This window comes from Miscanthus floridulus, chromosome 11 (genome assembly GCF_019320115.1).
Source record: "Miscanthus floridulus cultivar M001 chromosome 11, ASM1932011v1, whole genome shotgun sequence".
NCBI lineage: Eukaryota > Viridiplantae > Streptophyta > Magnoliopsida > Poales > Poaceae > Miscanthus > Miscanthus floridulus.
The window spans coordinates 62,169,862-62,240,819 of NC_089590.1; the positions used below are offsets into that span (position 1 = coordinate 62,169,862).

Genomic DNA, 70,958 nt, shown 5'->3' on the forward strand with positions numbered 1-70,958 from the left:
ATTTGTCCGAAAATACGAATTCGATCGGATTAAATGTAGAAAACGATGCGGTTTGGTACGGGATATTTCTGTACCGTTTTCATCCTTATGTGCAAGTCGGTAGCTTTGCATACCATGAAGTTCCCCATCCATTGCCATGGCCATTCTGTCAAAGGTCCCGGGCGTGTTGCCATGGTGACGAAGGAGACCTTGCTTTCTTCCTGGGATAAGCAGTTCCCTCCCTCCCTCAGCTAGCTATGGTATGTTGGTAAGCGCTTCAAGCTCACCTCGCATTTTATATGCAGGGTGCAGGGAGCCAGGGACAGCAGGAGCGAATTTTTTACTTTTTAGTCTTTTTTTTTCGAAAGTTTCTCATAAATAGACTCCTGGTGGAAAGAATTCAAAAAATGGATCCTAACTCGACGCCACCGATGCTGGCGCCGAGCTCGGCGCCAGCGTCCCTGATGCCGAGCCCCTGGGCTAGGGCAAACTTATATGGAAGGAAGCTCGGCGCCGTTGACATATATCCATCTTACGGTAAAACTAGGGTGTTAAGTTAAATTTAGTGGTCGACGCCATGACCTATGGCGCCGAGACGTTACCTTGGCTTGCCGCAACAGACTAGGCAGCGGGCATGCACTACCTCCGGTAGCATCGTCTCTACCGCTCTGAATGGTCTCCCGGCACCCGCAACAGGCTAGGTTAAAATGTTTTCAAAAGGGACCAAAATACAAAAATTTCACTTCTGCTCGCGCATCAATCGATCCATCGATAGACTGGTCTGGTATTCAGCCCTACCCGTCTGGGACGGCACACGGATGGCAAGGCTTGGCCCTGCCCGCCCGGCTGCATGTCCCTGATCCAGCGGATTCTTCTTTCCTTCCTCCCCCTCTGGCGTAATCTGGCCCTCTGACCTCTGCTGTAAAATCACGCACGTCGTACTTTGCTATTCACACACGTCGTACTGCATGCTCGGCGCCAGCGTCAACGGCGCCGAGCTCGGCGCCAGCATCTACGGCGCCGAGCTCAGCGCCAGAGTGACTGGCGCCGAGCTTCCTTCCATGTAAGTTTGCCCCAGCCCAGGGGCTCGGCGCCAGCATCGGTGGCGCCGAGCTAGGGTCCATTTTCTGAATTCTTTCCGTCAGGGATCTATTTGTGAGAAACTTTTAAAAAAAGGGCTAAAAAGTAAAAAATTCGGACAGCAGGACACAGGACTTCGCAAAAAACACCTCCATAAGTATATGTTTTCAAAAACCTATGAGACTCTTATATTCTTCCTTTTTCAACTTGTTCGTTTGACTGTGGCATGTCATAAACGATCGTAAATTTCCAACTGGAATAGTATTTTTCTCTCACACAAACCAGCCAGCAGTACTTCTTCACGAACCAGCCAACCGAACAGGCTGTTTGTCAGTCGCCTTGTGAAAATGTTGCGCTGATCTTAGTATTATAATATAATAATCCAGTTTTTTTTTAAGAATTGTGCTTGCTGAGGATATATATCACGCAAAATGTACAGAAAAGTGTTAATATCCACAGACTGAAATTCAAATAGGATGTAACAGAATATTTGTTAGATCCGTCCACGAGTTAGCTAACCTTGAGTGATTATAGCACTCAATTTCCCGAATGATTTTATACTACTTTAGAGCTTGTACCATATACCCACAAAGGTACACTGTACATAAAGAATACGCTTGTACCGGTCACATTTTAGGGGTTGTTTGGATGAACTAGGACTAACAACTAGTCTTATTGGCTCTTATGAGTGAACTAGTGAACTAACAACTAGTCTATAACTAGTGGACTAAAAATTAGTCTGTCTGTTTGAATACTTAGAGACTAAAAATTAGTCAACTAGTTGTTAGTTCTATTGATCCAAACAGAGCCTTAAATGTACCGGTAAAAATTAGTGCAAATGCAACAACAGTATTTACACCACTCAAGCATGGAAAAACTTAGCATTAGATGTCACGTGAAGAAGGAAGAGGCTAAAAACTTTTGAGCCAATGTGAGGAAAAGAGCTAAACTCTTTTGTGCGCTCCGATGGTATAATAATGAGAAATGCTATATCACACATATGTGTTTTGTGGTTTGTTGGCATCCGAATTTTCTGTTCGCTGGATTATGAATCGATGTCCGATTTGGTGTCGGTTGGTTTGTGACGCTGATTTGCAGGGCCCACTCTAGACGTTACTTACTATTTCAAATTGGGAGCCGCGCCTGTCCGTTTCTAGCTGCCTCATTTTTCCCGTCTTCTTCTTCTTGCGACGCTCTCCCTGGTCAGAGAGGCGATTCCATCAGTTTTCAGGTTTGTTGCTTTTGCTTTTTCTTCCTTCGATTCCATGAATTCATCGTTGTTTGGGTATGCTGGATCCGCATTACGCTAGGCCACCGTCGATTCCGGTGCCGCCAAGCCCTCCCGTGTCCGTTGCGTCACCAGCAACGACGACCACCGCGGCGAGGTGCTGCTACCGGCTCGCCCGTTCAAGTCCTCGCGACTCGCATCCACCTCCCACGTTACGCCACCGCCCCCGTGCTGTTTCCTCTGCCCTCGCCCCCGCGCCTGGCTTCATGCTGCTTCGTACGCTACGCTTGACGTTGCGGCGGACAGGAATGCCTCAGTATCCTGAACGCCGGCGGCCACCGCGGTTGTGGTTGTTGTCTTTGGAGTAGCTAGGTTTAACTGATTTGAGGTTCGTTCTAGTGGAGTGGAATGCCGCGGATTTGAGCTGCTTAGGGTTGGAGATGGGGTTGGGGAATTTTAGTATCAATTTTGGTCCCCTGATTTTGATTTGCATCTGTTGCGTTGGCTTCTATTCCCCTCAGTTTATTTGATTTGATAGGTTGCTTGTGGTTGCTTCACTAGTTCACTGCAGCCAGTTTACGATCTCTGTTCATGCTCTATTTTTTTTTCTTTTCATTTCGTCAGATCTTGTTTTCTTAACTGAATGCAGAGTAAATAATGGTTGCTGTTTTATGGCACCTTAGTATGAATGGTGTGATAGCAGACTAGCATGGATATATAGGTCACTTTGTAAGTTGATTTTTCAGGACATGTGAACATTTTAGTGATACACGGTGTAGCGAAGGGAAATACAGATTAGGAGTGCAGCTTATCCACATGCTGAAATTTTCCCTTATAAATTTCTCAACTAGTTCAAATCAATATAGGTTCAGATTTGGTGTCTTGTGGGGTCTTCACATGCATTACCTTATACTTACCTTTGGTTGCTAAATCGAGTTTGAACATGTGTCTTGTAGTGCTCTGGTTTTATCTTATCTTAGTATCACATAGCATTGAATTGGAAGTGCAAGAGATCTTAACTAGTGTGTTTCTGTATCCTAGTTTATCTATGGTGTATTTCAGACTCTTGCCTTGCTGCTGAGGTCAGTGATATTCTAATGGCATGAACATAGTAGAGGGTCTGTTTGCATATGCCTGTGTGTTTGTTAGTGTATACCAAATCTACTCCTCCGTACTGGTTTGTTGTATTTGTTCAATTCAACAAGTGCTAGGAAATCTCTTTCTTGATTCAGTGCACAATATAATAAGTGTCCATGACTGCATTATAGGTTTCTCACCGGCCCCCTTTCTGTGATTTGTGAGTACATTGATAGCAGTAGTCGTAGGATTGTATACTTATTCGGGATGCCTGAAACAACGACACTGGTTAACATGGAATAGGGACCTGCTACTTGTTAGCTGCATCCACCAATTACTGATTGGTTTGAACTCTTCTCCTTTTCTGCAACTCCAACCCAATGAGATGCAGCAGCAGCAGACTACTTCTTTTTGGGCAACCAGTTGAACCCAGGAACGGGCATCCTTGTTGGTATCTCTGAAATCAGATTCTCTGTTTTGACTGGTTGACAGGGTTCATTGTGTAGACCTATATGACCGAGATAGTTAGATTTGTTTAGTCTTGGTTATGTGGCCTCATCCGCGCAAGAGTGTTGAGGTGGCATGGTGGAATGAGAAAATTATATATATATATATATATATGGAGAGTATATTCAGTAGCCAGCTATAAAATAAGTTATTCTGTAGCCACCTCTATTTACGATAATTTTATATACTAATTTATAATAATATCAATATATATTTACGATAGTTGGGTTACTATAACACATGGGGATATTTACCATAATGTTATAGTAAATCACTTAGTAAGGAGTTACTATAATCTTGTAAATTAACATAGTAATTATCGTAACTCAAAGTGGCTACATAATAAGTTATTTTGTAGCCAGCTACAGGGTAGTAGTTCTATATATATATATATATATATATATATATATATATATATATATATATATATATATATATATATATATATATATATACACACACACACGTATTGTTCTATAGTTGGCCACATAATAAGTTATTCTGTGGCCACTTTGAGTTACGATAATTACTATACTAATTTACGAGATTATGGCAACTCCCTCATAAGTGATTTACTACAGCATTATGGTAAGTATCATCTTGAATTATAGTAACACATGTATCGTAAATGTGTATTGTCATTATCGTAAATTGGTACAAACATTATCGTAAATCAAGGTGGCCATAGAATAAGTTATTCGGTGGGCAGCTGTAGAATAGCCTTACCGTATATATATATATATGGTGAAATTTCTAGTTGTGCCATGCAGCTTTTCCTCAAAAGGGAATTAGGAGAGGTTTGGCCAATTTTTTAGATTTGGTGCAGCTTTTCCTCTTTATGAATCCTTCTCAAATGAGATGGTGCTACTGCTACTGCACCTGTATAAATTTTCTGCTATCATATTTGCTAACTGGAATTCTCTATGGTGTTGTATCTGTTTTCTTTACTAAATGCAGAGCAAAAAAACGGTTGTCGTTTATGCCACCTTCGTATATGTTTGCTAGATTTCTTTTTATGCTTTATTAATTCAAGAGGAAACCAGCAATTCTAGAAAATAAACTTTTGTGTCAGGCACCTGAAAGGTCTTGAGATATTGTGCATTTGTGCTAACAGTCACACTGAACTTCGTTACTTTGTTATATTTTTGCAATCTAAAACCTATCATTCATTTCGTTGCTTTAGTTAATTGGTTGAATCTCTATTTTATAACTGAATCTCTGCTTTTAACTTTTCTAACTGAAACTCATGTGTTTTTAACTGAAACTCTATTTATAAGCAAACTCGTATTTTTCTAGGTAATGAAGACTCCAGTTATGATGTTGAATCTGTCAATGGGGAGAATGATGATGATTTCGATATGAACTCTGAAGAAAATGACTTAGCTTCTTTGGATCCACATTTGTTAGAGGACGAGATTGATGAAGCTGAACTAGTGGAGACTTGCAAGCATTTCAGACAGGTTAGTTGTTTTTATACTTGTTTTCCCCCATTTTTTTCTTTTAATTTCTCCTTTTACATGGGGCAGCCTGCATTGTGTCATTTTCCCTGTGCATGGCTGGATGAGATGTGTGGGTCTCGTGGATGCAATGCTAGTGTGGCCCATGTTGTGGCTCCTTAACTTTGTACAACTAGAGTACTTTTGTCATGGTCGAGCGTGCGTTGTGTAGGAAGTGCTGTCAAAGGGCCTCAAGTTCAACTGGTTAGAGCGTCCCGGCGGCACACCTCAGGTCCTGGGTTCGACTTCCCGTGGGAGCGAATTTCAGGCTGGGGTTAAAAAAATCTCCTCGTCTATCCTACGCCAAAGCACAGGTTTAAGGACCGACCCGTTCTCATAGGACGACGGTGCCGCTGTGTAAGGGTGGGGCAGGGGTTCGAGGGTTTTCTGGGTCTACGTGAGAAGGTTTTCTTCTTAATGCAATACCTAGGGTGGTCATACCCTCGTAGGTCTAGGTTTTTTTGCACGAAGTGCTGATTGTATGGGAAGAGACTAGCTGTTTCCGGTGGAGAAGGCATTTGCAATTCAGAGGTAGAGGGTTTCTTCACGCACACACTTTGGTAGTCTATAAAGCCCATTTTTTTCTCTCCCCAAACAGATGGCTGGCCGTCGTCCGTGCTAATTACAATAACACTGACTGATATTTGTCTTGCTTTTGTGGTTGTGTCCTAGTTTATCTTTCTATTTTGTTAATGCTGATAAACAAGTCATCCTTGCTGGCTTTTCCTATGTTGTGCATGTCCGTTTTATTTTCCATTAAATTTTGTGTTTTTCCGTATTAATTTTTCAGCAAAAGACTTCTGATATATTTTTGCTGGCACTAATGCATCCTCTTTGTCTGGAAAAGACTTGTTCAGTAGCACAAGTTAATTGTACTGTTAGCAGGCTCCACATGCATGAGTTAGATTTTGTCTTTATATACATATACAGTATAATTGCATTAACAAGTAGTATTTGCACTATTCAAAATGTGCAATTTTTATATATGTGTTTTGTAATTTTTGAAGATCATATATAGTATAATTGCATTAACAACAAGTTAACATGTGGGGCTTTGCTTGCTTGTCTCAATTATATTTGTGGGATCCTTACGATTTCTGAGCGAGCTAGGAATGAGGACTAACTAGCAGTCTGCTTGTTTAGAGGCTTCGTAGTGCATAGCTAATTTGTTACGGTACAGGTTTTGGTAGAATGTTTATTGCATTTTGCACTCCTCGAACAGCAGAATTATCACCATCCTCCTTTTTCCTACTAAATAGGTTACACTTCAGTGTCACCCTTGTTATATTGCCAATTGTCATCTTTCTTATCCTTGTACTTGTATGTGTGAAATCTGACCACTGAGAATCTCACTATATATGCATAGTAATTATAGAAAGTGTAGGCATAGGTAGCTGTAGTTACATTTTGCCATACTCAATTGAATCTAAACCTTAACAAAACACTCCCTACTACAGGTAGAAAACAGGTATCAACCTATAGGACATCTAGACCTACTGTGAATCTTTGGCATAGGAAATGGTGACCGAGCAGCATGCAAGGGCCATTTGGAGGTCTGTGTGATCCAAATATGGCTGCAAGTGGAGGCTCATGTAAAGGTTTTTTTAGCTCTTTTGTGCTTCTGGAAATTGTATGCTCTCATATGTGTAAACTTTTTGGCACCTGGCAGTGTGAGATATGTAAATTGCACTTTTATGTTTTTCTTTGCACGTGCAACACCGTTTGTGGCCTCTGCATAGTTAGCCTGCTGGCAGCAGTGTGCAGGTATGTGTCATCAAGGTTTTTGGTCATGCTTGTGTGGTTGTGTCCCAATTTGTCATTCTTTCTATGTACACCATCCTATCCTGTTTAATTGTACTGTCAGCAGACTCCACATTCATGAGCTGAATTTTGTATTATATTATATATATATATATATATATATATATATATATACACACACACACGTGATAATGCCAATACATATTTACGATAGTTGGGTTACTATAACACGTGGAGATATTTACCATAACGTTAAAGTAAATCACTTAGTATAGAGTTAGTATAATCTCATAAATTAACATAGTAATTATCGTAACTCAAAGTGGCTACAGAATAAGTTATTTTATAGCAGGGTAGTAGTTCTCTCTCTCTATATATATAAAGTATAATCGCATTAAGAACACGTAGTATTTGCACTATTTGAAATGTGTATTTTTCATATTTGTGTTTTGTAATTTTTAAAGATCGTATTCGTTGTTTATTTGTTTACCGAGAACATCTCTTTATGTGTGCGTAAGGAAAATTATAGATTTTCCTTATCTTTTGTGGCCGGTAGTTGGATTTCAGTCTAAAGGTGGTAGAATTCATGTGCTACAGGTACCTGAAAAGATGGAAATTGAGTGTGTTTCACATGTAGTCAACAACCGAGTGCTAGCTTCTGCTAAAACACACGGATTTGTCTCTGTTGAAAATCATGTATTTTACTTGTAGTTGCAGCCAACAACGAGTGTTGGCTTCTGGTAAAACACACGTTCTTACAGTAGTTAGACTCTATAATAATAGCGGAGTGCCATCTCCCAATTAATACAGTAGACTCGACGTCAACGACGACCAAGGTTTGATAGATTACTCGGCCAGCTTGTGGTATCTGTGCTCCTCCTGCTGCGACTGCGACTGCGACTGCGAGGTGGCGCGGGGAGCCTTGGCACGGCGAAGCACCGGCACCGGAACTGCCGCCGGAGCCGGTCCAGGCCTTTCACCCTGATCCTCTGCCGCAGCCGCTTCATCTTGTCCAGGACGGCCCTGAAACCCTTGTGCAGCTTCTTGCTCGCTTTCGCCAAGCTAACGAGCCGTCTCTTGCTCGTCCTCGTCACAACTGCATCAGGGATTAATTGGGGTTGGGTCATCAGCCACTTCGTTCGTTTCTCGCAGTATATGACAGATTCTGAGATAGTTTTTTTTCTCAGAAATTATTAAAAGATTGGGCATATTACATTGAAGACGGACATATCGTCAGTAGGCAAACGTCAAATATTGTTGAGCACTATGCATGCATTTGTGATGCTTTGTCGTTTCGGCCATGTTCGCTTCGTTGAAAAGTATTGTTCGTTGATTTATTATGAGAGAAATATGCTGTATCATAGCTGATAAGTCAGGCTGATAAGTTCGATTAGCAAGTGCACGTTATTAGAAAGAAAGAAAAAAAGTAGCTTGCATCGCCAAATATGTTTCACTGTACTGTTTGTACGCATGGTGCAGAACTGCAGCAGTTATGCTTCCCTTTTTCATGCATGATTATCTTGAGACTCTAAATGGCATTTCCGGCCGGGTACGGTGGCCGATGGGTTTTATCGATCGCGTCGGCGTCTTTCTTGTACAACTGTAACACGCTATACATATGACTGATCACGTGATCAGTCTTGTCCTCGATGTCAGATAATTTGAGATTTAACCAAAATTATATAAAAATATATTAATATTTATGATAAAAATAATTATGAAATATATTTTCGTAATAGACCTACTTTGGACATATAAATGTTAGTATTATTCCTTAGGTCTTCCTGATTTAGAGAAAAACGCACGCTATGGGGAGCAAACTGCAAGATGCACGCATGGGCCGGGGCGCGATCGAGATAGCTGGCGAGAGGTACCTTGTGACGACCGCTTCTTATCGTCGCTATTCGTCCCCCGTAGCCTCGCGTTCCGGACGGCCTCCGTCAGCGTCTCCAGCCGCTCCCGCATCCGGCTCTGGACGTGGCTCCGGGTGCACTGCAATGGCATCAGCGTCACCGCCGCCGGCGTCAGCCACGGTGTTTCTTTCCGTCTGTAATGGAAACGGAAACGGAAACGGACGATCGAGGACGGATCGGTGGGTGGGCGGTGAGCGCTGGGCGCTGTGGCAGTGCAGCTGCAAGTGGCGGAGGAAACATTTTTTTTTTTTTTTAGAAAGGCAGAGGAAAACCTTGATGTGGTACTTTACGTAGGACTGGAAGTTGAGCAGGATCCACGCGGTCTTGGCGGCCCGCTTCCCCCTCACGTGCCCCGACAGGACGCCTGCACATGCGGGCCGGGGGCCCAAGTGGCCGATGAGGCAGGCGTCAGTCATGAAGCCCGGCCCACCTACTAGAAGCCGCTCTTACCTGGAGCCGCACGGCCGGCCCGTGGACCCGCGTGTCGATTCGACAACAACAGCACGTACCGAAGGATACGAAGCCGCCGTTGGTGGTGAGGTGGTGCACGTTCTCGCCCCGCAGCTCCGGCGGCGGGATCGGCGACCAGCTGCACTTGGGCGCCCTCGCGAACGAGTTCCCGACGTCCTGCAGCTCCTGCAATAAAAAGCTCATCCGCCGCCGTGACGACCCCGCCCGCGGCTCCGCTGGAGTAAAGAGCAACGTACGATGGATGCAATGCGTGCAGGCACACGGACCTGGAAGAAGGAGGTGGCGATGGCCAGGTCCGTGTCGTCCCTGAAGCGCATGGGGAAGATGGCGTGTATCGTCTCATCAGCCTGCATCAGGACGTGCATGTACAAGTACATTATTGCAGTACGTGTTAGTTAGCGACAGTCCGAAGATACATTAGTTTCAATTAGTTTGTTGTGCGCATGCACAAGAATTGAACGCACCGTCCTGCTGACGAAGAAGGGCTCCCTCTGGTTGTACACGAGCCTCATCGTGCCCGGCGACGAGCCGAGGCTCCCCAGCATGTCCTTCAGCTGCGAGCTCAGCACCACGGATTGCAGCAGCGACACCTGGTTAATGGCCTTCACGCGATCTATATATATAGTATATATTCAGAGCGCGATCGATCGGTGGTCATCGTAGGGCTCCCAGTATTGAGAGCGTTGCTGGCTTCTTCGTAGGGAGGGGTGCGTACCTTTCGGCCGGGTGAGGCCGGAGAAGTTGAGCTTGAGAGTCAGGACGTATCCTTCCCTCGGCGGCTCCACGATCTCCGCGAACCTGCCGTACGTGTTCCTCGTCTCCTGCAGGGTCAGTTCAGGCAGGCCGCCGCTCGACGAGGGTGCGGCCTCGTGGGAGAGCGATGGCGTCGATATCGACAGGAACACGTTCTCGGGATCGTACACTGAAGCCTGCAACATGCATGGTTTGCGCGGATGTATACACATGATCATTCTTCGTGTCTTGCTCGCCAAGAGCTGCTGCGCACAAGGTGCTAACCTCCACATGATATCGAATCGATCCGAACTCGAAGAAGGTGTGGTCGACAGGCATTGGTCTTTCGGCGCTGCAACAACACACATTGGGTTTCGGTAAGCAGAGCACATATCGAGGTCCAGGAATTCCAAAATTTTGCTCGCCATATTCAAAATTACAGTATCAGTATTTTTTTACTATACCACTTAAGTGAATACAAAGTGCAGAATCATCATGCCTAGAGAGAGCTACTCCGTTTACCATCGCGCATACGAATTACAGACTTCATGTTTTTACAGCCAAACTACAGAAGAGTAACAACCTGCGACTCACCTCTGCATCCTCGTCAGGATTTCGACCAGAACACGGGATCCACTGCTGAAGAACGCCATGGCGTTGGCACAGTTCGGCACCCAGGACCAGGACCAGGATCAAATAAAAGGGGAAAGGAGAGAAGAGAGGTACAAGTGTTGCTTTGATATCAGAATCATGGTCTGGTGGAGGAAAAAAGAAATTCACGGGACACCAGGGAGGACGCCGGTGGTCGGTGGCTGCCTGACTGGTGAGACTAGAGGGGGACCTCTCCTGGCTGGTGCTGGTGAACTACTTCTGAAGCAACCTCCTGAGCTCAGCCATCCCGTTTGCTTTGTTTCCAATGCACTCCACAATCATTTCAGGGTTTTTTCGAATAACTCCACAGGCAAATATGGAAAGTGTCGAGTGGTGGAGTGTTGGAGTGTTGGATCTGGAACAGACAGTGCAGATGACACCCACCTGGCAGCTTTTTTTCCACACCAATTCAAGATATTGGAGTAAACCAAACCTACCAGGTCCAACCTTTTTCTGTTTATTAGAAATAAAAAAAAATCAGACCAACTGCACCTGTCAGTAGGGTCCCGTTCGCTTAGAGGAATTTAAAGGAATCTGAATGAATTTGGATGAATCTAGAGGAATTTATGAGAGAAAAACACTGTTCTGGATGAAAAAAAAAACAGATCAAACCGGGTTTAAAGACACGCGATCGGGCCCTAGGTGAAACATGTGAATGACATCACCGACAGTAACGCTGACTGAGATACACAAGTTTATTCCAATTGAATTGCTCTTTCATGCTACAACATTTAGGATCAAGACAACATGTCAATCACATCCTAATCTCCTTTTTGAAAAGAAAAAAAAAGTAGCAGATATCACATTCCTATGTTTGAATTTGAACCTAGGCAGTACAGCATCACACGTTCAACTCAACTGTGCAGGATGCAATAGAATCCAGAAGCCATGTATGAGGAATGGCTTTGCAGCCAACCATGGCTGCCAGTTCTTGAGCCTCAGCTATTCTCTTATTGATGGTCTCAAGGGTGTCCAGATTGTTTCCTTGCGGCGGCTCCATGCTGTAAAGAATCAAGGATGTGCTAGAGAGCTCGGTCTTCTCCAAAATGGAACCCCCTGCTGCGGCAATCAAATCTTCAAGGTTAGCCTTGTATCCCGGCATGAAACAGCCACTGAAATAGAAGGCCAACCCAGCAAACAGACTTGGTGCCTACAGAAGGGGAAATGTGTGCCGTCAGTACACCAACAAGATTGTTACAATGAAGTAATGGTTTGGCTTATTTACTCCTGGAATTCATTTGCCAACCTGCTGCATTGCTCGAAGCCTTCCTGAGCGAGGGCCATCAACAGAGCCATGAACATCACACCTTATCTCATAGGGCTCTTCTGGGATTGGTTTCCTAGCCTCAATACAGGCTTTCAGCCCTAAATATCAGATGCAAATTTGCATTAGAAGAACTTCTTTGCAGAACAGGGCCGTCTAAGCAAAAGCAACCTAGCAGATGCAAGCAATATACTAGATACAGCACTTAGTTGATCACAAAGACAAACCACAACATATATAATTTGATTAGCTCGGACTATATATTTACTGATCTTTAGAGAAAATGGACTTACAATTCACATTGAGAACCCATTTCCCAGCTAAAATAGCCATGAGAACCTTGAGTGTCCTAGCGCATGCCCCACGTTCATCCGTACTAGCAATCACATGAGTCACATCCGAACTCCAAGTGTTAGTTATTGTGATGCCAGTGTGACACTCAAACTGATCCAAGATTTCCTGAAGTTTATGAACATTTCAGGGCACATTACATACTTGAATAAGCTCTAAAGTACCTTAGTTATGAAGATCATGTCAAAAAAAGCAATTACCCTCTCGTGGCCAATGAGGGCAGATCCACATATCACCCATTCACTAGTCAGAAAAGGTGAAGCAGTCCAAAGCTCATCCCTTTGCATTGGAGAAGGTGAATTCAGATCATCAGTGTCAGAAGATGGTCTGCAAAATTCAAAGAGGGGCTATCAAAAGACACAATCAGGTATAGCAAAATAGAGTCATGTATAACAGGCACAATGGCATACTGCTGCATCTTGGTCTTCTTTTTTGACTTCAATCTCTCACAAGGCAGCTTCTTTGACAAATGTGTAGGACACAACATAACAAAGTTCTCCTGGAGCAAATCACATTTGTTCAGTGAGATAATCAACAAATATTTTACCATAAAAGGGCACATACTTTTCACTTAATACACAATGGACAATCCAGATTTAAGGAACAAGACTTACTTGATCCCATTTGCAGCCTTTGATGTTGTAGGCACATGGGACATGAAAACTTTTGCGGCAGCTCTTCACAAGGCAGCCAAGTGCTGCACCTTTCAAGCCACAAACACTGCATTTGATCTTAGAAGCACGGGCCAACTCAGGCTCCAAGTTGTTTGCAATGTCACCAGTAAAGAATGCTTGAGGAGCCCTGTATAGGAGTATGTGTACAAATCAGTGAAATGAAGTATGTGCTCATTCAGAAATAGTATCATGAAAGTTGCCAGGAACATACCATTCAACACATTTCTCATGGACATGCTGAACACTTGATTTCCAAGCTTGATCAGCTTCTATTGGCTCCCCATTCAGATAATGTGACAAAGGGCCAGTGCACTGTAAATTACAATTTACATTAGGTTCTTCGAGTATATATACAAGAAACAATCAGCAGGCCATATCCTAAATAATAGTAAATAAACCCCAACTCTTGTTTAAGTTCTGCAAGACCAACCTCAGTGACTTGGGAAGAATGACAGAACTCACATTTCCAAGCACTGGCCATGGTTGTCTGTCCTGTATTTGTGTTCAAGATCACATTAGCATCTTGCATTTCCAAATATTCTGAAAGGAGTTCAGGCAGGAAATGACTTACTTTGAACCTGATCATTTGATTTTTGCCTCTTCAATTCTCTGGTATGGTCATCCATTACATTTGTCTCTCTTTTCAATGCAGTTTGAAGAGGTGATCTGCTTGTTATCTGACAGAACAGCACACATTTAAGAGTGAGTCTACACAAAGTATTTTTCTAAACAACTTTTGAAAAAAAAAGGGGAAAAGGGGGAGTTAATCTAGATAGAATAGAATTTTACCAGTTCTCCTTCAAGGTCATTGCTGTCACAATCCAAATCTCCAGGGCCATCAGAAGATTGTGACCCAGAATGTCCCTTTTGCACAAGAACTGTTGGTGCAACAGCTGCAGCACCAGCTTTGCTCTCAAATGCAGGATCTTTTGCTTGAACACCATCCATGTTCCCAAATGCAGGTACAGTTGGTTGGTTATATACTAGCTTTGAAGCAACAGGATTGTAAGATTTCAACTGGTCAGATTTCTCCAGCACCCCACTTCTGTTTCCTGATTCTGGTGTTCCATGAGTTGCTGGCTTTGCAACTGAACAAAAAGAAAATTTTCCACATCAATCAAAACTTGTGACAGACTACTAGTTATTAACAATGCTTGGAGTTCATGTTCTGCAAAAATGGACGTACCAGGAATGTTAACTTGAGCATCCTGTTGTTCAGTCATGGTGCTGACGGTAGAGCTGAGGCTCCTGTGAATGCTCACTATTGACTCGAGATGGGAAGCTTGCCTTAAATCTGCAAACAAGGCTGGGGTCAGATAAAGAATCAAGGTGTCAATCAGAACTCTGAAACAATTCAGTAAGCCATGATGTACCTTGAGAACAATAGCCTGATTTGCAAATGGCACAGCTGTAACCTTTCGAAGTCGGTGTAAGGGCACACTTGCTGAAAGAAAGGAATAAACTTGTCAGTCGTTGAAACTCGCAGGGCAAGATGAGTGGAGGGTGATGAGCGCTCTTCGGTTGAGGCGTCACCTGCAGGATGTGTGGTAGCACGGCAGGGTTGTCGGCGAGGTGAGCAACTTCAGGCTGACAAACAAAAGTTTTCACCGTCAGACGACCATGTTTTTCAGCATCCGAATCCATTCATCCCCTCATGTCACTCTAAATGGATCGAAGCTCGCAGTTTGCTCGGATCTAGCTCTACCTAAGTTAAGTTCGTTACCGCTGTTGCGGCCATGCTAATCTTAGGCGCGCCGAGATCTTGGACGATAAGAAATGACATTTCGACATCTAACAGAAAGGCAAAAGCAAAGGACACAAGGGATGGTTTGACCCACCAGACGGGGCAGGTGAGCTCCAGCTCCATCTTCTGCAGGTTGAGCACCAGCGGGTTCAGCAGCCTCCACAGGTTCTCCATCTTCGCCGCCCACGACACTAACGCCCCTTCCTACTGCTCCCGCCTCCGCCTCCCCTCCCTCCGATATCCCTCGGAAAGGGCTACGGCCGTGAGGGGACAGAGAGCCGGAGCGCGAGACAGATGCGGTGCCGACTGCCGAGGGACTTGGAAGCTTGAGCTGGGCGCTGGCTCTAGCGCCAGTCAAATACGCGGGGGAGAGGGCGGCCAATCGGGGTTTCGGAACGGGAGGGAAGTGGTGGCGGGCAGGCAGCCGGCTGAACGAAAATGTTTGGGCGCGAGCGCGTCGGCGGTCTGTGAAACCGGACGCCATCCCATCCGCGGGAGGCGGGAGATTTTCGGGCGGCGGGGACGAGTTTTCTTGCCACTTTTTGGCCGGGGAAGCGGCTGTTTCGAGCGCCCCGCGCGCGGGCGGCGGCGGCACCTCGCGTCGCGTCCCGCGCTCTCCTGGCGGGCTGCTCGGTAAGAAAGACCTAGGACGAGGAGGGGCGCGGGGCGCGAGGCGCGGGCTGGGCTGCGGATGGGGGGAGAAGTGATCAGTTGTTGCGGGCCTCGTGGGCCGGGGGCCTGTTGAAACTTCAAACACCGAGCTCGACGTGCAGTTGGCTGGTCCGCCGATGCAGCGGTGGTTTCCACTCGCCCCCCACGGCACCGGGGTCAGGAATTAGGACGTCGGGTAACCTAATGGCCTGTTAGTTTTGGATTAAAATCGGATTTGCAGTTGCTCCACCATGAGAATTTTTTTTAAATCCCACAAACATCTTACGATATCAATAATTCTTTTCTCCACGCAAGATATAGGATAGCCATCACCCCATAGTCCCAAACACGCTCAACCTTTCCCTCGTGAAAGCACACTCACCTTATTCTAAAAAAAAGCACAATCATCTTGTAAAAAGTCGAAAAAAGAGACACGTCTATTCGACAATCGAGTTTGCAATCCCTAAAACACCTTTTCTAACCATTAGATCAACAAAGGATGGCTCAGATCTATTCATTATGATGTAGCCACAACCCCTCTCTTCTTCTTGACTTTACTCACACTACCGCCATGGTGCTTCCCAAAGTTGTCTTCCTTATGCCGACAGCTATACCATCAAACTTCCTCACCACCATCTCCTTAATGGTCGCCTACAAGATATATTCAAATAGCAAATTCGTCACTTCCCTCCCTCCTCATGTTGTTGTCTTCTCCAGTGACGTCTTACTACCAGATCTGTCACTCCCTTCGGCCGCTATGCTAACATATGGACTCATGATGCCTATGACTTTATCCTGCCCAACTAGCTTATCGATTTGACAAAGGTATCGTGCCAAGTAGGAAAAGCTTCAAGTCCACGGAAAAAATCAAAACGTTTGTATATGCAAAACAATTTTCGAAATCAAGAGATCTAAGCTATGAACGAATAAAAATAAAAACTAAAAGGAGATAGGTAAACCTGCGATTAGGGTTTGTAATTGTTGACACCGCGTGGACTCCTACGAAATATGTGGTAGTTCTCAACCTTGATTCTCGTGCTCAATGCAGTGTTGCAGTGGCGCTCCTTTTGTGATAGCCAACGATGCATAGGTGAAAAGCGAAAGAAAGGGGTACCATAGCGGTGGGGTGAGGAGCCAGGCGAAGTGTGTGGAACCGATATAAATGGGAGAGACTAGGAGGGGGTAAAGGACAATATAGAGAGGGTTGGATTCCATATATCAAATAAAGTAAAAGATAATACATGGCTTGTCCGGTGCGCATGTTAAAACAAGAAATTTAAAAAAAAATAAAAAGTGAAAACCAGATCTTGTATTTGTGGGCGTCGACATGGTCTCAGAGCCTGGTTTCTTGTTTTGTGATGAACCATGAGGATTGTGAGGGGCTTAAAAAAGATGGAAACCAATTACCCCCCCCCCCTAGGGATTGCTTAGTTAATCCCCAAACCGAGGTGATTGAAGGTGGTTTTGACTTGTAGAAGATAAAGTCCCTCACAATTCCCTCTAATCCCCTAGACAGGAGATTAATTGAACAAATTCTCAAGCAACTGGTTCAACACCATTCGATAAGAACATTTGAGGTTGCATGTTTCATTAGATAGCCCATCACTACCCTCCTTCCCTGTCCACCGCCCTAGGCTCCTCATGTATCGCTACCGCCCCCATCCCTCTATGTAGCGACCTCGCTAGTATCGATGACAAACGAGTACACTCCGTCGTCCAATCTAGTCACGAGATTGAAATAAATTGTGTCCCGTGGCTACACTAGATGGCATCGTCATGTTAATTTCTCGTCAGATCTTGTTTCTTGTAGAGAATTCCAGTGTGAATGCTTATCTAGGCATTTAGCCCGATGTTCTTCACGTCGATCTTTGTTTTAGCATGGTTGATGCAGTTATTGTGTATGTTTTATGTTTATTCTCATTTGAATCATAGGCCCTGTTCGTTGGTCTGAATCTAGGCTAAAACTGACTGAAAACACTGTTCTGGCTGAATTGTTGTGAGAGGAAAACACTGTTCCGGCTAAAAAAACAAGTCGAACAAGCCGAATATGGGGTAAGCCGAACGGGGCCTACTCCCTCCGTCCCAATTTATTTGTCGTTTTCGGTGTCCGTGCCACGACTTTGACTCAATTTGTACAAAATATGTGCAACATTTGTTTCTCCAAATAAATTTGTTAAAAAACTAGATTCAAAAATCTTTCCAATAATACTAATTATATATCATAAATAATAATATATTTTAATATATATTTTGTTAAAGTTGTTTATCGGGAAACGAGAACGACAGATATTTTAGGACGGAGGGAGTATGTGTTACTGCTTTACTGGATTCCAATATCACGAGGACATAAAGTTATCCAAACCTCCAGTTTCATAATGGCTGGTAGAAATGTTAGATTAAAATTTAATGTGTTAGATGCACCTTGAGAAGTTCTCGAGGTGTTAGACCATGCGTTGTTTTCAAGGTCTGGGGCCTATCAGGGTAGTCCCAATGGTGCATTGACGATTGTTTCTATCCTCATTAAATGACTTGCCACGTAGATAAAACGTTGACATGGCAACGTAATTAATGAAGAAAGAGAACAAAAATCATAGAAATGATTTCTTCATGAAGAAATCAGATCCACTCTTGACCCAATGCACCAAGAAACCATGAAATCGCCATTAGGGAGAAACCACCAGTTTCTAGGGAGCTCGTGTCGCACTTCCATTGGAGGAAGAAGATAGAGTTGGGAGAGAGAAAGAGAAAATAATTATTACTCATAGAAACTATGGGTTAGAAAGCAATACTTTTTTGGTGCGGTATCCTATGTTCTAGAAACTACTAGTTTTTTTCATAAGGACTGCCCTCATTGCATGGCGATTCGAGAGTGATGCTCTGACAATGGTCATTGGCGTCGCTAAGTTCTGACGTATTGGAACTAAGCAAGCATGAATTTCATAGATTATAATTTAAGAAAGTCATTATGGGGCTCTAGATTTACTCGAGCATATCTTTCTTACTATTTTCTAGAAAGTTAGATGTAAATGGAGATGGAAGGCAATTAACTTTTGTTTTAATAAAATTCCTTTCAATTCGAAAAAATAAGAGGATGGGGATAGGGTCACGTCTCGTCATCGCAAGAGTGGGCAAAATTAGTAACTCTTATATGAGCAGGGCAGGCCAAGAGGAGTCTCTGCATCTATGTCCACACACTTCAAAGGGTGACTGTGTGTACTTTGGAATGCGATACTAACCAAGTAGCCAGTCTGTTGGTATGAGCTGGGAGCAGGGAACGAAAGGATACAATAGCATATATAGTTTAATGCCTAACCAAAATGACATGTACATTAGCCGTGTAGCAAAATCAATCAGGATTTTTTATAAAAGAGAAAATTAACGAGGGCGCTGCGATCAGGCTTACACGACAAACTCAATCTAATGAACCGTACTCCAAAATGTGGATAGCAAAAACTGTATCCTGAGACCAAAAAAAAAAAAATCAGACTTTGTGCATATACCATAATTATCCTTCCACGAGCCATTGACCAACACTAATGCGGCGATGAATGAAAAAGATCGAGTAGATCAGCACAGGCCCCACCCATTATGAGTTCATGACAGCTTGAAATGGACCAGGCGGGTACAGGAATCAAATCGCTTGGAGGCATTATATATTTATTTATATATATTTATATGTATACCAGCAATCAAACAAACCATAGCAACAACAACGTCCAACCAAGCTTCCTCTTGGGAAGAAGTTGGGAACTGACCTACCCATCTTATTGCCCCCCAATAAATAAACAACCAAGAATTTGAAAGACTGCTGGAGAACCAGGATGACTCGCAGGTCGTCGATGAAACTCCAGATCGATCTAGCTACTTTCTATATATACACATCAGCAACGCTCTCTTTCTCTCTTTGAATATTTCTTTCTCGAGCTCCATGTCTTAGGCTGGAACTTTGTTGTTATCTTAAAAAAAAATATTACCTGAAGGCGTGCATTCTCTGCAACCTAGACGAGGGATTTTTTCTTACTGGGGTGGGGGTATGTTCCACTACCAAATGAATGTCTCGCCGACCATATCGAAAAAGGTTAACCAAGAACACCATCAGCCATGAACATTCAGCATGTTCGCTAGCTCATATACGATCGTGGATTATAAGCTGAAACAGTATTTTTCTCTCACACCAAACTATCCAGCAGTAAATAATCCACGATCGTTTATGGCGAAACGAACAGTGGTAATGGAGGCCTGGCAAGTAGGCTATTCTGCCCTCTCCCCTCCCCTGCACGCAAAAGGCATGCATCTAATAAACAATAGTGTTTCACCTTTCAAGCTGGTAAGCAACGGAGCACCGAAAGGGTAACCCACGGCCTTGCTGTTGCGTTGCACAGCGGCCACACTGGAACACGACTACACGAGATGAGCAGAGCTTCGTCCAGCGGCGGAAGCCGGCAGCCTTCTGGAGTATATCCGAGACACGCGCGCGCGCACACACAATTGCATGCAAGAAACAGGCATGGATGAATACAATGACGATACACGCACACGGCAACAGAGCGCAGTATAAGTATGTAATGTAACAACAACGATGCGCCAAACAAACAAAGCTAGTACACCACGATCTCGCTAGATCTAGATTCTAGAGAATCCGAATGGAAGGGGAGTAGGAGAGCACCACCGAGTGATCGAGGGGCGGCGGCGGAAATTGGCGAAACCACTTGGCCGGGCCGATGTCTGTTTTTTTTCCAGCAGGCAGGACGCAGGAGAATCGGGTCCGGTTCTCCCTGTTCCGCAGGACGGATTGGAACAGCAGCAACCCGCCTCTGGCGCCGCGCATGCGGGTCGTCGTCGGTCGTCGATCGGCGGCGCCCGCCCCAATGGTGCCGCGCCACCTGCCACGCCGACGCCGACGTGGCCGTCAGTCCTTTATCTGCAGCCAGCGGCCGAGCTGCGTCGGGTTCACGACGCCGGGGACGTGGGCCCCGCTCGCCATTAGCAGCCACGACACCTCCGCGTACCTCCTTTTCGGGTCCGGCTCGGCCCGCGCCGGAGCCGGAGCCGGGGCCGTGGCTCCGCGGCTCGGCTCGATCCGCCGCCCCAGGAACGTGCCGTGGGCGAGGAACTCGTGGGCCAGGTGGCCGGCCAGGAGCTTGTTGCCGCCGCCGCCGCCGGAGGGTGGGCGAGCCGGAGCCGGCTTCCACGGCTCGGCATTAGCCGGCACCGGGAGCGGCTGGGCCTGGGCCTTCGCCTGGGCGGCCAGCAGCTCGCGCTCACGCTCCTTGCGCTTGCCGAGAGCGACACGCGCCGCCTCAAGCTTATCGCTGAGCGACATATCGACGGCTATGCTTCGCCTCTAGCCACGTCAGCGCGGGGCTGAGCCGTCCAAAAGGAAAGACGGAGGAGAGGCACAAAGTTTTTCCCCCCTCCTGTGGTCTGCGGAGCAGGGGAAGGGGAAAGAAAAAGAGACAGGGCAGGGCACAAAGTAAGAACGGAGATGGTGGGACCCACGAGGGGCAGGACCGTAATTTCACAAGGCAAAGGCAGAAGAGCACCAGGGGAGGAAACGGTGGGAGAGAACGAGAGAGGAGGAGGGGATAGAAGTAGCAGGGAAAAATCTGGTTTAAAGAGAAGGAGGGTATGAGGTGGGGGGAAGCCTACTATTTATATCATGTGGTGGTCAAGAGAATCCATGGATTACGCCCTAATCACAAGAGTGCCACCGTGGTCTAGCGAGAAGGATGCCTACGGAAGGGTAGGCTCGTAGTTTGTTGGAAATATTGCAGCAGTATGGGTATTTGGTCAGGCGGGAAGGTTAGCGCGCTCGGGAAACTCCGTCGGGAGTGCACGCGCGGGTCACGACGCTAGGCACCGTCTGGGACCACCCGTCAGTGGTACGCAGGTAGGTTTGTTTCGTGTACATGTTTTTTTAGAGGACAGTTCCTACAATATCCATTTCCTTCCGCCTCTTGCAGATCTCCGTCGTGGAGCCTGGAGCCGTTCACCCATGGAGATGACCGGCGCCGCCGCCGCCGCCGCCGCCGCCGGTCGCTACCTTCTCTCCCGCCCGTGGGCCCAACCGCGGCGCGGAGAGGAGGAACACGGGGAGGTTGGCGAAGCCGGCTGCGAGGTGGGGCCGTGGGAGGGCAGCCGGGCCAGGATGTTGAGGGCCGACTCCTGAAGTCCCGGCGGTGAGGACCGGGAATAGATGGATTTGTAGAGGAGTCTTAGCAGGTCGGGTCACGCGTTCGCGGGTAGGACGAAGGAGGCGAGTCCGGCGACGGCATCGGAGAGCTTGTTGTAGATGGACATGGGGAGCGCAGGCGCGGAGGCGGCCGAGAGGAGCACGCGCGGAGCGTGTACTGCGTGGCGGGAGACAGCGCGGGGTAGATGACGGACAGGAACGTCGGGGCGATGACGATGAGGCGGCGATGGGCGCGGAGGGCGTGCCGGCCGGGGAGAGCAGCAGGAGCCGAGGCTCAGCGCTAGCGCGTCCGGGTAGGACCGGGGTTGGGTTGGGGAACTGCTACTCCGCCCGCGACCTTGCCTCGTTGGCCGTAGAGGTGGGGTCCTCCAGCAGCGCCGCCGGGTCGGCGCCCAGCACCACCGGGTGGGGAGGGGATTGGGTTGCGCTTGGGCGGCAGCCTAGCCGCTGGGCTGTACAGCGCCCGCCGCCTAGATGTTCTGCACCGCGAATATATCCGAGATTCCGTCCCATTCCTCTTCTCCTAGGCATCGGTCTTGTGTTCCCTCAGCAGAGGGGCGACAGATCGGGAGTCGCCTTTGGTGGCTAGCCGCTCACCGCTGCCCGGCGCCTCCGCCTTCCGGTCAGGGTGCCTGCGCTAAGAGGGAGCCAAATCGATTCAGCGACGCCACACTCACTGTTCCCCACCGGCAGGGCGGCACTCTTGTCTCGTCTGTGCAGACCGAGCCACCCTGCCAAGGTGAGTACCCTATCAGTCCTTGATGTGTCCATGCCTTGCCATGTGGTTTTTACCTAGTATGTGTCATAATCAGTTTAATCGCGTTACCTAGGTGCTCCTGATCCACTGTGTAGCAGGTTGCTTGACTAATTACCTTGTTAAGTAGTTCTTAATTTTATTGAGTATTTGCCTTGATTCCTAGTATTCTTAATTTCAGAGGACAACTCATTAGTACACACTGCAGGTAGTCATCTCTTCTCATCCCCCATCTTGACCTTTGCAGATCCAATTTGCTTCCATTATCTATTTGTATAATCTGGTAGTGAGGCCAAATTATAATTTTCTAAATAATTACTGATTATCATTTTGGTCGATATGAAGAAGAAAACACATACTAGTGCTCAACTGATGCTACTTGTGGTTAATGGCTTATAATATATTTCTGATGTTAGTGTTAGTATAGGCAAAAAAGATGCCAATAATCCACTATGGCTGGTTCCTATTTGGAACAAATAACCTGGGAAATGAGTTATTAGTAACTCTTCTTGGTCCTGAATCTTGTTACTTTTGCAGCTTTCAAACTCCATGGACTGAGAACATCAAGTGGCAAAAAACAAGATAGCTGTAGGTCTGGCATTGTTTGATTTCTAAAGCCTTCATGTAAAAAAATTACTAGCTAAAATGTTTAATTCCTCCATAATTAGTGATACACTTTACCGGTCAACTACTGCAATGTCATACAAAGCATGGAATTAGAAAATTTTCTAGTGTAGTTCAAACTCGACATGGTAATTAGAACCATAAAAGTAGTGTATATTTAACATGGAAATCAATACGAAGTACAATTTTAACGCATTTTAGTTGTGGCATCTTTTTTTAATGGAAGGGCATTATCTCCTCTCTTTTTTTGTATTTGCATTCTGAAAGGATGTTTCACTCTGTTTTTTATGTGACTTATTAGGCATAAGACAACACTATAAAATGAGGAGTTCCCGATTAGATAATCTCTCCATTGTTTGCAGCAATGTGTAATGAACTATTATTGTCAATGTAATTAGACTTTTCCCTCACAAAAGGCCTAGAATCTAAGCTGCAAATCCTTCTCCTAAACTGCCAGTTCAGTCGAAGAATAGAATTGGTAAAGCAAATGCAAAGAGATGGATGCTCTTGATGTCATACAAAGCTGTTCAGGCTATGAATAACTCTCTATGCTGCATTTGCAGGCAGTTGTCGACTGTCTTATTTATTAGGTATGCATTTAAACTAAAAACTAGTATATTTGCCATCTTAAGAAGAGGCATATGGCACTGTTTAGCAACAGCAACAACAACAACAACAAAGCCTGTATATGGCACTGTTTAGCAATCTGTAAAATTAGTAGCCATTTTTAAATAAGCACACTTCAGTAGCACTAATTTGTGCAATATATGTTTCAGGTAAAACGTGTTTTTACTTGATTTTCTATATTTGCTTGCAACTGAGATTGTGTTCTGTTGAAGTACCAATCTTCCCTTAACAGCTATGGCTAAAATTGTTATACTGCCGCCTCAAATCCTTAAGTGTTACATTTCACATTGCTAGCTTCTCAGCTACGAGTAGGTATCCTACACCAAGTTGTGGTAAATTATGGGACGCCGAACATTTCTGGGATGCAGGGAATGAAAGTTGCATAGTGTTGATATGTTTTTGGCTACTGTTGTACAAGTTTATTTGACAATTTTGACCTTCTAAATGTTAGAAATTTGTTATTAGGGCATGATAATCTACTGAATCAGGTTGAGTTTTACACATGTTCTCCCCTGTAGTTATCATTATTCTTTCTGCATAGAAATGTGTTCTCTATTCCCCCACCTTGCCTACTGCGGTCATCCAATTCGCAGTGGTCCTCCATTTTTTCATCCTTATGGATATTGTACAGCAGAAATTGTTTTTGTGCTTTTTGCAGTTTGATTCCATAGGGCACGCAAAGGGCAAATGGGCCACAATCCACGAGGACAGTGCGACATAGAGTATGCTGGCGTATTGTGGAGAGGCAACCACGGCAAAGGGTGATGGCAGCCAACAAGAAAGGGCCGCAGATGGTGCAGAGGGAGGGATCACCATCAGATCTTCTGTGTTTTTGCCACTTTGATCATTTGTGTGAAAACTCTGTTATTAGTACTGGAATCACATTTGTTACGTCAACAAATATTGCCGCCATTTTTTGAAATCCTGTGGAACAAAATCAGCTCTAGTAGATGGCGTCTGCCTGCTGGCTGGCTGCACTAGCCACTAGGCACTGTGCTGGCTGTAGCGGCTGTTGTCTGGCTGGCTGCTGCAGCATCAGCCAGCATAGCTGATCGCAGCCGAAGTAGATCAATTCGGCTCAGTTCTGTCCCGCTCGCTGGTTAGATTGTGGTTGTATTGTACCCTGTTGCGTTTACTTTATGCACGCACTTGCATGCTTGATTACTAAAGTAACGAACAATCTGAAATCTTTAAAACTGCAGTAACCACCACAACAATCTAGAGACGTGCAGTGTCAGCTCTGGCTGCTTCTCACCAATGTTCAGAGGAGAACAACTTGAGTGTTTGGTGTTACGAGATTATCTTGCACGGTATATTAGCCTCACAAGTAGAAAAAATATGAGTTATTGAAGCATTATTTTATCTAGGTGATGCATGTTTAAGTTACGACATTTCTTATTATGGTCTTTTTTAATTCTTTTTTGCTGAATGAAATTGTATCAACTACAATATATTTATAATGTTTTCCATGTTATATTATTTCGTTAAAATGTTAGGTGCCCATAGCAATGCAAGGACCAAGACCTAGTTATTAGCAGAACATACACGAAAGTTAGGAACACCAAGGGGCCGTTTGGAAGACTAATTCGGTTCCGATTCTACAAAGAAACAACAGGAACAGTACCAATCGCAACAACGGGGAAATGTTCAGTCAGTTTCTTCATTGGAGCTCGAAACACGAGAAGGCTGGTTTTCACATGGATTCTGGTTTCACTATTTTCAGTTATAATCCTTACTTAGTGCAACATGTTAAAATGGGTCGTATTGAAGTTTTTCTTCACCCACAAAAAGTTCAATTTTTTAAGCATATTTTATTTATATGATATTTATAAGAAAAAAATACTTTATTTGGGAATCGGAATCTAGGCTAACATTCAAAGGTTTCGTAAAGTAATTTTGATTCATCATCGAGAGAATTTGAATCCAAAATGTTTCTACAAGAATTTGGATTTCTACCAAACACAGTGCGCCCTCAATAGTGTTGAAGACCTAACTAGCTGAGTTGGCGATGAAACAATAAATAAAGCAAGCAAACTCTGAAGGTGAAAGAAAAGAAACAACATGCAAGATAGGACTATTGGGCAGTGTGCGAGTCCATCGTTTCACGTTTTGATCTACTCTCTCACCTCCACGCCAGCCAAAAGTGACCTCAACTAGCGACCAAGCTATCCCATTGGGGATGCCCTAATTGTGTGTGACTTTGGCATTCCATCAAAGCAAACCCTTTGGTGTTTGTCACATGTTGCCGGTGTCGAAGGCAAAGTGGTAGGTGACCGCGGATGGCCATGACAATCCGCTTGCTAAGTCTGTTCGCTTGAACTACTTTCCAGCCAAGTCAACCGTTTTCAGCTTATTCTCCCCTACAGAATACTATTGAATCAGCCGAAATCAGCCAGCTTAATGACCAGCCGAACAGGGCAGCAGCGTCGCAATTAGGCAGCACAAGCTCACGGCCGTCGCAACCAAATTGATCTACCCCTCCGTCCCTAAATGTCTGTCGTTTTCGCTTCCCGAGAAATAATTTTGGCTAAATATGTATTAAAAATATTAATATTTATGATACATAATTAGTATCATTGGATAGATATTTGAATCTAGTTTTTTAATAAATTTATTTAGAGATAGAAATGTTATACGTATTTTCTATAAATCGACTCAAAGTTATTGGCACGCAAATCGTGGCGACAAACATTTAAGGACAGATGAAGTACTTGTTATTTCCACAGGGAATCAATATTGCGTCTAGGCAGCACGAACTCATAGTCAATCACTGCGACTACGATCTCACCATGAAGGCGCTAGGGACTAATCGATCAACTGGTACAAGTTGTCATGCGGGGAGACGAGATCAGTGCAGCGATCTACTTGTCAATTTTGTGGGTTGGTGACATCATGATCAGATCATGGATTGGAGACGATGTTTGGGATCAAGAAGTGGATGGATGTCAAGAGGGAACCTCAAACACCGATGTCGAGTTGATCACTCTTCGATCCTAGCCCAGTGACAATAATGTTCTCTGATGGGGTTCTGTTGGTTCTTGCCGGTTCATTTCGTATTGATATGATCGTCGTCCCTGATAACTGTGTTCGTTACCAATGCACTTTGAGAGTACGGGCATAATCTAGCAAAGGAAATCTTTGCCTCTAGTGGCTCATAAAAAACATGCTTCTCATGTACTTTTGGTTTCTTCACTTCATGGGAACACTTCGGCGTGGTCGATGTGACTCTATGCAAACTTCACCACCATCGCCAATTGGTGGGAGAACAATCTACCTCTCGTCCCTAAAGAACGCAAGCGAGCTTTCAACGTCCTCGTCATCTACACCTGCTGGAACCTTTGGAAAGAGCGCAATCGAAGGATATTTAACACTAATACTTCCTCGGTCCACCAGGTTGCATGGTGGATCAAGGAGAATCTGGATATGCATAAAAGAGCGCATTGTTGACAATTGATTTAGCTTCCCCGGGAGATGAGTTTTCCCTCCCCCTCCTTTCTTACTAGGATTATTATGCTGTGAGCTTTGGGGCATTTTTGTTTTGGCCTTTGGCCACCCTGTATATATACTCTCTATGTCTTTTAATTAAAAGGCAGAGCTCTTACTAATTTGTCCAAAAAAACAAATATTTCAACTTGGGCTCCATTGTATTCTCGAGAAGAGTCACCAGAGATACCGTGATGCTATCGCAGTGTTGACGTGTTGTGCATTGGCTCAGGCACCATTTTCATTTGATGCTAGTTGTACTTTTTCTACAACCCTTTGAAGTGTTACCCTGTCAAGATTCTCATATGATTCTAATTGTATTTTATCTACAACTCTTTGAAGTTTGACCATGTTACTCTCTATTCATGAGAAACGACAACACCCTTTTGTAGAAGAACGAGCTTAGGTGATGAAAAAAACCCTTGAACTCCATTAATTTCAAAAAGCAAACTAGACCAAAATGTTGCAATATCAAACTCATCGGGCCTTCTGCTTGCAAGGTCATGAGGGCCACTAGGGCAGTATTGATCTCTTCCCTGTCATTGTTGTAGTCATCCTTCACCTCGATGTCTCCTTCTGTGTTCACCACCACCAGCTCTGCAGAATCCATGCTAGCATTAGGTTTGTAGTGGCTCTCAACAAAGATTCATCAACCAATTGGGTAGGGAGACAATGTAAGAATAGGAGGAAACATAGGACCACACGAGAATCTAAGGGGAGCCACAATTGTAGAGGATGTTACTACAGTTCTCTCTCGTTGACAAGATGTAGAATCCATGTGATTTCTATAGGTAATTGGTGTTTTCAATGGCCTCTAAAAACCCTGGCATTTCTAGAGATGGTTAGAAACACCACCCGTTTTTAGAAATCGATTTCTAGATGTGCTTGACAATGTGGTCTCCCTCTAAAAATATGTGCAACACAGAACAATTCATGACTTTTTTGAATCATGTAAAATGAAGATAAACTTTATATCAAAATCATAGAGCTTGAAGGATACAACTTTTAGTGGACAATCTTTTCATTTGAAATCATTTAGTACCATTAAATTATGTTTTAAGTTCTCAGATTTTGAAATTTAATTGTTTTGAATTTTTCAAATGACTTCAGATGGAGAGACATCCTAAACCAAAATTGTAGTGATCAACGAGATCTAAGATTTGTAGTTCAAATATTTTTTATTTTGAAATTATTTAGGGGTAAAAAACCCTATTTGTGAAAGTTAAACAAAATGATAGCATCCTATACTCAATCACGAGAGATATGTGGTGTAATGGTAAGGCAATCTTGCACGAGGCCCCATGAACCGCACGCACGCATGCCATATTGCCAACCATCTCTAGAAATCAATAGAGATGATCCAACATTGATGTGCCTCTAGAAATAGAGACACTTGAATAGAGGCTGTTCTTCCACCTCTAAAAACCATTATTGTCTGACTCTAAAAAAGGATTATGTAGTAGTGAATGCTTAGAACCATGTCCAATTAATATGTTCCTCTAAAGATGACCTGCATATAAGAGTGTATTCTTGCCCCAACCAATGAAATATTATTTGATACAAGGTTATTCCATTTGATCAATTCCCGTCAATGCCCCTATCTAAGGATACAAATGGAGTGGTACTCGTCACATGTTGTACTATTGCACGTGGTTTTCTCACAATATTTCCTTTGTTTTTTTAGCTTTGTCCTAAGTTAAACATTTATATCTTTGACCATTAATTTTAAAAAAATTGTATAAGTTGATAACGTAATATTTATATGTTTAGATTCACTATGAGAAATATTTTCATAATATATCATTCACAAATTGTTAAACTACATGGATTATTTGAAATTGATAGTCAGATGAAATGTTTGAGTTAAGACAATGGTAATACAACATGTAAAAAATAGTTGGAAGTATTAAATAAATTAAAGATAGACACTAAACTTTCAAAGATAGAGATCCAATCGACTTATTTTCCCGAAAGGGCAGGGCCATCCTTTTATGAGTGACACAGCTCTAAGGATTCTTTCATGGCCCATCTCCTATTGTATTGTCCTAGAGCAAAAGCGTGAAACTTCTGCTTTCTGTTGTACCTCTCCTATAGTTTTGTCCTTCGGATACTTGTTCCTAAAGAGTTGTTGCGAAGGCACATTTTCATTAATTGTCAAAACTTTCAAAAATAAGTATCGTCGGGTTCATAAACCTAGGGTCCCTCGGGGACCGGCTTCCACGTCAAGGCTCGGCCCAAGAGTCTAAAACGACAGACCGGAAGGGTGGCACAGTCACCGACCGGAAGGACTGGCTGAAGAGGAACATCGCCCTCTCGTCGGCTGCTCACAAGTCAAAACCACTGTACCAGGGACCATACCCTGCATGGAACAGTACTCTGCAGCCACCCTGACACAAACAGTATTATAGGCGCCGACATCTCCCTCTATAGTATTGTAGGGGCTGCTAAAACTCCCATACGGTAAGACCCCCCGCATGTCTCTGGACATCGATAGCGGTATGGGCACTAGGATTTACCGTACCGGGTGAACATAGCGAGACTCCTCACATGCCTCTAGGCATCAAACAGTATTTGCAGGTACCGACGTCCACCATCCCTGAAAAAGGCAGCACGACCTCTCTGCCATTCTACGCTGACAGCAACAGTGTTATAGGCGCCAACCACTATCTTGTATCCGCCGGTGTGGGCAACAAGGCTCGGAAGGCGTGGGCAACAAGGCTCGGCAGCATACGTACCTTCACCCTCTCATTTGTAAAACCGTCCCTTCATCTATAAAAGGGGGTGCGCTTCCTCCAACAAGAAGGACCGATTCCAGTTGATCAGAGTCCTTTAGATCGATAGCTCACAACCACAGAACCGTCAGGTTCGGATCTCAAGCACCCGCTTGAACACTTAACTCATAGCAAAGTTCCTGTCACTCTCGGCCCTTCGGACCGGAGCTGACCGGACCTCTTGTACACCCCTTCTCCCTCCTTCTCGTTTGTAACCCCACTACAAACTTCGAGCACCTGGGCTCAGGAATAAAAGTCACCGACCGACCCCGACTGGACGTAGGGCACGTTGCCTGAACCAGTATAAATCCTGTGTCATTGAGTGCTAGGCCACCTCCGATCACAACGTACAGCAAAACTACAAATATTTACTAGTTGGTCACTTTCTGCACCGACAAGTATTTTATTCTAAATATCTAAATGTTTTATATTAACCAAAAGAAAGGTCAAACCTTCCTCTTGAGTTTTTCCTTGCATTTTGTACATAGAATGTTAAAATGTGAACAAAAAGAGCAATAAACCGCTTGCCAATTGCTAAAATTTAAGTTGCAATTTTCCTCGTTTCCTTTCTTTTGAGACTATATATGGATTAGTTTACGAAGTAATATGAAAAACGTGTCGCTAGAACAAAAAAAAAAGCACCATACAGAGAGGTTGGGTATTCATTTTTTTATCTATTCATGATAATAAATTCTTACTTCTATCGGAGCTAGATTAAATGTTGTTCCACTAAAAAGAAGCAAAAGGTATGGTGGCAACTTTATTGAGCAAACTTCAATCACTACGTTGCTACAGAGCAATCCCTAGCTCCCTGCACCCTACTATACCCAACTGTAGTTTCAGAAGTAAAAAATGGCTGTTCTGCAAATTTTTTAGGAACACAGGCGCACAACTAAGGCCTTGTTTAGTTGGCGAATTTTTTTGGAAAATGATACTGTAGCACTTTCGTTGTTATTTAGCAATTAGTGCTCAATCATAGTCTAATTAGGTTTAAAAGATTCGTCTCGTGAATTTCGTCTAAACTGTGTAATTAGTTTTATTTTTTATTTATATTTAATGCTTCATGCATGCGTCCAAAGATTCGATGTGACGGGGAATCTTGAAAAATTTTGCAAAATTTTATGAACTAAACAGGCACTAACTTACTAACATATATGCATGAGTCTTCTTCAGTTTATCTTCAGCCTGATCGCTTGCTCGTATATGATCGTGAATTATAAGCTGGAATAATATTTTTCTCTCATACCAAATCAGTCAGCAGTAAATAATCCACGATCATTTACGGCCTGCCGAACAGGCTGCTTACCTTCGGTACCTCCACATATAACATGTGATTGTTCTATAGCATGATGTTGTTTTACTCCATCCAGTTACATATAAATGACGTTTTGGGTTATCTAAAGCTAACTATTCCAAACCCAATTGTTTTTATGTGTCGAGTTTGAATGCTTGGAAGTAGCTATACTAGATTTGTCTTGAAAATAGTCTCCTAAAAATATACCGTTGCTACATTTTATAGATATATTAGAGCAAAAGATGTATAATAGTCAAAGTTTGAAACCATTGACTTCACCCAACTTTAAAATATGGCTAATTTATGATAGGAGAGAGATCGAGTGCAGTTGTGTGGGGAACACAAATAGATTTAGGGCCATTTGGATCCTATTATTTTGGAGGAATTGAAATTTTACTTAATAGATCATGCTATTTGGCTTGAAATTTGACATTCCACAACTTTTTCAAGTTTACATATAAGCCTATCTCAAATTTATAGGGTGAAAAATAAAAATTGATTCTATACATCACCATGCTATGTTTCTACTTTCGAACTTATAACACGCTCTTCAAATCGCTTTCCTACAATAGAAATGCAATATATAAGTAACTCTCTTGTATGACAAACAATAATATACAAATATATTCCACGTAGAACTATATTAGCTTAATTAATTTATGCCTAACCTATAATTATTAGAATGAATTCAATTCCAAGGATCCAAACGGGCGCCCTTAGCAATTTGATCTTCTAATTCTTTGAGTCTTTCTTCTTCGGCTTCCTTTGCCTTTGAAGAATTTGGGTCTTAGGGTGCATCTTTCTCAAGACTTTGGTTTTCGCCCGTTGCTGGTGGGTCTTCTTCAGTTTCCCCGAAGATAACTTTTCTGCCCTGTCTACCCATTGGTTTTTTGTGGTCGTGGGAGTCTTCGAGCACACATAAATGGTGGGGGCCAAATGTTGAGTGAAATAATCGCACAAACATCCATGTTGAACATAAGCCAAAGTTGTATTCATTTCATGATCGTACTGTATATATCAGAGGGAATATTTATAGATGTCCTAGCCTTCGTAATCTATATACAAATGATCATTTTACCTCATCTTAGATTGTTACAACCCCTTTAAACTACAAGGACGAAGTGGTCTTTTTCACTATCCTAGTTTTGATCCTTCAACTTGCTCTTATCGAACTTATTTTGACTTCGCCTATGGAGCAATGTCGGAATCTTGTCTTCGCTTCCGGTCTTCTTCTCATCTTCCGCGAAGTCAAAACATCATCTTCACCTTTCTAGCCTCCTGTAATCAAACTTTGTTACAAAATTTTAGACTTGACTCTAAAGTTCCGGGGCTGAGTTTTACGACGAAGTCAAATCCTAATCGTGCAATTTGCAATTTGGTGAACACAAACTATCCCGTCTATTACCGTGATGAAATACAAAAATACAGCAACGCGCGCAGTTAACTTGTACGGGAAATTCACCTAGTCGGCAAACCGCTTACCAAAAAAACGTGGGCGATCGAGCGGGACAAATTATACCTGGCCAGTCGCCATGCGATGCGATAAGTAGTCGGACCTAGTACGATCGAGATATATAAGGAACGCCACTACTCACCGAACGATCGCTTACAGCGGGATTCTCGTAAAAGGTTTCCATATTCATCCCTATTCTCTACTCGGACTCGGGCACGCGTTCCACGCCGACGAGGCGACGAGCCACGATATTACGGCCGCAGGCACCGGCGACGACGTTCGGTGCGGGAAAAAAAATGTGCCACAAGTAACCGCCGCCGCAGCCACCACCACCGGCCGGGCTACCCAAAACCCACTTCGCATCTCGCATTCTCGCGTCAGATCTCAGATACATCCCCGAAGGCCACGGCGTGTGCGTCATGGCCGCCGACGACTGGCGCTACGCGACCAACCGCCGCGAGGCTGACGAGCGCGGCTACACCGGCGACAACCGCAGGTCAGCTTGGGCACAGTGGGGAACGGGCCGAAACTCCGCGTCTGCCCACCGTGGCGAGGATGGTCTTCGTCCCTCCGGCGCGCGTCCGCCGCAGAAACGCCGACACGGAGCAGGTGATCTCCCCAAGCCTGTCCATTTTGTCTCGGCGGCCGTCTCGTCGTCCGATGAGCATGGGGATTCTCGTAATCTCGCATCGTCCTCGTCCGTGGATCCGGCTCGGCAGGCCACGTCGCCGCCGCCGGAGCCGGGGAGCCTTGCGTCCAACGCGGTGGTGGCGCAGATGATGAAGCGCATGAACTACAAGGAAGGCAGCGGCCTCGGGAGGCACGGGCAGGGGATCATCGCTCCCATCGAGGTGGCCCTCCGTCCCAAGAATGCCGGCCTCGGCAGCGTCGAGAGATCCATCATCGGTGGAGTGGACGGGCTGCCGCCACCCAGCGACGAAAACTGGCCCAAGTGGGACGAAGCCGGAGGAGCAAGGAAACGGAAGCGCGATCGGGACGTCGTCGACGACAAGATCCTAGCCAGACGTCTGGAGGAGAGCGCCGCCGAGGCCGTCGTGCGTGTGCAGAAAGCACTCGCGCGGGCGGCCCGGTGGTCGTCGACGTCGAGTGGCTTGCTAGGAGACCTGAGACCCGGGGACGCGAGGCCGGCGGCCGCGATCACCAAGGCCATGAAGTGGGTGCAGGAGCAGAGCGCGTCGGGGACGCTCACGACGGGCGAGCTGATCCGCGAGTTCACAGCCTTGAAGGAGAAGTGTCCCCGGGAGTACACGACGTACCGCCTCGCGGACACGGCGCGCGCGATCGTGGCGCCGCTGCTGCGCGCGGTGTTCCAGCGGTGGGAACCGCTGGAGGACCCGTCGAGCGGGCTGGAGGCGGTGACCACGCTCAAAGACATCCTCTTGGACGACGGGTCGGCCGTCTCGCCGTACGGAGCGCTGGTCGACGACGTGGTGGTGGGTCCCGCGCTGGCATCGGCGGCCGAGACGTGGGAGGCCAAGGACCCGGAGCCGATGATCCGGTTCCTGGAGACGTGGGGTGACGCGTTGCCGCTCCCTGCCATCCAGCGCCTCCTGGAGCAGGTGGTCATGCCGAAGCTGTGGGCCGCCGTCGAGTTGTGGGAGCCGCGGTGGGAGCCTGAGCCGTGCCACGTCTGGGTGCAGCGGTGGATCCCGCTCCTCGGGCGCTGGCTCGAGCCGCTGTACGTGATGGTGCGGCACAAGCTCGGGAAGGCGCTGCTGGGATGGCACACGGCGCGCGCCTTAGCTGACTACGACATGGTGTTACCGTGGAAAGACGCGTTCGGGCCGGAGGCTTGGGAGGAGTTCGTCGGCCGGCACGTCGTGCCGTACCTGAGGCACGGCCTGCAGGCACTGCGCGTCACGCCGCCGAAGCAGGAGGACGGCGGGTTCGCCAGGGTAATGAGGTGGGCGTCCGTGGTGTCGGTGCAGGACATGGCGCAGCTCCTGGAAGAGGAGTTCTTCGGCAAGTGGCAGGACGCGCTGTGCCGGTGGGTGTGGGCTGCGAAACCCACGGTGGGGGAGGCCATCGCATGGCACGAAGGGTTTAAACGGCTCTTGATGCCGGAACTGCTCGCCGAAGAGCGTGTTAGTGTGCCTATCGAGTCCGGTCTCCAAAAGATCAACAATGCGGCGCAAGGAATAGAAATTTATCGGCATGAGCGGGGGCAGTACGCCAGTGAGGCTCACTCTTGCCGCTCTAGATCGAGATGGCGTGCGGTGGTCGGTAACAGAAGCAATAAGCGCCACCGGTGATCAACGCGAAAAAGACTGGAGATGTGAAGTCACTTCTGTGTGTTATGGATTCAAGAAGTGGTTGGTAACAGAAGCAATAAGCACCACTGGTGATCAACGCGAAAAAGAATAGGAGATGTGAAGTCCCTTCTGTGTGTTATGGATTCAGGAAGATCCAAGATGTATGTATGCACTACTCCCTCCGCTCGAAATTCAGAGTCGATTTAGCTTTCCTAGATACATGGCTTTTACTACTTTCTCCGTCCAGAAAAAAAAACACAATTCTAGCTTTGAACCTATGGACGGAGGGAGTACATGTCTAGCTATGCTTAGATACATAGCTATGTATTTAGAAAAGCTATAACGACTTTCAATTTGGAATGATGGGAGTGGGAGTATTATGAATTAAGCTCGGCTATGTTAGTTCATGCTGCTTTAATATTCATTACTGTATGTAGCCATGTTTTTTTTTATGAACTATGTAGCCATGTTGTGATGGACAGAGTACTATGTTGGGGCGGATACGTGAGCATCCCATATTGGTTGGTTTGGTTTCGTTAAATATGAGACTGGAACTCCATGATATGCTCTTGACCAACATCTTATACATGCAGTCAAATGATAAATCATCTTTTTCTTTGTTCCTTTTGTGCAATGCTATGCCAATTTTGAATACAGATTGTTTGAATGTAAATTTCTCTTCATCACAAGATACATTTTTGTACGCTGAATATCAGAATGCACATAATAACAGGAACATACCAGGTAATGTATGTGTATCACCAAAATATCTGAGTGTACATACAGTTACCAGAAGAGAAGTACCGCATGCAACAACCCTGACACCAGCCGGCTTTGGTTGATCCAGCCATCCAGGTATATATATGTATGTGTACTGCTGAAATATCAGAGTGTACATACAGTTACCAAAAGATAAATACAGGATGGAGCAGCCACTGACACCGGTTGACTTTGGTTGATTTTACATGCCATACAACATCAGCTAACCAGAATTTGAGTCTTAGATTGAAAAACTTAAGCGTTGGTTACTGGTCTGAGCTGCATTATCCGGATCTCACCAGCTCACCACCTGAGGATCCTGGTTTGTCCATCACGCCGATCTCATTATCAGTCTATGCAAATAAGCTCAATCTCTTCTGGCTGATCCATTTGAACCCAAACTGGTTTACAGGATAAAAGCTCAATGTCTTCAGGTTGTCCAGCATGGAATGATACATCTTTACAGGTCTCAGCTGAAATTGATAAACACAAATGAAAGCAAGCTTGTTAAATGTCCTGAGTTGACATAAACAATACTAGGTGCCAAATACATTCTTCCTATTAAAGAATAGGCAAATTCGTTGTCGTTAATGCGTATGCATGCCAAAAATGAAAAAGAGCCGACAAAGGAACAAGTATCTGTGGATGGAGCTACCTTCAGAATGATGTACATCGGTTTGTCCAGATGTAAGATCCGTAAATGCAGCAAAATTGCAATTACATTCATGTGTTCGTCCCACACACCTTAAAAATGTCCAAGTTGTCTAAAATATAGAGCGAGCATGGATGTTTCAGAATCTGTTACATCAAATGACAATTATATTTGGTATATGTAATTTAGTGGTCACATGTACCTGACTATCTTGAACAGACAAATTCTGAAAAGGCAATACTTGACACCCTGAAAACTTATGTAGCTGCCCTTCCTGCTTCAATCTAAAACTGTGAAGGATTGGATTCGGGATCTTTTTCACTGATACAAGTTTCTTGTGACAACGGAGTTCTAATGTCTCAATATGAGAAAATATTCGGAGCTGCATTATTTGACTAACACACCAGCAACCCTCAATTTTAATACATTGGAGGGATGGGAAACTTGGCAAGTTGAGTAGATTCTCACAATTCTTTATACGAAGATTTTGCAGTGCCTGGAGCTTGGGCAGCCTGTTCAGTTTGCTACATCTCATGATGGTGAGATGCTGAAGACAACGGAAGTCTGTGGCCTCAATCTCATCCCATAGTTCCCAGGAATCCATGTTCATGAACTTCAGTGTCTCCAATGTAGGAAAGGCTCTGCTGGTGCTGGATCTACAATCACCACAGTTAGTTTCATCATGGCCAGGAAGCATTCGTCCCACATGCTTTATGCTGGTGAGCGAATTGATTGAAAGATGTTTGAGACAAGGTAACCGACCAAGAGAGGGCAGTTCTTTACAGTTCAGACAATCTTTTAGTTCTAAAATGGACAAGCTAAACATATACTCATTCCCCAGCCATAAAGGAAATCTGACACCACAAAAGCCCCTGATAGTCAATTCCTCTAGATCAGAGTGAGGTTGAAGACTATCCAAAACAGAGGATGCATCATCAGAAAACATGGAGTCGACACAAGACCAGTGGAGAATCAATTTGCGCAATTCAACTTTGTTCTTCATGCTAGCTTCAGGAGTAATTTGTGCACTTGTGATATTCTCTATTCCAGAGATGCATAGCTCTCCCTTAAGCTTATTCAAGTTAACCAAGTCAGCAATCCCACAGCTGCCTGAATCACTTCCAACCTTGATCACATGCATTGTCTCTAGGTTTGTTAATTCACCAATTCCACATGGTATGCACATATTCCAGTTATCCATGGATGGCAGTTCCAGATGCCTTAGATTAGTGAGGAATTTGATCCCCTGAGGTAATTCACCAAGGCTATTGCAGCATTTGAGACTCAACGAATGCAACTTGAAGAGTGCGCTTATTGACTCTGGTAGGCATTTGATTTTGGTATTTTCAAGACTGAGGTACCTAAGGTGTATCAATTCACCAACAGAGTGCGGCAGGTGCTCTATGTTGGTACTACTCAAGTCGAGAGCCCTCAAAGACCCAAGAAGCCTGAACAGGCCACTTGGGAAGTTTATGTACAAAGTATTTCCTTCACTCTTGAAATCATCCTTTTGAACAATCAATAATGTTCGCAGGCCAGGGGTAAGAGATTTTTTCAGATATTGGTTATGGAGTGCATAGAATTGCACAATTTCATTCGAGTGGTCCTCACTTGGACATAAGGATAAGTGTCTAGCATCTTCTTCTACATTGCTGAATGTAGATTTCTCTATCCTGGAATATTCTTTGGCTGATACATATTCAGCAAGCTCATGATAGAGGTCATGCATGACAAACCTGTTAGAAGAAAAAATATTGTAGTTCTATAAATTATCTCAGAACAACATAAACACACACGTAATATTATTACAAATAGTTGTCATCACAAAAAATGAGCCAAAAAAAAATCAATATGCATTACTGAGGTTGGTGATATTCTAATGCCATTAATTTAGTTAAATAATGGGAGTCACAAATCAGTATAAATCACAGGATTTAACAAGCAAACCAAAATGTTTACTATGTTATTGGATTGGAGGCAACCAAAATCTGGAAGAAAGCCAATAGCAGCTGCACTGTTCTCTTAGAATCACTGAAGAAACAACATAGAAACAACACAAAGTTCACAAGGCAAGGCATGGTAATTGCATATAACTCCCTACTTCCGTGACAGCCAGTAGAAGTAATCAAGAGTCAAAATGCATTCACACTGAGGAAACATCAACATATTATCCTATTATAACATGTGAACCTTATGTAAAAATATATGAATGGAAGATAAAATAGCGCCAGTGTTCTTGGTTGTGTAATCATGTTGACACTAATAGTATATTCATTAATATTTGGGGTTTACACATTTAATATGTAATGTATTAATTTCCTAATCTATTCCTTATCTTTCTGTATAAAAGCATTAGCTAGATTGCACAATGAACACCTCTTATAACGACACAAATATATATCAAGAATTGCTAGCAAGACATCAATGATGTGTTTTAACTCTTTAATCATTTTTTTTTGCAACACTCTACTCCCAACTTCTATTAAGAGGCATTTCATCCATTTGAAAGTCACTCCACCACCTTCATTATTCAGTTTCTGATATGTATCGCACATTAACATGCAACCTAAACACCGGGTAGATACATTGGATGTAGACATTGATGTATGGGCACTAGTGCGATGTACAACAAAAGTACACACCATCACCAACAGTTGAGTTCATGCACAACTTAGTTCAGCTTCAAATCATATGCAAGATGACTATTACAATTTACGATAGTGACGACTATCACGTAACAGCTATGATTAGCAAAAGGCAAGCTATTAATACTGAAATTGATTGTCACAGTTAAGAAAATGGATTGCCACTAACATGATTTTGTGTTCAGAACCAGATTCTCAACTTAATGCTTGGCACTTCAAGAATCATTGATGAAATTTCTAAAATGAACAATGTTTACCTCTCATCATTGTATGGTGACCTCAGAAGAAAAAAATTCTCCACAAGGTCATCAAAATACTTGCACGCAACATCTTCAGCATGACGTTCTTTGTCTGCTTCAATAAAGCCTTGCGCCAACCATAGACGGACCAGCTTGTCTTTTCTAAACAAATACTCTTTTGGGAATAGCGAGCAATAAGAAAAACAGTGTTTCAAGTGCTTATGCAGGCTACCGTAGCTCACAAGAAGAGCAGGAAGGGTCTGCCCAACCACTTCACTGTTCCAAAAATCGCTCTGCTCAACAGCCTCCCAATGGTTCCTATCAATTGCATTGGATAAAACATGACCAACTGCATTTGCAGCCATCGGCAAGCCTTTGCACCTTGCCGCAACCAATTTACCAATGGGGATAAGGCTGTCATCGATAATACTGGGATCACGGCCTCGCAAGGCAGCATCTTGGCAGACAGACCAGCAGCTGGTATCAGACAGGTACCCCAATTGGTGTATCTTCAAAGCCATCATATTGGCAACTTTAGTGCTTCTAGTGGTCACTATAATTTTGCTCCCAGGAGCAGCACATTTCAGAGGCACCTGCAAGCTCGCCCAGCGGTCTTGGCTTTCATCCCACACATCATCAAGAACAAGCAAGAACCGCTTCCCATTCAGCTGATTAGTGATGACACGATGCATCTGGTTCATGTCGGCGAAGTCACAAGGGGACTCCGTGGCCTCTTCGGTGAGTTTCCTTGTAAGCTCCAGGACATTGAACTGTTGGCACATCCATACCCACATCTTAATGTCAAAGTTTGAGCTGACGGCTTTGTCATTGTAGATGTGCTGTGCTAAACTAGTCTTGCCAACACCGGCCGGCCCAACGATGGGAACAACAGAATAGACATCATAGCAATTAGCTTCGCCAGATAACAACAGCTCAACGACCTGCCTCCTGTCCCGCTCCCTTCCGTGAAGTCGGCATTTCATCAAGCCGCTGGTGGGCGTCATGGGGCTGACCTCGTGCCGCCTCTCCCCATCGCCGCTCCTCAGCCGGAGCGCTTCCCTGTCCCTCGCGATCTCGTTGTACCGCTCCATGATCTTGGCGATCTTGCGGCGGACGCGGTCGGGGGAAGAGGAGTACATCAGGCTGAGCTCGCGCTTCCGCTTGCCGCCAGCGCTGGCGCTGGTGCGGAGCAGATGGGCCTTGAACCCCTCGAGGCGCGCCGCGCGGAGCGCCTCGAACTCGAGCTCCTCGAGCACGTCCTGGGCCGCGTGCTCCAGGTCTCGGAGCTCCCGGAGCCACAGCGCGACGAAGTCGTCGGCCACCACCCGGTCCTCGGCGGCCCGGAGCGTGGCGCGGATGCGCCGGAGCCTGGACCTGAGCTTGTCGAGCTCGCCGTCGTCGACCGCGCTCGGCTCGGAGGAGGGCCCGAACTTGTGCAGTAACGGCGCGGCCAGTCGCTTGGCCCTGAAGGTGAAGTCATCCAGGAAGTCCCGCAGGTCGTCGACGAGCCTCCCCTCCCCTCGCGCCGCTGCCATGGGGGGAATCTGCTGGAGCACCGAGGCTCCGAGCTGAGGCTGTGCCGCTGTGACTAATTTGGTTGACCACTTTATTCAGATTCAGATGAAACCTGTACAAGTCCCGTTCCCGTGCATCCCGTGCAAGAGCATGGACAGCGTACTCGAGAGCCGTCGAATCGCTAGTTGACACCAGGGGCGTGTTTGTTTCCTTCTCAGCCTGGTCGGACCAGGAGAGCCAGGATAGCGGAGGCCGGGCCTAGCGGGTGCAACAGGTGCTTGTTTGGTTTAATTTCCCAGCGAAGCCCGTCTCACGCCGGATCTGCCTGGACTGCTGGATGTGGTGACCTTGGACACGTATATGGTAGAGTTACCTTCTTTGAGACATTCCATCGAGCACCTGGATGGCGTCCATGGAAGAGCACCCTCATTCCCCATTCCCCCGCCTTCCCCGGTTCCCCAGCGGAGGACGCCGGTCCTCGTCTGAAGAGCACGCTCACTCCTGCAGCTCTTCTCCTACACCAGTTGCACCGCCACCTCACACCCACCACCGTGCCCAAATTTTTTTATAATTTAGCCCTTTTTTTTGAAAATTTCTCACAAATAGACCTCTGGCGGAAAGAATTCAGAAAATTGACCCTTAGTTCGGCGCTAATGATGCTGACGCCGAGCTAACACGTCTCAGCGCCAGCGTCCCTGGTGCCGAGTTCCTGGGCTCGGTGGATGACATGGCAGGGAGCTCGGCGCCAGTCACTCTGGCGCCGAGCTCCCTGCCATTTAACCCCGGCCCAACCTTCCTGCCCGAGCGTTCTTCCTCTTCTTTCTCCTCCCTCTCGGGTTTTTTCTCTCCCCACTTCACGAATCGACATACATTGAAAACCTTGATTTGATCCGTAGATCTTCGAGAGCAAGGTATTCTCGCTCCCCTCCTAGTTTTTTTTCGCATCGATTCGGTATATATTAGTCAGATTTTTGAACGTAATAATCGTCATCACTTAGGGTTTCATTATATCCCTCAATATATGTATTACTTGAATCCATGTACATGTCACCCTATTAATAGAAATGGACCATCATCATGAGACATTTGAAATATCAAAACACTTACTTGTGTAAGTCAACGCCAGTTGAGAACAGAGCCGTAGGCCAAAGTTGTCTCACTCCAAATTGGCGTGCAACCCTATCTGACAGGTGGTACTCGACAGCATAGAAGCATATTAGAGGGCACCTCATCCTATAGAAGTCGTCGTCGGTCCCACAAACGTTGCTCAGCTGAAAAGGAAGTGCGTCCTCTCCACCGTACGGCTCCTACTCCACCTGCAACATGTCCAAACAAGAAGTTAGATGATATACTAATCCTTTTCAAACTAGCATGGAAAATAAAATTTACTTACACTAGACGCCGTCAGCGTGTCTAGCTCGTTGGTGAACTCAATGTATGCCCGGTCTAACCTCGCGTACGGAACCCTGGCCTAGTCCCAAAGGTACGCCCACGTCGGCTGCCGTCTTGGAGGCTGACCTTGGAACCACTCACGATGAGCCAGAACCTCAGGACGACCAACTGGAAGACGAGCCCACATCCACAGCTGTAACAGGTACACGCATCCACCAAGTGACGGGTTGGACGAAGACCGATGACACCCCTCGCACAGCTGCCGGTATAGAAAACACAAGACTGCAGAGCCCCAGCTGTAGTGACCCGTCTGGTCCCAGTCACTAAGGCAGTGGACCACATTCAGGACGCACTATCATCCGTGGCGTCGAGGAAGAGAACGCAGGCAAACAGGTGTAGGATCCACGCCCTGCAGTAGTACTCAACTGTCTCCTCATCTACCTCCTCGGGGCACTGTGCGAACTCTTCCTGTAGCCAGGAGATGGGAACTCCAGAAGTGCGAGCCACTTGCTCGCCAAGCTCACGCCCAAGGAAGGCCTCCACTCGTGCTCTCCAGCCCTCTGACCTACACTGCCCGATGACTAGGTTGCCGTGAATCCTTAGGCCTAGCATCTTCTGACAGTCCTGTAGCGTGACTGTCATCTCCCCGAAAGGTAGGTGGAAGCCGTGAGTCTTCGACCGCCACCTATATTTAAGACAAAGCAATATTAATTATCAAAAAGTCAATCGCATGAACAAATGCCATGAATGAAGGCAATGATTTAATTTAATACCTGTCAACCAATGCAGTTATGGCCGCTGAGTTGAACTTGGGCAACCCACGACGAACCTGAAAAGAGATGACATCCAGGCCAGCTCTTTGCAGGAAAGGAGTGTACCTGTCGTCGTACCGCATGTCCAAGAACCCACTGTGGGTTCTAGGACAAAGGAGCGGAAGGTCCTGCATCAAATAAAATAGTCTCCTGTTACTTCACAAACACATGTACGCTCACCAAATTTTAAACAAAACTTATAGATTATTACCTGCCCCAGCGCTATAAGACATCCTCGGTGGGTCGCCTCGTACGTCAGGTCGAGCAGGTGGAATTGCTCCATCCTACAAAAAAGTGAATGAATTCGAATTTCAATATACAATAAAATATGAACTTAGAAATGTATAAGTAATTGACACAAATACAAGCATAAAAAGAGACATGCATAATTAATTAAATGAAGACGACAAATATAAAATAATAAAATGAACCAATAGCCGCACCTCACTAATCTGCCAATGGCAACTTCGTGAATTGTGGCCAAATCTACCGCACTTGCCGCACTCGTACTGCTCGAGATCAGTAACAAATGGAGTTCCTCTCCCATGCCTCGTTCTTCCGGGTATCTGATCCATAACCATCCTGTGCCTCGTCCTCTGCCTTGATCCACACTTGTTCCAATGGTAAGCTGGATCCGCAATGTACTTCGGCCCATCATATAGAGGCCACTCTCCAGGTCCCGGAAAGGCACGAAGCGGGGGCTCCATGTGTGTACAAGCGTGCCGACACTGAACTCGTCAGGTATCCTCCTCTCGATATTATAGTTGTGATGCCTAGCTGCTGCCACCAAATGAGAACATAGAAAGTGGTACTGCCTTGGTTTACCATAAGTGTACTTGAAATCTTGGAGGACAACCACATGTATCCTCGACTCTCGGACCTCGCCGTCGGACGTTGTACCGCCCCTATGCTCAACCTGATAAGTCCCTGTGGCATGGTCAAAGCATGTAATCTCATGTGTGCCAGCCCTTTCTCTTGTCTTCTCTAGGTGTGCCTTTGATTTCAGAGCCCATATCTCTTCATCACTCCGCAACTGCAATGCATGGGCATGTTTATCATTGAACCAGGCAACAAGCTTATAGAAGGTGAATTGAACGATTGCATTAACGGACATACCACGTATCCCCAATAGCAACTTATTGAATGACTCTGCCATGTTGCTGCACTGAAACTCGTACCTCCATCCACCGGCCTCGTGAGCTCTCGTCCATTTCTCCAAATCCCTCATCAAACTTGTGAGCCATTGTCTACCTTCTGCATTTGATGCGGTTCTGACCTGCTCCAACTTTTCCTTAAAGTACTTGTCCTCAAGATGTCGAGCAGCCTCCTGGAACAGATCAAAGTTACCCTTGACACCATCCTTCCAAAGTAGATTCTCGGTAAGGTGCCGAGTACACCAACGATGGTGCAAAGGTGCATACCCCTCTATCTGCTCTCACACGACATTAAATATGCCCTGATGCCTATTAGATATGACGCCTACCTCCCTACCAGGCCCAACCACGTGTATCCGGACTAGCCTCAAGAACCATCCCCAACTATCATTGTTCTCCTTCTCAAGAACCATGGCTATAAGAAGTGTGCCATGGTATTTGCCAATCAAGAACGTACCATCAATGAAGAAGACAGGACGACACTGCCTAAAGGCCTCGACACACTGAGGGAAGCACCAGAAAGCACAGAAGAATATCTGCCTCCCATCCTTCCATGCATTTGGTTTTGGGATGTACTCATAATGCATGCCTGGATTCACCGCTTTGATTGCATTGAAAAGAACTGGCAGTTGCTCATACCCATCCTCCCAGTCCCCATATATCATCTTCCACGCTCGCTGCTTAGCCCTCCATGCTTTACCATAAGTTATCACATAATCTCCATACAACGCCTCAACGGTCCTGATAATTGTCCTCACCTTTATGTTGGGTTCTCCCTACAAAATTCTCATCAACCGCTTGGCAATAAGGGTAGATGTCAACTGCCGATGCCTCAGTGTCAGCTCATGGTCAGCACAATTGTGTGGCCCGACAACTTTTGTGATCTTCCATTTTTCGGTTACCTGTTGCTTCCTTGCACAAACCCTCCATGGGCAGCGTTTCTTGTCACACACAACTATGTAATGGCGCTCCGCACATGAATACAATACCTTGTAAGGTCTCTTTTGTATTACTACAAAAGCCTACAACCACCTCTTCAAAGTAGGGAGGTCATTGAACACCCTCCCATTCTCAATTACCATGTTAGGACCGGCCTCAGGAGCTTCTAGGAGCTCATCATCACGTCCTTCTGCAAATGCCTGATCGGAATAAGCAAGATCGCTGAACTCGTGAATTCTAGGATCACGGCGGCCGGGAAAGATACGCCTCATCATATCAACATCACTCTCCATTAGCTCTCCAACAGGGCGATCATCATCAGAATCAAGAGCCCTAGCCATCTCATATGGCTCCGATTCATGCATAATTTCAACACTATTGGAGCCACGGAATTCATCTCCAAAGTTCACTTGCGCAGCAACAGGGGGCGCATCCACATTCTCAGGAATGTCTCCTGCAAGATAAGTAGAGAAATGAGAAAAGAATGAAAGAAATAGATGTAAGGAACGGGGTAAGCTCCCAAAAAACCATGCGGTTAAGACACTTACTCGAATGATTCTATGTTAAAGGAATCTCATAAGGAGGATCTGCCATGGTAACATGAGTCTGACAACCATCTCCAACTACCGCATTCGGGGCAGATTGCATCAAAAACCGTAGGTGCAATCTCCACATACAGATAAGGTTCAGGAACAGGAGGGTCGATGTGTGCCTGCTGATCCATTGCTAGGGTAAACCCATCAGGGATGGGGTCAACTAACACCTGATGTACAACCACATCCAAACATTGCAGCTGGCTCTTCATAGCCGATCTCACATAGTTCTCCCATTGTTCCACACAACTAATTGAGATCATTCGTCTGAAGATATTGGGAGGACAACCTAGGTGCAGTACACCATCAACTGCAATGCCATCATCTCCAAGGCAATGCAGCTTCTCCTGAGCCCTTGCAACCATCTCACTAAATGAAGGCCTATCATTGAATAGCACAGGCACACTTTGCATGTCAACAAACTCAACATATCCATAGCGATCACTTTCAACGGTGCCTCCATGATATATGGTCACTAGGTTGTCCATATAGTTCAAACACGTAATGAAACACATGTCCTTTAGTCCAAATTAGACGATAGATAGTACCTAATAAGTACTTTCTAACTATAAACTAAGTAAATAAGATAATAACTACGTATATATATACAGTGTACTCACTAAATAGCTAGATCATATTTAGTTAACTAAATATGTAACTATATATCTAAGTAGCTATCTAACTATATCTATGTACCTATGTATCTATGTTTCTATTTATCTACACATATATCTCACTAGATCACTAACTAAATTAACTATCTGAGTCATCACATTAGCTAGTAATAAATAAATGCCAACTAAGTACGTACATTGCATATTCATAATTTTTACCTTTCCAATGAGTGATCCGCGGACGTTGACGGAGTCGCAGCGGACAATGGGCGTGGGTCAAGCCGACGATCCGGGCCGACGGTGGCACGGCCGGCCACTGCAGGTGGCGGGGTCGGTGGTGGCGTGGCCGACGACAGCGGTGGCGTGCGGCGAGTCTGGCTTGACGGGCGCGGGAGGCACGGTGGCTGCGGCCGAGGCCAGCGGTGGAGGGCAGCAAGGCGAGGAGAGGGCGCGGCACGGGAGCAGGAACCGGCAAAGGGACCGAGGCACGGGCGGAGGGGCAATGGCCGTGGCGCGGCGGCGGTGGCGGCGAGGCGCGGGACAGCCTCGGGGCGGCCGCGGTGGCGCTAGGCGGCCTCACGCGGTGGCGCGGGCGCGGGCGCTGGCGCGGGCGAGGGCGGCCGGTGGTGCCGCGGGCGCGGACGGCGGCGGTGGCCACGAACCTCGACTCAGCTCTGCCCAGGCGAGAGAGGGAGAGGAAGAGAGGAAGATTAGCGCTGGGCTCATAGGTAGGCACCGAGCTCGGCGCCAGGATCTATGGCGCCGAGCTCGGCCCCAAGATCTACGGCGCCGAGCTCGGCACCAGAATGACTGGCGCCGAGCTCCCCACCATGTCATCCACCGAGCCTAGGACCTCGGCGCCAGGGACGCTGGCACGATACATGTTAGCTCGGCGCCAGCATCAATGGCGCTGAGCTAAGGGTCCATTTTCTGAAACTTTCAAAAAAGAGGCTAAATTATAAAAAATTTGCCCACCGTGCGCCCTCAACTACAGCACAGCAATGGCGGGCAAAGAACCCAGCGCAGGCCCAATCGAGCGGACATGTCCGACGTGGCCATCAAGCTCGACGAGGCCTACCCCCGCGTTAAGCCTGGCGTCACAGTTGGGGATGGAGAGGAGCGTCGCCGAGTAGCACGCGACGGCGAGATCTACAGGCGCGACGGGTGGCGCATGGAGCAGGCGACACCCGTCGGTGCCATGGCCGCCTCCACGTGGGGGATCCAAATGGGCTATCCTCACTGCAGCGCGTCGGGACGGGCCTCGTCCTCTCCGTCTCCGCCATGGTGGTCATTGCGCTCATGGAGAAGAACAGTCACTAACAGAGCCGGAGGGGTGAGGGAGAAAAAGACACCGAAGGTAACCGCATCAGGCGCGTGCGAATGCAGCAAGCCAGGACGACGAGAAACGGTTCGTTTCCTGGGATGCAGGCTCCAGGTTGCTTTAATCACCGTGCGCACTAGGCTTGCGAAGAGTCCATGCAAACAATCACAGCCCGCTGCACCACGAGGGCATGTCCTAGAAGCCCATCTAGGGAAACAAACATGCCCAGATTGCTGTCGTGAGTCGTCGAGTGCAGAGAAGACCCACCGTATGAGCAGTGAACGGAGCGCTAAAGGCTGGACCTGGACACAGGACGCTAGACAGATGAAATGGAATCACAGGAACCGGGGGGCGTATTGGCGGCATTGCAATGACCCGGGTGGCAACAAGGTGCTCTAAAGTCCAAACGTGCTCGACCCGTTACTGTTAGACGTTCATACACTACCGGACAGAGCATCTTTGCCAAGGGCAAATAATCGGGCACTCGGCAAAGAGTCTTTGCCGAGGGCCTGACCCTCGGCAAAGAACAGCCCTTGGCAAAGACTCTTTGCCGAGGGCCAGACCCTCGGCAAAGACAAGCACATGGCAACAATAATTATTTGCCGAGGGCTAAACCCTCGGCAAAGGGCCGGCCCTCGGCAACACCGCCTGACACGATGTCTGTCTTCTACCGTTAATCTTTGCCGAGGGCATCACCGTTAGGCCCTCAGCAAAGACTTTTTAACCGTTTTTGCAATTTTTTTAAAAAATCCTTTGCCGAGCGCCCTGTGACCTGGCGCTCGGCAAAGACAGTCTTTGCCGAGTGTCAAGGTTGGCACTCGGCAAATTAATTTTTTTTTGTTTTTTTCTCCCCATTTTTTCCTAGGCCTTGCTATAGTAATTGAAACTCCATTTCAAAATTTGCGACAATTTTGAGTTTTTTTACTATATTTCCTTAATTATTTTTGTTTCGTTGAATTTTTTCGACTATTTCAAATTTGAACTGCATGTACATGAAATAATGGAATTTGGTCATTCAAAAAATGATATTCATGATGTTTGGCGTATGTTGAGGCCGTATCCAGGAACTCGCATGAAATTTCGAGCATCTTGTTGTCATAACATGGCGATGTACTTGCGGTAAAAGTGTATTTAAATTATATAAAATCCAAACAAAGTCCGAAAATCACGAAACTTGTCGAGGTGTCTTGTTATCGCATGTGGAGGCCATGGTAAAAAAATTGAGAAAGTTTGAAGCAAGTTGTGACGTCGGATGCCTAAAACCAAACATCTCCATACATGAGGAAGAAAGAGAAGGGGGAGGAGGAAGAAAGAGAAGGGGGAGGAGGAAGAGGAAGAAAGAGAAAGGGGAGGAGAAAGAAGAGGAAGGTGCCGACCCGACCGCCCATCAATCCTCGCTTTGTTCCGACCGCCCGTTGATCCTCGCGCTGCTGCGGTCATCCCCGCCGTCATCGTTGGCCCTCGCTCTTGTCGTTCTTGCCGCCAAGGTAAGCCCTACCCTTGTAGGGTTAGTAGTAGTAGTAGTTAGTAGTTAGTAGTAGTTAGTTGTAGTGTTAGTAGTAGTAGTTAGTAGTGTTAGTTGTAGGGTTAGTAGTAGTTAGTAAGTAGTAGTGGTTAGTAGTATTAGTTAGTAGTGTTAGTTGTAGGGTTAGTAGTAGTAGTAGTTAGTAAATAGTAGTAGTTAGTAAGTAGTAGTGGTTAGTAGTAGTAGTTGTTAATAGTTAAGTAGTTCTTAGTATTAGTACTGTTAGTAGTTAAGTAGTTGTTAGTAGTAGTTTTAGTAGTAGTTATAGGGTTAGTAGTAATTGTTGTTGTACTACTTTAATACTTTCATCTGAATGGAAAGAGAACTAAAATACATGGCTCCTCTTGATATATTGGTGGTTGTTGGCCTTCGTGCCCATGTTTGGTATATATGTGGTTGTTGGCCTTTGTGCCATGTTTTTTGCAGGTTTTGGGAACCTCCCCGTGCAGGGGAGGTGCTGCTGAAATTTTGAGTCGACACTAACCATTTTTGCCCTTTTTTGCAGGAGGACCTATGGGAGGGACTCGGTGACCCTGATCGTCTTCGTCGGTGCTGCGGGTCTTCTTGCACCGCGTCGACTCGCCACTGCACCGACTCTCCACCGCCCCGCTACCCTGACCTCACTGGCACCCTAGGTATAACCCCTCTATCCGTATGTGGTCTTTGGTCACATAACCTAGTTAGGTGTCTCCCACCCGAAAGAGATACGGTTGGAGGTATACAGATCTTTGTATATCTGCGACCGTATCTATTTCGGATTGTCCACGTTTTTTGGACAGCCCGCGGATGCGTAGATAAGTTAGTTTCCATGGTCCGCTCCGGTCCGAGATGGTGTTTCGGCATCACCCCTGTTGTTCTCCGGATACACACTCTCCTTTGCGGGACGTGCATCGGGAGAACAGCGGGGAGGTGCTGCCAAAATTCTGTCTCGGATAGGGAGCGGAGCATGGAAACTAACCTCATCTACGCATCCGTGGGTGGGATTAGGACCTATCCTCACCTATTAGAGAGTAGGAGCACTGCGTAGATGCAATTGATGGTTACATTACTATGTTCTGTATATGTGGAAGGATGGAAGACCGTTAGTGGATGTACACGGGCCGGAGAAGCAGGAGTGACTTTGACATTGAGTGGGTGAATGGGACAGATGCTTTCTTGGAACATGCATGGAGCTCGGGTGTAGCTAAAGGACATTCTAAACTTTGGTGTCCCTGTAGCAAATGTGACAACAATAGAAGGGTAGACAAGGTGACCATGGGTAAACATCTTGTGTACAATGGTTATATGGCTGGCTACCACCGGTGGATCCACCATTGTGAAGCAGATCGTATAAGAGCGAAGGTGGTGAGACCACGCCTCGAGGCTTTTGATGATGATGTCGGAGTAGCAGACATGCTAGATGACACTCACCAAGCTCACTTCGTAGAAGGACGTGAGAAGGAGGAGATGGAGGAAGCCGCTAAGGCCTTCTACGAAATGTTGGACTCGGCACAGAAACCCCTTCATGAGAGTACAATGGTTTCTCAGCTGGATGCCATTGGACGTGTTATGGGGCTGAAGGCCGAGTTAAATCTGAGTCGCGAAGGCTTTGATAAGATGTTGGCCGTGTTTGGCAGCATGCTACCAGAGAAGCACATTCTGCCGAAGAACTTGCACGAGTCACAGAAACTACTTCGTATGCTTAAGATGCCATATGACAAGATACATGTTTGTCCGAAGGGGTGCGTCTTATTTAGGAAAGATCACAAGGATGCAAAGTACTATCTGAAGTGTAAATCCTCAAGGTACCTAGAGGTAGACTCTGGAGATGGCCAGAAGAGGCAGCTTACGATCCCCGTGAAAGTCCTACGGCACCTTCCGTTTGTGCCGAGGATCCAACGGCTTTTCATGACCGAGGAATCCACGAAACAGATGACATGGCATAAAGAAGGTGTACGGTACAAGCCATGGACGATGGTGCATCCGTCTGATGCCGAAGCATGGACGTACTTTAATGACAAACATCCTGACAAAGCTGCTGAGGCTCGTAATGTACGTGTCGCGCTGGCAACAGATGGGTTCAATCCTTATGGACAGTTGTCTGCCCCATACACATGTTGGCCCATGTTTGTTATCCCCCCTGAATCTCCCCCCAGCATCTCCTTTCAACGACATAACGTCTTCTTATCATTGATAATTCCTGGACACCCGGGGAGTAATATGGGTGTGTACATGGAGCCTATGATTGATGAATTGATCGATGCTTAGGAGAAGGGGGTATGGACATACGACCGAGCTACAAAATCATCCTTCAAGATGCATGTTTGGTACCACTACTCCCTACATGACTTCCTGGCGTATGGGATATTCGCCGCCTGGTGTGTCCACGGGAAATTCCCGTGCCCAATATGCAAGGAAGCTGTGAGGTTCATTTGGTTGAAGAAGGGTGGCAAGTATTCATTGTTCGACAAGCATCGTCAATTCCTCCCTTCTAACCATCCATTCAGACAAGACATCAAGAACTTTACGAAAGGTGTTGCAGTGATAGACCCTAAACCGCGCATGAAGAGTGGTGCTGAGGTGCGTGCTCAGATAGATGCTCTCATGCCCAATGAAGGAGGTGATTTTGTGGGATATGGTGAGGAACATATGTGGACTCATAAGTCCATGCAGCATCTGATTGTGCACCTCCCATCCGAGGCACGTTTGGGGGGCCCTGTGCAAGCCTGGTGGTGCTATCCAATCGAGAGATGTCTAAAGACTCTTCGCAAAAAATATACAAATAAAGCCAGAATTGAGGCTTCCATTGCAGAGGCAAGCCTAAGGGAGGAGGTGGCAAACTTCACAACACTATACTACAAGCTGAAACTTCCTAGCAATCATAATCCACTCCCTCGTTATAATGTTGGTGAAAATGAATGGACCCACAGCCTGTTCCAAGGCCAACTCAACAGCGCAAGTGGATCGACCAATAAGATATTGGGAAATGAAGAGTGGCGAAGTGTCATGCTATATGTGTTGACCAACCTTCCTGAGGTACAGCCGTTCGTCGAGTAAGTTCTCAACGAACTTGTTTCAATACGCCCTGAATATTCTTCATGCAACCCCACTGATTCTCGTTCGGACAGGGAATTTGTCCGTGAGTCCTGGCATCAATCAAGGGATCCTACCTCGTAGGAACATGACACCCTTCTTTCTCGGGGTGCGGGTGCGGGGAGGCCTGATTTCATTTCTTGGTTCAAACAAAAGGTAATGTCCAATTTAGCTCCCACGTTCCATATTCCAAGTTTCTCGTTCGTTCGATTAATATAACGACCTATCATGCTTGAGCTTGCAGGCCCAGACTAACTCATCCATGAGTGAGGAGTTGAGACAGGTTGTAGGCGGCTATGACGTTAGGGTGCAGTCATTTACCGGTTATGATGTGAACGGATATCGCTTCCACACAACAAGATATGAGCAGACTCGGCCCAAACGGAAAACCACAAATAGCGGAGTTTGCACGCCCGACACTGATGGCCTCGACTATCATGGTAGAGTTGAGGAAATATATGAACTCTCATTTCATGGTCACAAACATAAACCTGTCGTGTTCAAATGCCACTGGTTTAATCCTCGAGAAACGAGACGGACCCCTCATCTTGGGCTAGTCGAGATTCGAGAAGATTCCGTCTATCCAGGAAAATATGTCTACATTATGGCTCAACAGGCCATGTAGGTGTATTATACGCGATATGCCAACCAAGACAAAGCGGATCTTAAGGGTTGGGCTATTGTGCACCAGGTGTCTCCACATGGTAAATTACTTGCCCCAAACGATGATGATTACAACTTCAACGCAAACACATATGATGGATAGTTCTTTCAAGAAGATGGGCTACCAGGCACATTTGAGATAGTCTTACCCGAAGCGATCGAAATGGAAGTAGACAACGAAATGGAGGATGACGAGGTTGATGGAGATGTGGTGCAAAATGCCAAGGACATAGAAATGCTTGACCGATTAAGGCTAGGCAATGACAACGAAGACAACATAGAACCTTCAGATAGTGTTGCCCATTTGGACAATTTTGACAGTGATGACGACACCTATGATCCTAATCATGAAGATTATTCCTAATACATGTAATACTACGTTTGTTTTAGTTTGTGTTTTCTTTATTTATTTTGAATCTATTTCTAATATATATACTAATAAGTCTTGTTCATTCTTTGTGATTGCAGGTGATGGCGAGCAGCCGTCCACGACGTGAGACGGCCTCCCTTTACGGGAGACCATGCCCTCCCATTTTAGACGAGGGGTCGGGGTTAGGGGTAGCGTCCACAGGAGGTCAGAGGAGGAGGACCAGGGTCAGCAAGAGGCAGCGGACTCCTTCCCCGCCACCTTTAGACAAGGTGATGGAGGAGGAGCCGTGACGGCCACGCCCGAGGACGAGGTCGAGGACGAGGACGTCCGACAGACCCAGGACGAGGCAGCCGAGGACGAGGCCGCCGAGGGCGACAGTTCCGCTACCCCGACTGTCTACCAGCGAGGTCCCGCGAGCCTCCCTCAGCCTCCGCTTCCTCACAACCGGGCACTGATTCGCCCTATGGCGAAGAGGTAAGTAACTATAGATGTTATCACAACTACTTCATATGGTAATGTTGGAAATCAAAAGAGGAACTGATAAATTTTCTTAATCACTTGTGCATGCTCCCCCGCGAGCATCTTGGTGTTTTGTGCAGGAAATGGTACCCCGGCCTTGTGAACGTGTCCGAGGACATGCGGGAGCCGGCCTACACGTGGGACAGGTACCAGTTGGCCCCTGACGACATGTACCGCAACAAGCAGGAGCGGGTACTGGCGGAGTTTTGGGTAAGTCTCTCTCGCACAACATTTTCATTGGGCAAGTCTTTTATTGAAATAATGAATGAATACATTGGTTTTGTATGCAGATGTATTTCAAGCCGAAAGAAGGACTTGAGGCCCGGGCGGATCAGGCGGCTGCCACCGCCTGTAGGAAGTACGTCACCGACATGCACCACGAGGCGTGCGTGCAGGCCCACAGAGACTACTACGCCGTGGTGTTGAAGCAGTCCATCAGCAAGCCTGATGCAAGACAAGTGGAGCTGTCCCGGGCCCAGTACCTTGAGGTAGACGAAAAACATTAATAATGATTCGTTTTGAGATTAAGTCGGTTTAATTTTATCTTTTTCTATGTCAAATAATCGATGACTTGTAGGTGGTTCCCTGGTGGTGCCGATCCCACTCCTTGTGCTAGGAGATGATCGTGGACAGGTGGTTGTCCAACGACTTTGCTGAGAACCACGCGAGGCAGCGGAACCCGCGTCTGCTGAGGCGAGGTGCTACTCACCATCAAGGCAGCCGCAGCCTCCCGGCCTACAAACAAGCATATGTAAGTGATTTCTTTTATCTTATTTGACGCTGAGTTCTGCCTTATTTCTCACCATCTTGCCGTCTTACTCGTAGGAGGCTGCACACCCGGGCGTGGAGGTCTCGGAGTTCTCTGCGTGGGCTATGTCCCATATGGGCAGGGCGTCTTCCTCTGACTCCTTTGACCCGTCTGCCCCGCGCGAGGTGTACTCCGACCCGACCGTGCATACTAAGGTCCAAGAGTACACCTCAAAGGTGAGGGAGGTCCATGGGGAAGATTACGATGTGCGCACTGAGCCCATTGATGCAGAGACCATCATGAGGCTAGGAGGAGGCAAGAAGCATGGGCGGCTGTGGATTGTAGACGGCGCTATTGACTCCACCACTGTTCCCTCTCTCGACGTGCTCCGAGCACGGAGCACGAGCTCCAGCCAGCCCATACGCCCACGGCCTAGTCTGTCACTGCAGCGGGTCGACGCTCTCGAGGTACGTCCTGTTTTACTCGTCGTACGTTCATCTTTGCACACCTAAGTTACATTTGCATTACTGAAACATTGAAGTTTGTATTGCAGGCTGAGCTGCAGGCCCAGAAGCTCGTGGTCGAGGTTCAGAGCGCGCAACTGCAGGCCCAGAGGGAAGCGTTCGTGGCCCAGGAGAGGAGGATGCAAGAAATGGAGGCCTTCATGCGGAGTGTCCAGCAAGGGAGTGTACCTTTGCCGTTGGCAGCACCTCCACCGCCTACTCCTACAGCCACTCCTGTAAGTATGAAAATTCACTCTTACTAGATGCTTCCTTGACATACAACCATGGTTGATATACAAACTTACTAGATGCTTGACATAGAAACTTACTAGATGCTTGACATAGAAACTTACTACATGCTTGCACTAGCTATGACATACACCAATGCTTCACATAGAAACTTACTAGATGAATCTCACACATGCAACCTCTTATCCTTTTTGCAGCTTCCGTCGACGGGTTCGAATAACCCCGCTAATGCGTCACCGAATGAATCATCGTGTCATAGGCCACTTTTTTGAGGAGTTGTGCTTCGTCATGTGCTTGGACTTGAGCTTCACTTGTGGTTGTGACTTGTGCTTTGACTTGATAGACTGTGTTTGTGAATTTATGACTTATGGTTGTGATATTTGACTTGTGGTTGCGATATGTTGTTATTTGAGTTGTGGTTGTGATATAATGTGTGAAAATGGTTTCGTTGTGATATATATGTGATTATTGTGATGTTTGTGATATATATGTGACATGTGATATATATTTGAACTGTTTATGTCAGTGGAATGCAAAAAACAAAAAAAAAATGCAGTTTCGGTTGATTTGCCGAGTGCAATGGTCATGACACTCGGCAAAGCTGGGAAACTTTGCCGAGTGCCAGGACATTGCACTCGGCAAAGATTTTTTTTTTAAAAAGCAAAAAATCTTTGTCGAGTGCCAAGCTGGGGAGGCACTCGGCAAAGAGTTTTTAAAAAAAAATAAAAAATGTCTTTGCCGAGTGCCTTGCCGCCGTGGCACTCGGCAAAGAGTTTTTGAAAAAAAATAAAAAATGTCTTTGCCGAGTGCCCAAACTATCGGCACTCGGCAAAGACGCCGTCAACGGAGCAGCGCCGTTGACGGCTGCTTTTCTTTGCCGAGCGCCGCCGTTGGCTCTCGGAAAATGCTTTGCCGAGTGCCCGACAACTGGCCCTCGGCAAAGAGCCTCTTTGCCGTTAAATTTTTTTCCGAGGGCTCTTTGCCGAGGGCGGCGCTCGGCAAAGCCTTTGCCGAGGGCGGCGCTCGGCAAAGCCTTTGCCGAGGGCTTTTAGGCCTTTGCCGAGTGCCCTGGGCCCTCGGCAAAGATGCTCTGTCCGGTAGTGATAGTCCGCCACAGTGCCACGTGGAATTTTGTCACTCTCTTGGTTTTCCATGGTCTCATAAAGTTTTTTTTAAAGAGTTTAAAACTCTTTTAAGAAAGCAAGAGCGGTACAATCATTTGCTTGGGTTACCAGCTACAATTCAAACCAAAAGATGAAAGTCTGAAACAACTAGCACTCATAGTTCACCGAAAGGAAACTAGAGATCGCAAACATCAGTAGAGACTAAAGCACTAGGCCTAAACGCTTTCAGCCACCCGAGGAGAGACTCCTTCACTTGCATGACACGCCTTCTGTCCTCCTCCTTAAGTAGAATGCTCTATTTCTGCATCAATGAGAGTGCGAGATAGATGACATCAGTAGGAGTCTTAGGGAAGCTTTTCTCAATCGCCATCTTATTCCTGGTCGTCCAGAGAGCCCAGGCAAATCCTGCAAAAAATGAACATGAGTAAACGAGCAGGCAAAGGCCCCTTGCCTCGCAACCAATCGTTGGAAAATTCCATCAAGGATCTAGGCACATCCTTTAACTGCCAGACCTCTCTAGTCACATTCCAGATGAGTTTAGCAAGATGACATTTGAAAAAGATATGATTCACAGATTCTGGACACCCACAAACAAAGCAGTTACATGAACCTTTCCATCCTCTTTTAATATGACTCTGACCTACTTGCAGTTTATTATTGAAAGATTGCCAGAGGAAAAACTTAATTTTCAAGGGTAATTTGCACTTCCAGATATACCTAACAACCCTGCTGGTTGTACCCCTATCAGTTAAGAAGCGATACAAAGACTTAGTAGTAAACATCTTGAACTTATCTAAAGCCCAAACTACAGTATCACGATCAAAGAATTATAACTTCAGCTCTATCCATCTGTCATATTCCCGAGCTGATAGGGATATTTTGAAATCTATAAACCAATCATCATCCTCCCGGCAATCAGCTACAACACATGGAGGATCTCTAGCAAGCTTAAAAAGATCTTCATATGCAATTTTTAAAGGGACCTCCATGATCCAGCAGTCCTGCCAAAACCTACACAATTTACCATTTTCTACCTTGAAAATAGCCCCCCATTTAAAAAGGTGTTTGATTTTGTGAAGGCCTTGCCAAAACTGAGAACTGCCTTTCATACTCGATCCAAGAAACCATCAGATTTCATATACTTGGCTTTTAAGATTTTATACCACAGAGTGTTTGGCTCTAAATGTATTCTCCAAATCCATTTAACCAAAATACAATCATTCATAATCTTAGTGTTAATAATCCCCAAACCCCCTTGTCCTTAGGTCTACAAACCATCTCAAATTTTGCCATGTGGTATCTAAACTTGTCTTCAGCCCCTTGCCAAAGAAACTTAGATCTCACCCCATCCATCTTCTTGTGTACCCCATCTTGTAGCCCATAGAAACCCATGCAATAAAGAGGAATGCTACTCAAACATGAATTTGTCAAAATCTGCCTACCTCCAGAAGTGAGATTCTTGCCCTTCCATGGGTCTAACCTCTTGTTCATTTTCAACATAATTGGAGAAAAGGCTTCAATATTCAAATGCCTATCACTAATTGAAATTCCCAGATATTTGAAGCAAGTTTCCCAAGACACAGTTTAACATATTAGCCATTCTAGGCTTCTCGGGTTGGGGAACCCCAAAGACAAAAACTTCACTCTTATGGAAATTAATCTTTAATCCAGAGAGCCACTCAAAACTATATAAAATCAGCTTTAGATTTCTTATAGAAGTGTCAGAGCCATCTATCATGATCACAGTATCATCTGCATACTGGATATGTGATATTCCCCCTGGAATCAAGTCCTCCAGCACCCCTTTAATGTGACCATGGGAGACAGCTTTATCAATCATTACCCCTAAAGCATCAGCTACTAAATCAAAAAGAAGAGGTGAAAGAGGATCCCTTGCCTCAACCCTCTAAAAGTCCTAAAGTAAGGGCTTCTTTCCCCATTAACATTTACACATACCTGACCCCCTTAATAGTCCGCATCACCCAATTAATCCATTTATGTGGGAACCCTCTCCCAATAAGAACCTTTTCCAGAAAGGGCAAGCTTACCCTATCGTAGGCCTTTTCAAAATCAATCTTCATGATCAAATCCTGCCTTTTTTATCTTCTCAACTCATGTAATACTTCATGGAGAACCATTACTCCATCCAAAATATTCCGCCCCTTCACAAAACTAGTTTGATTGCTTCCAATGATTTTACTGGCTACAAGAACTAATCTGTTAGTGAGCACTTTGGTGAACCACTTAAAATCTACATCGAGTAGACAAATAGGTCTATACTACTTAATACTATTGGCCTCTTTAAGTTTTGGCACCAGAGTAATCACCCCATAATTTAACCTCCTGATATCTAAGTTTTCAGCTCAAAAATCCCCAAACATATCTAAAACATCAACCTTGATGAGTTTGCTTGCGATGATGGTCATGGCCCTGGTAGTGATAATGGACTTATGGGAATTAGTAGTAACGTTCTTTACCATCGTGGAGGTAATCCTCTGTACATGAAGGCTATATGTGGACTTCTCTGTCATGCAAAGAGTGTTTTACAGGAGCTGGACAACTTGAAAGAAGCATTCTCGCCAGATTTAAAACTTTCTATGTGATATTTTGCCCCAGCATTTGAAGTCGTGTCTCACATTGTGCTCTGATATTAGCAAATTAGGCTATGGATGTCTCAGGGCTTCATAAAGTGTGGGGAATTTGGGAACATAGAAGAAATAGGCACTCAGTATTTCAATGAGTTGGTGTGCAGGTCATTCTTTGAGCATTCATCACTTCATCATGATAAAAAAGAGGACAAGTTTGTTATGCCTAAGCTTTTCCATGATACGGTAACCTCTATCTCAAAGGACATATGCTTCAGATGCGCGGATCTTGTGCACAATATACCAGAAAAAAATCGTCATTGGTCACTTGTTCCTCGGAACCATCGAACTGTCGTCGCACTCCATCGTATGACCAAACAGGTTAGGGATTTGGATGTCTTTATGGTTGTGAACAGATCTGAGCTAAAAAATAGTAGCATGTCATCAACTTTTCTTAAACTTGAGGGTTTGGATGATTTCTTGTTGAAGTTCCAATCCTTAAGATCATTGAAATTAAGCTATACTGCCATTGGTCAATTGCCTGCCTCAATTCGAAACTTGAAGAATTTGCAATGCTTGGCTGTCAATTATAACACAGATATAAAAAGGCTTCCATCCGAACTTTGTTTACTTGAAAATCTTCAGACATTGGAAACGTGGGATTGCCCTCAGCTTGTTACACTACCAGAAATAAAGAATACTAGTCCTTCGGGCGCGCCCATGCGCGCGGGCCATTGGCCACGGGCTGACCAATGGCGAGACGACAACGTCCTGGGCGCATCAGGGCTCTGACCAGACGACGCCTACGCCCGTCGGTCAACGCAACGAGAACCACCCATCACGACTTGGACGGCCAGCATTCCATTTGCTATCGTGGACATCCTCAGCGCGCGTGCTGGCCACAACAAATGTAAACTTTAAATGGCTAAACTGCGACATCTAGATGTGAGGAAACAGACAGGCCATGTGAGAATGCCGATTGGTGTGGGCCACTTAATGCATCTTCAATCACTCCCGGTGCTCAATATTGGGGAAGGTTTGTCTGATTGCTCGATCCAAGAGTTGAGAGATTTAGTAATCTGCATGAAGATCTTGCCATAGCAGGTCTTCAAAACGTTAAGGTCGTCAATGAAGCCAAGGAGGCCAAGCTAACCAATAAGACGTACGTTGAAACTTTGACACTTGAATGGAGTGATAACAGTATATATTTTGAAGACGACGACGACGACGACGTTTTGGTTGAGGTATTCCAAAGACTCCAACCACCACATGACCTTGAGAATCTCATTGTTTGGAATTACTCTGGCAGCATATTTCCCGAGTGGATTGAGAAATCTCCCTATGACAATTTACAATCCATTACACTTGATAATTGCTATAACTGCAGCATGCTACTGGCTCTTGGTGATCTGTAATCTCTCAGATACCTATGCATTTGAAAGATGTATGCACTGAAAACTTTTGGGCACACTGCTTCTTTATCCGAAGAAAGGAGGGGTGGAAAATTTCCAGCATTGGAACATCTGAAACTCTGGGAAATGTATGAGTTGGAAGGATGGATCCGAGTAAGAGATGAAGACTTCCCTCGCCTTTGTGGTGTTTCCATTTGTGCATACCCACTGCTGAAGAGCCTGCCAAGCTTTTCGTCACTTATGAATTTATCATTTCATCGCTGCAACCAACTGCTGGAAATCCCAAAACTTATGAAACTCGAGTCATTCAAAATTGAAGGCTTCCATGACATAGTTGCATTAGATTTGCCACAGGGATTGCCTGCGCTGAAGAATCTGGAGATAATTCGTTGCAACAACCTCGTATCTGTGGTTGGTTTATCAAATCTGCCATCTCTTGAGAAGTTGAAAATTGTCAAATGCCCAAAACTTGATGCAGTCAACAAATGCCAGCAATGTCATTTCAAGAAAGTCATCATTATCAGGTAAAGTAATCCAAAGAAAAAAATCCAATCTTTTAATTTTGACAGGTTCCACTGCACATCAAAGTATTTTGTTTTTTTCTCAAACTTCATTTTCTCTTTGTAATTCTTTTTTTTAATCTCTATAACCCCCTTTGCAGGAATGGTACAGATATATCAACCTAGGACAGGAATCCTGCTTTGAGCGTCTGAATATTATGAGAAACTTGGGACTCATGTAGTTATGTCGTGCATTACCAAAGGACGGGGTAATATTAAGTTTTGTAGCCTATGAAAGACTACAGGTTAAGGTTAGCCTATGAAAAACTAAGATACTCACAATCCCCTAATGTACAGTGTACCAGTGTATCGAAGATAAACATTTTGACGAGTAAATCATATCAGCCTACTTCACTAATATTTTCTGCTAACAGATATGTAAACGAACAAGGCGCTCAACCACTAGTATATTTCTGTGGAGTACAGAATCTCTTCTCTACTCCTAGAAAGAGTCACCAGGACCCGTGAAGCCGGCCACCTGGCCCACCTCACGCCTCCCTGTAAAATTTTGGCCCATGCCCTCTCCCCGCACGCGCCTCCTCGCTCGGCCGCTTGGCCCCCGAACCTCGTCAATAAAAAAAACAGAAGCTGAGGCTGCCTGTCTTGCTCCTTGCGGCGGCCTCCACCCAGTACGCCGCCGACCCGCCCCTGCCTCGCCCCGCGTCGATGTGCCGCCCACCCCATCGCTTAGTGCTTATCGCGCCGTCTGGCGGCCCCATGCTCTCCCCGTACCCAGCATCCCTCCAGATCCCTTCCCTAACTCACCTCCCTGAACCTTAGGGTGTCGCCTCCACCTTCGTCTTTGTAGCGAGACGGCGGTTGCTGACCACAACCCTGTGGAGGATGAGACACACGTGACCTTGGTGAGGCTTGATCAGATGCCCTGTCTTCCCTGGCGGGTGGGATCGGCCCTCACGACGGGTGAGCTCCCAGGCGGAGGGTGAGCACGCCCCTACGGCGGCCCCGGCGGGCGCCCCTCCAAGGTTACGCACGTGTCCGGCAACCCACACGAGCATGGCGAGGGCGGCTCTAGCGACCCACGCGAGCACCTCGAGAACTGCTCTGATGGCCCGCTGCTTAGGAGGCAACCGCGGCTCTGGAGGCCTGCACGCGAGCGAGGAGAGGGCAACTACGGCAGCCTGATTCATGGGAGGTGAGCAAGGCTTACAACAACAACAACAACAACAACAACAACAACAACAACAACAACAACAACAACAACAAAGCCTTTAAGTCCCAAACAAGTTGGGGTAGGCTAGAGTTGAAACCCAGCAGAAGCAATCAAGGTTCAGACATGTGAATAGCTGTTTTTCAAGCACTCCTATCTAAGGCTAAGTCTTTGGGTATATTCCATTCTTTCAAGTCTCCTTTTATTGCCTCTACCCAAGTCAACTTCGGTCTTTCTCTGCTTCTCTTCACGTTACTATCCTGGCTTAGGATTCTACTATGCACCGGTGTCTCTGGAGGTCTCTGTTGGACATGTCCAAACCATCTCAACCGGTGTTGGACAAGCTTTTCTTCAATTGGTGCTACCCCTAATCTATCACGTATATCATCGTTCCGAACTCGATCCCTTCTTGTATGACCGCAAATCCAACGCAACATACGTATTTCCACGACACTTATCTGTTGAACATGTCGTCTTTTCGTAGGCCAACATTTTGCACCATACAACATAGCAGGTCTAATCGTCATCCTATTAAACTTGCCTTTTAGCTTCTGTGGTACCCTTTTGTCACATAGGACACCAGATGCTTGGTGCCACTTCATCCACCCTGCTTTGATTCTATGGCTAACAACTTTATCAATATCTCCGTCTCTCTGTAGTATTGATCATAAATATCGAAAGGTATCCTTTCTAGGCACTACTTGACATTCCAAACTAATATCTTTCTCCTCCCGAGTAGTAGTGCCGAAGTCACATCTCATATACTTAGTTTTAGTTCTACTGAGTCTAAAACCTTTGAACTCTAAAGTCTTCCGCCATAACTTCAGTTTCTGATTCACTCCTGTCCGGTTTTTATCAACTAGCACTACATCGTCCGCGAAAAGCATACACCAAGAGATGTCCCCTTATATGTCCCTTGTGACCTCATCCATCACTAAGGCAAACAGATAAGGACTCAAGGTTGATCCTTGATGTAGTCCTATCCTAATCGGGAAGTCATCCGTGTCTCCATCACTTGTTCGAACACTAGTCACAACATTGTTGTACACGTCCTTAATGAACTCGACGTACTTCGTTGGAACTTTATGTTAAGGTGAGCAAGGCTCCTGGTAGATTAATGTTTAGTAAGATTTAAGAGGATCCATTTCTGTTCCTTATTTTTATTTTTTTAAAAATACATGTTACTTGATGGCTGCCGGATTTTAGCATGGTTGAATTTGTTCATGACAATATTGTGCTGAACAAGTGTATTAAGGACATCATTGCATTAATCAAACCAGTAGATGATTAGTAGCAAGTGGCTATCCACAATTTAGGAGCTGAAAAATTGTATCCACTCTCTTGCATCTTTGTCAGGTAACTTATGTTTGTTTATGTTACAACTGACAACTTAAACCTTCTCAATTGTGTTTAAAGTTCCACCTATAACCCTGATATTAGTTAAGGTGCATTGACGTCAACTTTGACACTGAAACATGAGCATACTTTGCCTGCAGTTAAGGTGCACAGCACACTGACAGCAGACGGGGGACCCAATGAGGTGCTGCATGATTCTTGTGATTTTTGTAATGCTTCATTGTTGTGATTAAATCTCTAATTAATTCATGCTTTTGTTTTCTTATATGTGGTCATGAGCATAAAGGGGTTGGTGAACGATGATGGACATGCATAGGTGGTTCGAGGGACAACGAAATATCTTTTTCTTGAACTTAAAACTTCATGTCTTTTTCTTGAACTTCAGTTCATTTTGCTGATTTATCTGTCTACTTGATAGTATAGATGGCATTGTTGATTCCTTGGCTGCTACTGTTTTTGAAAATTGACTAGAATTGTTCTTTCATTCTTGAAGCAGCGGCATGTGAATATATTTGGTCTACCATTTATTCCTTGACTTGATTCCCTTATAGGTGCCAACATGCAGGCACTTCAATCTCTTACTTATGGAATGAAAGGTGGAAGCAAAGCCATGTCGGCAATGAATAAGGTATGTTGGAAGACACCATATTTGTTTTTGTTCAGTATCAACACATCCTCTTAAGATTTTTTTTTCTGTTTAACAAATTTTTGACTATCTTCTAAGTGAGTTTCTGTATTTCAGTGCACACTCAGAAATGGAACCAATCAAAGAGAGGTCATGAAAGAATTCTGGAAGCACTCAACTCAGCTGGACATGATGGTAATAATATTGAGACCTTGCTGACTTGTTTTTTTTACTTCAAAATTCAACGCTATAACTCTTGTGTTGCGTGTGCATTGCATTATAAAAATATCCAACTATGTATGGGGCTTAAAGTTCATTCTCTTGTATGAATGGTTGATATCAGCTTGAAAATATTGGTGCCGGCATGTCCCCCTGTAAAATCCTTCTCTTGTCAATTCAAATAAGAGCAGTTGCACTATCGTAGTTCTATTTTGCAAGATCCAACATATTTTCTATTTCCAAACGACCATACCATTCTAAATATGTGTTTCCTTAGAGATATGCCTATTTAGTTTGGTCAGATTAATCCACGTTTGGGGCAATGGTTGTTATTTTTGTTCTTCCATTCAAAGATTCAGAAGTACAAACATTGGATTCAGAAGTTTTATATATCTTAAAATTCAGAAAATGTTGATTTCAAAATTTAGAAGATATAAGAACTTACTCTTGCATGCATGTATGTAAAATATCCATGTTTTTGGTAACTCCTGGATGTAAAAAGGAGTGGGGAGCAACAATATTTGGTTAACTTGATTATAGCTAGCAAACACACACTAATCCTCCATTTGTTGGTTTAATCAATTCTTTGCGTACTTGAATTCACAAATCACAAAGGGAAAAAACGTAGTTCTGGGTGCACTTCTCTGCAGTGATTTCCACTTTAAGTTTTTGAGAGTCTAATTGTCCTCAATTCTGCAAGAGAATGCAAAGTTTTTGCATACAGCATTGAAATCGTTCGGCACCTGTTACCCAAGCTTCCATTGATCCAGGTGAGTCCCGCTGCCATTACCCTTTGGTTCGAGACACTTAAGACCTTGTGTTTTGTTGATAAATGGATAATAATAGTGAATAGTCAACCTCATTTATGTCTCAACCTAAAATTGCTTACTCTATAGAGAAAACAATTCAGCAAATTGTTCATCACTGATAGCAAACTTACAGTCATCTAATGACTGAGCACACCACAATACACTTTGGCAAATTGTTCTTTTGCCTTCTGTTCTAATGACTAAACCATCCATCTCAGTGCTTGCGTCTTCCATTCCTGTATGTGCTACAACCAACAAGTATTCTAATAGCCGAAGTCACACCTCCTGTGTTTGCTGCCATGTTCTCTCTGATGCAATGCATTGAATGTTTATTCTCTGCACATAATTAGTGAATGAATGGTATCTATTTTCGGTGGGTGAATTGATTAGAAAAGTTTCCATCTCACATTTATTTTTGTATAATCAGAGACGCCCTGGAGCCTAGCAGAGGTTGTGCACACCTAAGAGGGGGATATAAACATTCTAGAGCTGTGATCAAGGACCAAAAGCAACCATAACACTGATGCTGGAAGAAATTTCAAAATAGTTCTGAAGTTGGAGTTAGACATGGTTAATTTAACCAATTTTGTACATATTTAGTTAGTTATTGATTGAAAGTTCAAAATTACCTTTGTATCAGACTGAACTTTAGATGCTTCACTGCACTTTGTATCAGATAACTCAACTTTAAGATGTTCCATTGCAGTCTTAGTTCAGAGAATGGCACTGCCATTTCTTCTCATTGTTATGAGCAAATTGATTTTTTCATTGTCATATGAGAAAAAGCTGTGAGCATGTGAAACATATAGTTAGTTATTCAAATGGATACCCACATTAGCTTTGCATGATGCTTTAGTAAAAGAACAATTTTAGTTGAATGGAGTTTTTTTTGGTTCAGTGCATTTTTGGTGGTGCCAATTGAATATCACCCATACATATACAAGTGTTCTCTCGTTGCAACGTATGGGCACTCACCTAGTCTGTTAAAAAATGCAAGAATGTCATACTCATACTCGCATAGACAAGTAGATGATTGCTTGATGGATGAGTTTGCCAGCTTAAGGAACGAAAGGCGAAGTGGATTGATGCAGGGGTACTGAGTTGCAGCACTCAGGGATGAACACTCAGATCCGCCACCCCTCTCTCCCAGTGGTGGAGCTAGAGCAAATACGAGTGAGGTGCGCTCGCCTTATGGGTGCATAGGATTTTACCTTGTGGGTGCGAATATGGTAAAAATTTGATCATAATCACTGTTTTTTTGATATTTTTGTGGGTGCTCCCGCACCCTGTACAGTCTATATAGATCCGCCCTGTCATACCCCAGGCGTCAAGCGTCGGGAAGAAGTAGGCGTATTAGTCGATACAAGGCGTATTTGAGCTATTTATGTAATCGCTTAGTATGACATGTGGACCCATCGCGGTTAGTGGCCAAGAGCCCTTTTATTCCGAGCTGTAGCCTGTAATGAAACATCGAAAAACCTATTATCTAATACAGTGAGCGCGAGGAATATTCCTCTGCGTCTCGGCCGATTCCGGCGATCCATCTGTGTGCTCACGTCGACGGCGTCCGCCGGCGGCTAGGGGTATTACAAGTGGTATCAAAGGCGGTCCTTCCTCGGCACAACCCTACCCACCCTATTTTCCATCTTGATTTCGCGTCGCTCGGCTCTCTGCTTCACAACTCGTCTCCGACAGCTCCAGCGACGGATCCAGCGGCTGTCACCACCACCACACCAAAGCGCTCAGCGTTCCCCGGTACGTTCTGACACCGCGTGCTTCAATCTTCAGTTCGTAATTCTGGTCGGCAGGTGATCTCCGTTCACGCCCTCGTGGTGTTCGACGCGAGATCCCAGAGGTCCCTCCTTTGGTTGAACTGGGTCAGCACCAGCGGCGGCACAAAGCTCGCTTGAGCCCCACCATCTCCACCTCCACAAACCCCAATCCACCATCTTAGCCTCCACCATACCCAAATTCCCCACTTGTTTCACGGTTCCACTCCATCTACGGCTCTACGTTTGACTGAGGGACTACTTCGACAACATCGGGTTCGGCGGCGGGAACCACGGTGAGCACAACATCAACGGTGCTCCCATCTTTCATTACACACGCAATCGGGGCTAGCAAGGGTTGCAGGGCATTGTTCCCGTGTAAAATTCCAGCGTTGCCTTAACCGATTGTGGTGTGGGAGGCGACGGCGAGAGAAGTGTCCACTTACTCGGGTTGCAGGAATGTGTTTCCGTGTAAAATCCTTGGTAGTGCCTCACTTCCAGGGGGTGCAGCAAGATCACGGGGAGGTGCTCACCAAACTGGTTGCTTCACCAGCTCACAACTTTTCATCACATTCGGTCACCACAGCTCCTCCCAAGCCATCCAAGCAGATGCAATCCTGCTAGACGAGATGTCTCGCAGCAACGAGGACGACAAGACTCGCTGGGACTCCGTCATGGATAACTTTGATATGCTCTTTGCTCGATTGAATGACATCGGCGTCATACAGCAAGATCTGAGGACTCAGCTTCAGGACAACATCCGCAGGGTGGACAATGTGGCTTCTGACCAAAAGTTCATAGCAGAACAAGTAAAAGTGAATGGCCATGCAGTAGCTCAACTGACTCTTCTTCAATTCGACGAAGAAGCTCATTCTGTCAGTGGCAGCTCAGGCTCCGTAGTGTTTGAGGAGGAAGCACCATTCACAAATGTATTCGCAGATGACAAAGGCAAGGGCACACTCAAGCCTAGCTCGTCCAAGCGTCCAAGAACCAAGTTTGATGAACCCAGGAAAGAAACCAAAGAAGATAACAATCAGAAGAAAGAAAGGAACTCCCGCACCTTTAATGCTGTTGTATCCACGCCTGGGCTGCTGGTTCTCGCGATGCAGGAGGAGGCCGAGCGCTGGTGCTCGGCAGGGAACAGATGCCTGGGGCTGATCTTGGCGAGGTTGTAGTTCGTTTTGCCCTTTGTCGCAAAATTTGCTAAAATGTAATCTTTGGTTGTGAATCCAGTAGTGCTAGGTTTTGGTAACCATGTCGTTACCATGGCTTGTTTTCAAAACTCTATCTGCTTAATGAAATATGCGCTACGGCGTGTTCTAAAAAAATAACAATCAGAAGAAAGATCAGCTACCACACTACACTTTACCAAAGATGCCATTTCCCACATTTTCTGGTGACCACCCCAAGATATGGATCAACAAATGCAACAACTACTTCACCATGTACTCCATCCCTGAGAGTTTATGGGTTACTGCTACAACAATGTATTTACAAGACAATGCTGCAATGTGGTGGGAAGCATACAAGCTGAGTACTCCTACTGTCAATTGGCAAACTTTTTGCCAGGACATTCAGTCCAAGTTTGGAAATGATGACTATAGAACTGCTCTAGCAGATCTGATTGCTTTGAGGCAAACTGGAACAGTAGAGGATTATACAGCCCAATTCCATGCACTACAGTACAAGATCACAATGCACAGTGCCAAGCATGATGAGTTGTACTTTGCTACACAATATGTTGCTGGTTTGAAGGATGATATCAAGGCCACTGTAGAACCACAGGTTCCACTGATTGTTGACAGGGCTGCCCTCATTGCCAAGATACAATAGAAAGTGCTGGATAGGAGTAAACAGAAATTTGAGCGCCATAATCCATCCAACAAACCCCAACAACAGAGACCTGAGGTCAAGCAGCCACCAACATATGGCACGTTATGGAGGGATAGACAACTAAGAGATTATAGAAAGGCCAACAATTTGTGTTTTCATTGTGGAGACAAATTTGAGCCAGGCCACCTTGAGGTCTGCACCAAGAAAAACAAGCCACAGTTACATGCCTTAGCCCTGAACGACTTGGACAGAGAGATCAGTGAAGAAGCATTAAATGAGATGGCAATAGAAGACCTAATCACTGAAGATTTTTGTTAGCTCTATTTGAATGCTATTTCAGGTGCAGAAGCTACTGATTCCATCAAGCTGAAAGCAACTGTCAAGAACAAGACTATGCTGATACTGGTGGACACAGGAAGTTCCCACAGTTTTGTGAGCTCTCAGTTTGCCAACTTGACCAAATTGACCATTTCTCCTATTCCAGTGCAAAAGGTGAAGATGGCCAATGGTCAATGGCTGACAACATGCAGACAGGTCAAAAATCTAACTTGGTATATCCAGGGACATTCCTTTTCAAAGGACATGATTGTGCTTGATATGTTACCATATGACGCCATTTTGGGCTATGACTGGCTGAAACAGTACAGTCCAATGACTTATGATTGGCAAGCCAAAACCCTCCAATTCCAGCATCAGGGCACTAGTATTTTACTCAAGGGCATTCCATCACCAAGTCCAGAGATCACACCAATGACAGCAAAACAAGTTTACAAGAGCTCCAAAGGCAATGACATTTGGGGTTTTGTGGTGTTGGCAGCAGCTCATGCCAATCAACATCAAGTCAACCACAGTAGCACTGTTCCAGATAGCTTACAGCTTCTGTTAACTCAGTATGCAGATGTTTTCCAGGATCCCAAACAGCTTCCACCAGCAAGAAGTTATGACCATGCCATACCACTCACTCCTGATGCAGTACCAATTAACTCTGGACCTTATCATTACTCTCCACAGCATAAGACAGAAATAGAAAGACAAGGAGTTATTGGATAATGGGTTAATATGCCACAGTCACAGCCCTTTTGCATCCCCTGTTCTCTTAGTCAAAAAGAAGGATGGAAGCTGGAGATTTTGTGTATTACAGAAAGTTAAACACAATGACCATTAAGAACATGTTTCCAATGCCTATCATTGATGAGATCTGGATGAACTGCATGGAGCCAAATTCTTCACTAAATTAGACATGAGATCTGGGTATCACTAGGTCAGAATGCTGCCTGAAGATGAGTACAAGACAACATTTAAAACACATCATGGCCATTATCAGTTCAAAGTGATGCCATTTGGCCTGACTAATGCCCCAGCAACATTCCAGTGCATCATGAATCAAGTGCTTCACCCTTTTCTTAGGAAATTTGTCATGGTATTCTTAGATGACATTCTGATTTACAGCAATTCTCTGGAAGACCATCTCATACACTTGCAGCAAGTCCTTGAAGTTCTGAGGGTCAACAAGCTATACCTAAAGGCATCCAAATGCTCTTTTGCTCAGCAGAGCCTTGAGTACTTAGGGCACATCATCTCTGATAAAGGAGTAGCAACTGACAACTCCAAGATTCAGGCAATGTTGTAGTGGCCAACACCTACTAGTATGATAGAACTCAGAGCTTTCTTGGGTCTCACTGGCTATTACAGGAAATTTGTGAAACATTTATGATATTATTGCTAAACCACTCACACAATTGCTCAAACTCAAAACATTCCAATGGTCAGCTCCAGCACAACAAGCTTTTGATGCTTTGAAGGCAGCTATGACAACCACTCCAGTACTAGCATTACCTAACTTCCAGAATCAGTTCACAGTGGATGTCAGCAAACGATTCTACAGCGTCAGTTAGAGAGCAGTAGGATCAGCTGCTTCAGTTAGTCAGTCAAACTGCTAGTGCTTGCGTCCTATTCTCTAGCTGATCCTTGCATGTAGGAAGTAGTTAGCATCGCTTGGCTAGCACTGATCGGCATCATGTATATGTACCTATACACACTGTCAATGAAAAAACTTGAGCATTCTCGTTTTTTACATGGTATCAGACTGATCGTTCCGATCCAACCTCCACCTTCCGCTGCTCCTGGCCATGGACAGTCCTCACGGCTCCACCTCTTCCAATC

General features: G+C 45.5%; 6 protein-coding genes and 1 pseudogene across 6 annotated transcripts; 3 read left to right on the forward strand and 4 right to left on the reverse strand.

The window, feature by feature from the left end:
• Positions 1-7,822: 7,822 nt before the first annotated feature.
• LOC136493960 (actin-related protein 2/3 complex subunit 2B-like) lies at positions 7,823-11,037 on the reverse strand (annotated as a pseudogene).
• A 544-nt stretch (positions 11,038-11,581) lies between these two features.
• On the reverse strand, positions 11,582-15,589 carry LOC136493827 (BRCA1-associated RING domain protein 1-like). Its single transcript, XM_066489965.1, has 14 exons — positions 15,023-15,589; positions 14,718-14,771; positions 14,558-14,628; positions 14,371-14,478; positions 13,974-14,272; positions 13,756-13,861; positions 13,615-13,676; positions 13,396-13,496; positions 13,125-13,311; positions 12,921-13,009; positions 12,711-12,837; positions 12,453-12,618; positions 12,142-12,260; positions 11,582-12,045 (listed from the first exon to the last, which is right to left on the reverse strand). The coding sequence occupies exons 1-14, from the start codon at positions 15,100-15,102 to the stop codon at positions 11,737-11,739; spliced, it is 1,878 nt and encodes a 625-aa protein (XP_066346062.1). The 5' UTR covers positions 15,103-15,589; the 3' UTR covers positions 11,582-11,736.
• Positions 15,590-19,178: 3,589 nt separating this feature from the next.
• Positions 19,179-21,190, reverse strand: LOC136493235 (uncharacterized). The gene has a single exon (XM_066489300.1). It carries the CDS (start codon positions 20,900-20,902, stop codon positions 20,489-20,491), a length of 414 nt encoding a protein of 137 aa, XP_066345397.1. The 5' UTR covers positions 20,903-21,190; the 3' UTR covers positions 19,179-20,488.
• An 11,875-nt stretch (positions 21,191-33,065) lies between these two features.
• On the forward strand, positions 33,066-35,612 carry LOC136490950 (septin and tuftelin-interacting protein 1 homolog 1-like). Its single transcript, XM_066487147.1, has one exon. The coding sequence runs from the start codon at positions 33,198-33,200 to the stop codon at positions 35,049-35,051; it is 1,854 nt and encodes a 617-aa protein (XP_066343244.1). The 5' UTR covers positions 33,066-33,197; the 3' UTR covers positions 35,052-35,612.
• Positions 35,613-35,696: 84 nt separating this feature from the next.
• LOC136490949 (putative disease resistance RPP13-like protein 1) lies at positions 35,697-41,330 on the reverse strand. The gene is made up of 4 exons (XM_066487146.1): positions 39,365-41,330; positions 36,665-38,198; positions 36,466-36,574; positions 35,697-36,283 (listed from the first exon to the last, which is right to left on the reverse strand). Exons 1-4 carry the CDS (start codon positions 40,879-40,881, stop codon positions 36,159-36,161), a joined length of 3,285 nt encoding a protein of 1,094 aa, XP_066343243.1. The 5' UTR covers positions 40,882-41,330; the 3' UTR covers positions 35,697-36,158.
• Positions 41,331-46,630: 5,300 nt separating this feature from the next.
• Positions 46,631-53,443, forward strand: LOC136492060 (uncharacterized). Its single transcript, XM_066488209.1, has 2 exons — positions 46,631-47,093; positions 53,415-53,443. The coding sequence occupies exons 1-2, from the start codon at positions 46,631-46,633 to the stop codon at positions 53,441-53,443; spliced, it is 492 nt and encodes a 163-aa protein (XP_066344306.1).
• Positions 53,444-68,336: 14,893 nt separating this feature from the next.
• Positions 68,337-69,845, forward strand: LOC136492061 (uncharacterized). Its single transcript, XM_066488210.1, has 2 exons — positions 68,337-68,709; positions 69,136-69,845. Exons 1-2 carry the CDS (start codon positions 68,337-68,339, stop codon positions 69,843-69,845), a joined length of 1,083 nt encoding a protein of 360 aa, XP_066344307.1.
• Positions 69,846-70,958: the final 1,113 nt, after the last annotated feature.

Coding starts and splice junctions, on each gene's coding strand:
- LOC136490950 (XM_066487147.1), top strand. CDS start 33,198: ATGGCCGCCGACGACTGGCGCTACGCGACCAACCGCCGCGAGGCTGAC.
- LOC136492060 (XM_066488209.1), top strand. CDS start 46,631: ATGGGCGTGGGTCAAGCCGACGATCCGGGCCGACGGTGGCACGGCCGG. Junction 47,094..53,414: donor GATTAGCGCTGGGCTCATAG/GTAGGCACCGAG, acceptor TTGTGATTGCAG/GTGATGGCGAGCAGCCGTCC.
- LOC136493827 (XM_066489965.1), bottom strand. CDS start 15,102: ATGGAGAACCTGTGGAGGCTGCTGAACCCGCTGGTGCTCAACCTGCAG. Junction 14,479..14,557: donor ATCAGGCTATTGTTCTCAAG/GTACATCATGGC, acceptor CCTTGTTTGCAG/ATTTAAGGCAAGCTTCCCAT. Junction 13,010..13,124: donor AAGGCTGCAAATGGGATCAA/GTAAGTCTTGTT, acceptor GATTTGCTCCAG/GAGAACTTTGTTATGTTGTG.
- LOC136492061 (XM_066488210.1), top strand. CDS start 68,337: ATGCCATTTCCCACATTTTCTGGTGACCACCCCAAGATATGGATCAAC. Junction 68,710..69,135: donor TGCTACACAATATGTTGCTG/GTTTGAAGGATG, acceptor ATGCTATTTCAG/GTGCAGAAGCTACTGATTCC.
- LOC136493235 (XM_066489300.1), bottom strand. CDS start 20,902: ATGTCGCTCAGCGATAAGCTTGAGGCGGCGCGTGTCGCTCTCGGCAAG.
- LOC136490949 (XM_066487146.1), bottom strand. CDS start 40,881: ATGGCAGCGGCGCGAGGGGAGGGGAGGCTCGTCGACGACCTGCGGGAC. Junction 36,575..36,664: donor TGTCTGTTCAAGATAGTCAG/GTACATGTGACC, acceptor TCTATATTTTAG/ACAACTTGGACATTTTTAAG. Junction 36,284..36,465: donor CGATGTACATCATTCTGAAG/GTAGCTCCATCC, acceptor TATCAATTTCAG/CTGAGACCTGTAAAGATGTA.